At 33.0% G+C, this 72,089-nt stretch overlaps 4 protein-coding genes and 1 non-coding gene across 8 annotated transcripts; 3 read left to right on the forward strand and 2 right to left on the reverse strand.

Annotated features, from left to right (window-relative positions):
- Positions 1-14,947: 14,947 nt before the first annotated feature.
- Positions 14,948-21,119, forward strand: LOC142643708 (putative LRR receptor-like serine/threonine-protein kinase At2g16250). The gene is made up of 4 exons (XM_075818416.1): positions 14,948-17,299; positions 18,621-18,749; positions 19,194-19,216; positions 19,982-21,119. The coding sequence occupies exons 1-4, from the start codon at positions 15,345-15,347 to the stop codon at positions 20,590-20,592; spliced, it is 2,718 nt and encodes a 905-aa protein (XP_075674531.1). The 5' UTR covers positions 14,948-15,344; the 3' UTR covers positions 20,593-21,119.
- A 344-nt stretch (positions 21,120-21,463) lies between these two features.
- Positions 21,464-21,535, reverse strand: TRNAQ-CUG (transfer RNA glutamine (anticodon CUG)). The gene has a single exon. It is a non-coding gene; the product is annotated as a tRNA-Gln (tRNA).
- A 1,280-nt stretch (positions 21,536-22,815) lies between these two features.
- LOC142605375 (transcription termination factor MTERF2, chloroplastic) lies at positions 22,816-27,945 on the forward strand. 4 transcript variants are annotated; one of them, XM_075776843.1, is made up of 7 exons: positions 22,816-23,521; positions 24,373-24,781; positions 25,004-25,219; positions 25,815-25,922; positions 26,299-26,403; positions 26,515-26,573; positions 26,873-27,805. In XM_075776843.1, exons 1-7 carry the CDS (start codon positions 22,890-22,892, stop codon positions 27,147-27,149), a joined length of 1,806 nt encoding a protein of 601 aa, XP_075632958.1. In that variant the 5' UTR covers positions 22,816-22,889; the 3' UTR covers positions 27,150-27,805. The 4 variants fall into 4 exon arrangements, with proteins under 4 accessions (XP_075632958.1, XP_075632959.1, XP_075632956.1 ...); XM_075776844.1 differs by having other exon boundaries at positions 26,882-27,805; XM_075776841.1 differs by having other exon boundaries at positions 26,299-26,573; positions 26,873-27,945.
- Positions 27,946-28,586: 641 nt separating this feature from the next.
- On the reverse strand, positions 28,587-31,153 carry LOC142642252 (uncharacterized). The gene is made up of 4 exons (XM_075816587.1): positions 31,003-31,153; positions 29,460-29,575; positions 29,242-29,366; positions 28,587-29,099 (listed from the first exon to the last, which is right to left on the reverse strand). Exons 2-4 carry the CDS (start codon positions 29,539-29,541, stop codon positions 28,866-28,868), a joined length of 441 nt encoding a protein of 146 aa, XP_075672702.1. The 5' UTR covers positions 29,542-29,575; positions 31,003-31,153; the 3' UTR covers positions 28,587-28,865.
- A 7,586-nt stretch (positions 31,154-38,739) lies between these two features.
- On the forward strand, positions 38,740-39,909 carry LOC142643614 (glycine-rich RNA-binding protein-like). The gene is made up of 2 exons (XM_075818305.1): positions 38,740-38,942; positions 39,261-39,909. Exons 1-2 carry the CDS (start codon positions 38,829-38,831, stop codon positions 39,675-39,677), a joined length of 531 nt encoding a protein of 176 aa, XP_075674420.1. The 5' UTR covers positions 38,740-38,828; the 3' UTR covers positions 39,678-39,909.
- Positions 39,910-72,089: the final 32,180 nt, after the last annotated feature.

Raw genomic sequence — 72,089 nt, forward strand, 5'->3', positions numbered from 1 at the left:
AAGGGAAGAATATTCTAAAATTATTCTTTTCATTCCTTTCCATTCCATTCCATTTCCTTCACTCAAACAAGGCCTTAAGCAAAATAAGTTCTTTTAATTTTTTTTTAACTATCTCGTGAGATCGACTAGTAGTATATATTACTATTTATTAGTTACAACTTATTATATATTTACCACAAAAAAAATTATTATATTTTTATTTCATAATTACAAAATTATTTATAACATCATGTATTAAAATCAAAGAATTGGGAATCATTCCCCTTGTTTATTTTTTTTATCCTGCTCGATTTGTTAAATCAAGGAGTAGGGATGGCAATTTAAGCCCGACCCACGGGTACCCGGCCCGGTTCGACCCTAATGGGTCTGATTTTACCCGGCCCGATAAAAAATAAGGTCGGATATGGGTTTAAAAAAAAAAACCCGAAACGGGGTTCGGGTCAGGCCTGGGTTTTATCAAAACCCGGCCCAAACCTGACCCGGTTATATAAAATTACTTAAATACCCTTTTATATATATACTTCTAAACCAACCCTAACCTAATTCATTTCATTGCTCCTCTTCACTCAGCCACCCCTCTCTCTCTCTCTCAAGGTCTCACGACTCTCACAACTTTGCTCAACCCCACAGCCCAATGGCCTCATTCAACCTCACGGCGTCAGCTCTGTTTGTTTAGCCTCACGCCTTTTATTTTAATTTTTTTCTTTTTTGGTTCATTTCGTCTTTCATTGTTTTTTTCTTTGTTTGTGTTTTTTATTTCTTTAATTGTGTTTGTGTTTGTGTTTTTTATTTTGAAAAGGAAAATCATAAATTTGAAATTTTTGTGTTTGTGTTTGTGTTTGTGTTTGTGAAAGGGAAAATCTAAAATTTTTGTGTTTGTGAAATGTGTTTATGTTTGTGTTTTGATTTGTATTTGTGACTGTGATTTTGGAAGGGAAAATCTGAAAATTTTGTGTTTGTGAAATTTGTGTTTATGTTTGTGAAATATGTGTTTATGTTTGTGTTAGTATCTGTATTTGTGTTTGTGATTTTTTATGAAACACGAGTTCGTCAGTTGTAGTGAGGTCGTCCAGACGGGACCAGACTGATGAATCACGAGTTCGTCAGTCGTAGTGAGGTCGTCCAGACGGGACTAGAGGTCTGCTTGTGTCGCGACGGAAGAAGAAATTCTCCAGAATGGTCACCGGTGTGGTGCCTGCCACAACGTCTCCGATGCCAAAGTTAGTACAAGGGAGTTTATAATAATAGACTATAAAAATGATTAGGGATATCTTGTCACTGTGTTCATACCTTCTGTTGGCAATGCGTGGGCTTTATATATGTTGTTCCAGATTCTAGCCGTTGTGGCAGTTATTGTGGCTTTAATGCCTCTTTCAGTAACGCTTCTTGCTGAGTAATGGGGTTTTAATATGCCTTCAACGGTTCGTCCGTGGTTCGTAACCGTCCGGGGTATTATTGGTGGCATTGAATGATCCTGATATCCTCGTCAGTGACGTGTATACTTGTTTAGGCTCGTCTCAGAGAGTGGTCTCGTCAGTCCCATCAGATACCTTTAGTCTCGTCGGTAGTTAATCTCGTCAGTCCCATCAGATGCTTAGTCTCGTCTGTAGTTGATCTCGTCAGTTCCATCAGATGCCTTAGTCTCCTCAGTAGTTGATTTCGTGAGTCCCATCAGATGCCCTAGTCTCGTCTGTAGTTGATCTCGTCAGTCCCATCAGATGCCTTAATCTCCTCAGTAGTTAATTTCGTCAGTCCCATCAATTTTGAAAGAGAAAATCTGAAATTTTTGTGTTAATGAAACCTGTGTTTGTATTTGTGTTAGGATTTGTGTTTGTGTTTGTGATTTTGAAAGGGAAATTCATAAATCTGAAACTTGTGTTTTTGATATCTGTGTTTGTGTTTGTGTTTGTGTTATGATTTGGGGTTGGACATGACTGGGTGGGGCCCGACAGGGCGGGTTTAGAGTTAGAAAAAAAAAATCTTGTTTATTAAATGGGGCGGGTTCAGTAATGAATTTAAGCCTGCAAATTGAGTTCAGGCATAAAAAATCTGACCCAAATTCAACTCGTTGTCATTCCTATCAAGGAGAAAGGATAACGCACTTTCACACTTCCTTTCAAGTGACGTTAAAAGGTTGAAGCATGCGAACACGTCTGGCTCTAACGTGAAAAAAGAAAAAGATAAAAATTGTGGAATCCTTAAAAAGGAAAGAAAAACCTTGGCAAGTGATTGAATACGCTAAATATATGTCTTTCTTTGGATGAACAGCATGATGAAAAGACGTACTATAATAAATTATAACATTAAATAGCATTAAAACGCGCATATCTGAATTTGCATTTGACTTCTTCAACAAAATGGTTAATCTCTGCTCTAAAAACAAAAAAGAAACAGTTATATATATATATATATTAATAGAAAAAATTGAGAGAAAATTTAATTAAATTATAAACTGGAATCTAATTTTGATTTAATTTTTAAATTTATGTGCCAAGTTAATTATTAGGTGTAAAAATCAAATAGTCTAAATTCAATTAGATTCTAAATTGAAGTTCAATTTTGAATCACATGTTTTATTTAATTTTTGTGGCAAGTAAATTATTAGATGTAAAAACCGAATAGTCTAGATCCAATTAAATTCTAAATCATATATATATACACACACTATCTATATGAGAATTCTCCTTTCTGGACCGAATTTGTATGTGGTTCAAAATACCATCATTAATGAAGAGTAATTTTTCTTAGAAATATAGTTACAAGTATCAAATAATAACAAATTTCATTTTGAATTCAAAAAGTGGGCTCTTAAAATTTAGAATTTTTTTTTTCTTTCACGTTCATCTTTTTATTCCCTAAAATTTAACCTTTTTTATTCATTTTTCATCCAATAAAAGTAAAACACCCCAATTTAAAAAATAAAAAAACTAAGAAAACTCTTAAAATTTAGCCTTATTTTCCGTCACGTTCATCTTAATTTTCCTACCCAGACTTTTATCTATATCACTACACCACTTTCAAACATATATTCAAAAAAGAAATTACAGCTAATGCTAATCTCTAAAATATATCCTTTTTATTGGTTTGAAAAAAAAATATATATATATTTCTAAATTATAATATATACAAATTATTAACATTTACAAAAAGAAAAAAGAAAAATAAGAGCTTTTGGGCATGCGCAATACGCGTGCTTAGAAGCGTGTATGTGTGCTTAGAAGTGTGTATAATTGTAATTGTTTTTAAATATATTCGTGCATATGCACGAGGTTGCACACTAATTACAATAATAAAGGAAGATGTGAACCATGAATATCAAGGTTAAAAATACCAATAAGTGCTAACGAATCAAGTTACAACATTTTTGCCAAACAAAACAATTATTTTATGATCATACTCTTACCATATATATGTCAGAATTTGTTAGAGTGAATAACAATTTCTTTCACATAAATATATATATATATATATATTTTATTTATCTTTTATAAGTTATAACCAACCACATTATGATCGTAATTTTGCTAGAAATTTGATTTTTGTGAATTATGTTACTAAAAAGTCTCATTCGAAAGTTATCTAGTTATATAATTTATTTTGGAACTCAATTTTGCCAAAACTCAAAAACAAGATTTTTTGTGAAATCGAGTTTTACTTTGAACTCGATTTTGGTAAAAGTGAATTCCCAAATCAACAAGGCATTTTAGTTATATAATTCCAAAAAATATATTATTGAGGTTTAAAAAAAAAAAACCAAAAGTTACAACATAAAATCTGCAGGCCTAGACTTTCTAGAAGAAACACCAGAAAAAGCCAAAAGAAAAACGAAATTCCTATGCAATTTCAAATGAACCCTGTAGCAATTTACAGAAGTGGAAAATTTTGCCAGAAGCAGGAAACAAAAGGAAAAAAATAGTTGGAAGGTGGGGCGTGCAATCTAGATGATGACGTGGCAGCCGACAAGTAGAAAAGAAAAAGAGGAGGCAAGTGGAACACGTACGCTGAGGCAAGTGGTAGTTGACTGACTCAATAATTAAGACAAAAGTAAACAACCTAGACTCGGTCCACACTCCACATCTGCATGTGAGAATGCAATGCCAATGCGTTAAAAACCACATTTCACATCACCATTCAAAGCTATTAAAAGATACTTAACTTTTCTTAATAGTTGACACACTTTTTATATTTCTAATTACAGAATAATAAATAAATAAATAAATTATTATTATTATTATTATTATTATTATTATTATTATTATGAGAATATAGAATAATGTTCACAAATCACAATAAGTTAAAATTTTAAAGACATGCAGGGTAAATTATCTGATGTAATACTAGTATGTAGTTGATGTGATGTTTAGGGACTAGAATTTATTTATTTATTTTTTGCATAGTGATTGACCAATATTTAATTTTACTTGATTAGCTAATACTTATTAAAGAATAGAATAACTATTTTTTTTTTATCGCTTTCGCTTGTAGTAGTTCTTTCAAAATTTCAGTATATTTTATAAAAAAAATATGAATGAAAGTATTTCGATCGCTTTGAATTCAAATATTTAATTATTTTTCTTGTGTGTAGTCTCTTCATTCTATACATATCAAGTTAATATGAAGTATAATGTCATATGGATTTAATTATTCTCTTGGGTGTGTAGAGTCTCTAAATACAAGTTTGAGGTTTCTTATGAAATCTTAAGAATTATTGAGCAAAAGATGTTTTATGAGGTAACATTCTGCTAACACTCACAATTAACTCTTTTTTTTCTTCTTATTTTCTTTTAAACACTAAAAGTTCTATTTTAAGATCGACTTGAAGAAAGTATAATATTATATGCTTAGTTGCTTGCTTACATTATCTGATGTAATACTAGTATGTAGTTGATGTGATGTTTAGGGACTAGAATTTATTTATTTATTTATTTTTTGCATGGCGATTGACTAATATTTAATTTTACTTGATTAACTAATACTTATTAAAGAATAGAATAACTATTTTTTTTATCGCTTTCGCTTGTAGTAGTTCTTTCAAAACTTCATTATATTTTTAGAAAAAATAGGAAAGAGAGTATTTCGATCTCTTTGAATTCAAGTATTTAATTATTTTCCTTGTGTGTAGTCTCTTCATTCTATACATATCAAGTTAATATGAAGATCACCGCATCAAGGGTGTGGTAGTCACTCCACAAGTATAAATGCTTGTGGGGTGTGGAGGCAAGGACCGAGGTTCAAGTTTCTAGGAGAGGGCTTCACACACATATATACTTAGATTAGACCAGAGATAGAATTCTATCTTGTATAAAAAAAAATATAAAAAAATAAGTTAATATGAAGTATAATGTCACATGGATTTAATTACTCTCTTGGGTGTGTAGAGTCTCTAAATACAAGTTTGAGGTTTCTTATGAAATCTTAAGAATTATTGAGCAAATTCTTGAAATTTTCAAATTTTATTACATTTAAAAGATGTTTTATGAGGTGATATTCTGCTAACACTCACAATTAACTCTTTTTTTTTTTTCTTATTTTCTTCTAAACACTGAAAGTTCTATTTTAAGATCGACTTGAAGGAAGTATAATATTATATGCTTAGTTGCCTACTTACATTAGCAAGCTAAATCAAAGATTATAATCATTAATATATCACATTATCACTTTCTCAATTGTTTGGGCAAAAAGAGAAAAAGAAAAAAACAGAAGTTGACAACAGTAATGCTCACTTCTTTTCTTGTACAGTTGACTGTGTCTTTTATGAGTGTGGTTGCTGTCATTTACTATTGTTGTTGTCTTGTTGGGACCTTGGACATGAAGGGAGAGATCCACTGATCCAGACAGACAACGGTGTGTTGACCACTAATTGTACTTGACTCTCCACTATCCAGTATTCTCTCTCTCTTAAACTGAAAATAAAAATGAAATTGTTCAGTAGAGCATAATTAATATATATATATATATATATATATATATATATATATATATATATATATATATATATATTCTGAATATAAATGGGATTTTTGGTATGCAGTTAGTCAATGAATGTAATTAGTAATATAATGTGTATCAACATAGGCTTGATGATGGTAATTAGTAGTATAACGTGTATCAACAAAGGGTTGATGGGATTATTATCGTGGCTAATGATATTTTTGTTCTTTCAGTTTGATAAGAGTGTAATCAATTAAATGATTATTTAATTGGATCGAATTCTAAGTTTCTAACTACCAACAAACAAAACCAAAAAAAAAAAAAAAGCTATTGGTGTCTTTAGTCTATTGAGATAATCCTTTCAAAAAATAAAAAAGTCTATTGAGATAATGATAAAAAAAAATTATTACTATTAAGCCGATATCATAAGTACAAATCTTATCATATCTAAAAAAGAAAACAAAAAAATCCAATTTCTCCAAAATTTGTAAGAGTTTTTAAATTTGCCAAAACTTTTATCAAGTATTTCAATTTTCAATGGAATTGAGGCAGGGAAAATGGTAGGGTGAAGAATATTCTTGACTAATCCTAATTACCCGAACTAATCCATATTATTTCGAATTATAAATCAATTTGAGTTTATTTCCGATAAGATTCTTGAAACCTTGCATCTTAATTTGAAGGTCGCAACAATCATGGATGCGGTTATATAAAATATTTCAATTCTCAACTTCAAGTTTCTACCTGTGCTAACCATTTCGAATTTTGATATACTTTCTTAAAAAACAGGTGAACCAGGACCACATTAATCAAGAGAAGTTTATGTTTTCTTGTGTTTGACCTATAGCTTTATATATTAATTGAGTGATGGTATAGACTTAATAATTTTTACAAAATTTTTCACAATAATTGAGTTGCCAAGCTTTTACGGATTTTTTTGTGTCTCTAAATTTATTGATATTAATTTGTTAAGAAAGATGCATTTCTTGATGCAAGATACTTCGTCGCTAGTAGTTGTAATTATGTGGTAAGAAGCATGAACACGGATATGAACTTTAATTAGGATAAGATACATAAATTAAGATATGAGAAATGTTAAAGTTATTGAAAATGTTACTACAAAATATATATAATATGATGCAACAATGAATATGATTAGTGGACTTCAATACCCTAACAAATGAATATTTGAATTACTTTTTTGTAATTAGAACACATCTTTTTGTAAGTCTCATGTTGCAAAATTTGTATTTTTATCATCCAAGATATATATCTTACCTTATGCATATTTCATTTATTTATATAATGCATTTTATGTTTATTATAAGTTTTAAGATAAATAATAAATATAAAAATCTTTTAAAAACATACCTAAAATTAAAGGAATTATCGAAGTAAATTTTATATTTTCTTTTCAACACATTGAAGACATGTATGTATGTTGGAAATTTTGGGAGGGACAAAAAGTCCATACTTCTTAAATTATTTGTAACAAAGAAGATAATTAAGTAATTTTATTAACTTTTTTTTTTCTTTTTAGAGAAACATTTTATTAACTTAATGCATCATACTCATAGACTGGTAATGGCATATTAAAGAAAAACTTATTGGTCCATGACCATGACTCATGCGTGGTAATATATAAAAGCTCCTTCTCCTTATCTAGAAAAAAAGAAATACATAGATGAGTCTTTTTATTTTTGCTATTAAGTCCGTTTTTGTCTGTATGTAATTGTAAGCAAAATTTGACAGACAACCATGCTTCATTTTTTTGGTAAGTGAACCATGCTTGCATGTTACTCTTAAAATTGATTGAAGAGAAACCTCACTGATATTGAGGATCTTCACTGTCAGTATTTTGAATTTTTGATAGTGAAAATTTTCAAATAAGTGACAGGTGGTAGTATAAATGCATGATAGCCTCTCTTTTTTTGGCTTTTATTTTTGTTTTTCTTTTATTATTTTTGTTGTTGTTGTGGTTGTTGTTTTGGGTGAGGAGATGGGGAATACTAATTCTACTGTCAAGCATTCTATTAGTTCTGAAAAAAAAAAATTAAGGAAAATTCATTAAATCCACAACCGTGGTTATTAATTAATAAAATCATTCACTTTAGTAATATAACTTATTGAAATAAGGAAAAAAATTGATTCTAAATATGTTTTGAGCTATCTTACTCTAACAAATTATATAACAACTAAAAAAGATCATTTATGTGTAGTTTTTAGTTGTTTTCTCAACAAAAACAAAAAAGTAGTTTTACTAGTTGTATGACTTTTTTTTATAAGTCATGTGAATTGTTTATAGAATATATATGAATAATATAATAGATAGTTACGTAATAAGTTGAAAAATATAGTTCTAAAATGTTTAGGAGTAATGCTACAGTCATAAATTATTTGGCAATATTTTTACAGATTGTTGATGTTGTCAGCTTCTTATTGGTTTTCATTTTAGCCCACCATTAGCATTACTTTTTCATTTACCAATAATCTATATGCATAGGCACTTCATTTGGGGTGTCGTATCCGTGTCGTAATGGTGTCCTGTCGTATTATATTATAATTTTTCAAAAATTACTCGTGTCATCGTATCGTACCTGTATCTATACCTGTGTCCGTGCATCCTAACCAATAACCACTCATCACATTAACAGTTTATAAAATTTTTATAAAAAATTTGTATCTCTAATATTACTCAAATGTTTAGAGCTAAACTTTATCCGTGAAATAATTCATGCAAATGGTTTTATTAATCACTATGTAATAAGTTGAAGAAATTTTCTCTATAAACTGACTTAAAAGGAAAATTTTGTCAATCAAGAGGTTCATAATATTTTTTTTGGAGAGTAATATAAATCATAATCAACAACTTTTTATCTCCGAAAGAAAAAGTTGGTTAAATTATCATATATATATATATATATATATATATATTTTAGCATACAAAAAGTGGTCGAGGAGGATTCGAATTTAGGCTATCTTTTTGGATAAACCCATTCAACTAAAGAACTTTTGACCGTTAAATTATTAGATATATTTAATGTATATAAAATGCAAGAATGGCATTTTTTATGGAGCAAAAAACTTGCACGTATGAAATTCATGTTCATAAGTTTGAAATACTTTGAATGCCGTAGGTGAGCAATGTAGACAACTTTGAATTTTAGTGTCAGTGTGTAAAACCACTGTTGATTGGTAATAGTTGGTGGCCTATGTGGCTATGTTTCTGGTTCTTTTACGCTGTTTTTTCTTGTCTGCATAGAAGCCTTTTCTACAGGTCAAAATTAAGCACAATTGAGCATTTCTTGCACTTTCAAAATTGTGTATAGAGAATAAGAGAAAAGTAAAATGCACTGCAATACAGGACCCAATAATAAATTAATAATTGCAATTGTTGTTAGAAATGTTTTTTTGGCGTAAATACACTTTTAATTCCTATATTTTGGCTTTTTTTTTTTTTAGTTCATATATTTTAATTTTACCACTTTTAGTCCCTAAACCAATTAATGCGTGTTATTTTCGTCCTTTCCGTTAGTTAAGGTGGCGTGCTAAACGCTGACATGGCAAAATAATAATAATAATAAATATCATGTCAGCATATATGTCAGCATCTCATTTTAAAAAAATATATATTAATTTTAACAAAATTTAAAAAACATAAAAACAAAATTTAAAACATAAAAATACATCAGATTTGAATAAAAATAAATCAATCTCTTAGAACCAAATCCGAATCTCCAGCAAAACAACCAAACCTAGAAGACCCATAAACCTAACAACCAAACCAATCTCCAAAAAAGCAAACTTTAACCTTCAAACCCATAAATTTTCTTGAGAAACAAACACAAAAAATCCAAATTGGTTGAATTGTGAGAGAGAAAATGAATCGTCAATGAAGATCGGGTCAGATGCCCACAGGAAAAACAAACCAAAACCCTCAATTTTCTCAAACCCAAACAAAATAATCAAATCCAAAAATTATCAAACCAATGGCGAGCAGATCTGCTTATCCCTCTTCTGGGTTTTGATCATGGAGGCTTCGGTGCTTGGTGGGTAGCATGGATCGGAGAAAACGATGGGCAACACGGCATCTTCCCCTTGTGTGTGTTGTGAAACTCAGATCAGTGGTGGTGGTTGTGGTTTCCTTCCTCACCATTCACCGCCACCAACCACCATTAAGGTAGCCTCCTTGATCTCTCCCTCTATCCATTCTTTTCTTGGACTCACCCACTTGGTGCCTCTTTCTTTGATCTGTGATGGTGTGGGGGGTTTGGGTTGTTCAATGGTTCAAAATATGTTTAAGTTGTGGTTGAAATTTGATTGTTGGATTTGGTGGTGATGGATCTAGTAGTGGTGGTGTTGGAGGTCATTCGGGTTTGGTGCTGGTGGATATGGGTTAGGGTGGCGGATTGTAGTGGTGGTCATTAGGTTTGATGGTTTAGGTTTTGATTTTTGTGGAAGAACACAACACCCATTTTTTATTTAATTTACAATTGATTTTTGGTGGAAGAATGTATACAAATTTTGGAATAGAAATTCTTTGAGTATTGTTCTTATTATCTGGGTTCATGTTCTTATGACCTGGGTTCGTGTTCTCGTGTTCTTATAATCTGGGTTCATGTTCTTTTGTTTCTGTGATCTGGGTTCATCTTCTTGTTTATTTTTAGGCGTTAATGCACTTTTAGTCCCTATATTTTGGCTTTTTTCCATTTTAGTCCCTATATTTTAATTTTACCACTTTTAGTCCCTAAATCAATTAACGCGTTCCATTTTGGTCCTTTCCATTAGCCCACCAACGAAAATTGCTTAGGTGGCAAACTAATGCTGACGTGGCCAATTAAAAAATAACAAAAAATTTTAATTAGAATTTAAAAAATGCCATGTCAACTTCTAAATATAAAAAAATTTATTAATCAATTTTAACGAAATTAAAAAAGAAAAAACAAAATTAAAAATAATAAAATACATCAATTCAGATCTAATTCACTTTGAACAAGAACACCCAAAAACACAATCACAGATTTAAACATCAACACAAGAACATAAAGCACAAACCCAGAACCAAACACAAAAAACACAAACTCAAATTTAAACATTAACACAATATCACAAACTCAAAGAACACAATAACTCTCTCAAGCGCTCTCTCTCTCTCTTCAAAAGCAAGTTCAGATCTCTCTCTCTCTAACTCACTCTCTTTCTTTTCCTCTCTTACTAGTGGTGGTGGTGGAGTCATTGCACGATGAGGAGAGGAACGAGTAGTGGCGGACGGATCGAGTTGTCATCAACGGATGGACCTCAGTTTGCGTTGGAGGGAGCCAATTAGGTTGGAGGTGGGGTGAAGAGAGAGAGAAAGATCGTAGATCTGGGTTTGCTTACTCAAACGAAAATCTCTAAAGATCTCTTTCTCAGACCAAAATCTCCCTCTCTCTTTCATCTTTCTAAAGCTTTAAAGCTCTAAAGTCTCTCTCTCAGATCATGGATTTGGAAAAATCTCTAAAGCTCTCCCTCGGATCAATGGTTGTGAAGTGGTGGTTGGCCCGGTGGTTAGTGGGGGTGGATCGTTGGATGGGTTTGACGTTGGTGTGGGTTGTAGTGGCTTGATGGATTGATTGGTGACAGTGGTGGTAACTGGTGGTCTGATCTGTTTATGTGGGTTTCAGATTGTAGGAGTAGTTGGTTGGTTGGTTAGATCGGTGATCATTGGTTGGGTTTGTTGTTGGTTTGGGCTTCGGATTACAAGGTATTTTATGGGTTTCGATGAGACGACTGACCAAAAATGCTGAGCACAACAATGTCGGGTTGGGTTTCGGGTTGTTGCTATGGTGGACCTCATGTGTGGTAATACTTTGTTGTAAAATTCAAGAACGTTATAGTTTAACTAGTATTTTATGTATATTCAACATTAGAAAATACAGAACTCAAATCTCTTTTACCCCATTGTACTATCAACTTGTTAAAAAAAAAAAAAAACTTTTTTAATGGGCTTTTGCACTGAATCTAGATGGGGAAAAAATATCTAAAAAATTAATGTATTGTGGAGAATAGTTATCTTCAATTAAAGAGATATTATTATTATTATTATTATTATTATTGCTGAAGATATTACTATTAATTGAGATATTACAAAGTCAGCTCAGACTTTTACATTCAATGATAACGCCCTTACTCATAAAATAAAATTTACTTTAGCATACAGTTGGCCATAAATGTTATATATTCATAAGTTCAGATCTGCAAACAGTGGTCATGTAACCCATTATTAAGCTTGTGAGTCTACTTGTAAATAATAATATCTTAACAAACCCCTTGGCATTTTATGATATTCTCTTAAAAAAAAAAACTCACCTTTTACCGTGGTCAAATATTCTCCAGGCAAACCCATGGGTCAATGACTTGCTCTACAACTACTAACCTTGACAAACATTTGGCTTTGTCCCACACTCAGAGGCCTTCTTCAACACTGTTATTTTGCTTCATCCCTTCACGCATATATACTTACTCGCCTAAAACAGTACCTGTAATTTGTAATTTCTTTTTTGAGGGTGGAGGGTAAAAAATATGAATTTTAGGATTTTTTTTTTGAATTTAAAATAAAATTTATTATTTGACATTTATGACCTTGTTTCTAAATGAAATTACCATTTATTAATAAGAGTATTTTTAAATCACATAAAAGTTCAGTTGAGAGAGATAAATCTCTTATATATAGTATTGATACATTTATATCCTGTAATTTGAAAAACACAATAGTAAATATCATGAAATGAACATTGTAGAAAAAAAAAATACAAAAATTACCCTGTCATTTGATATAAAAAAAAGGAAGTAGTGTCCTAATCTAGCCAAATTATTTCACTATTTGTTCATAAGACTTCTTATAAACCTTATGGACGAAGAATGCAATGGATTGTACCGGAGAATTCCGAATTTATATTGTGCCTCAGAATAATGAGTCTACCACTTTAATACCCTTGCAAAGATGGTAAAATAAGATTTGAGTTAGTTTTTTTTATATATTTTTTTTATATTGATGTTCACTTTTTCTTATTGGTCTAAAAAATAAAATTCTAAATAATTTGTTTCTAATTTTTACGTCAAGTTAAATCGAATTTATTAGGAATTTTATTTTATCCATATTATTATACTAACGTGAAAAGTGTAACACTTGATGCAAAAGTTTTTATAATTTTTTTTCTTGCAAATATTGACGTCAATATTGAAACAATATTGTTGTTTTCTTGTGGATCTATCATTGACATTATATTTAGTAATACTAATTAATAGACTTGTTATTCAACTGATTTGAACAAAATTAAACAATGTTATAGAGCTTAGCCATTATTTTGATATATGTCCATTTTAGTTGAGTTAAAGAAAAAGAGAGACGTAGATAGAGTTGCTCATTTACTTACTAAATCTGTTTATGCGAATAGGTCTTATGTTTATGATAATAAGTCTTCCTCTTTCTTTTTTATTCTTGATGAAATTTGTATTATCTAAAAAAAGGGAAACAAAAACCAAAAACACAAAGGATCATAACTAATGTACAAATTTCTTACACTAATAGAGGTGATTTGTAAACAACTTTATCCAAATTAAGACTAAACATCAAACAAAATCATAATTTTTTAGTTTTATACTTTAAAAGAAAAAAAAAATCAAGTGTGAATAAAGGTATAGCGAGTAGCTAACATTTACACACTCTCTCAACTCCCAAGAGTTTCAGAAATCGTAAAATCCCTTTCATAGCATTCGGATCATAATCAGGAAAAAAAATCACTTGTTAAAAATGGACACAGATTTCCATTACTATTCAGCCTAGAAATCTAAAACCCTAAAAGGGTCTCTTAAAGTAACCTTCTTAAACTGTTGAGAGACATAAATTCATTCCTAACTCCCTTCACTTGCTCCATAAACCCAAAATGAAGAAAAAAACAAAACACCACAAAATACAACCACCTTATAATTAACTTAAGAAAAAGTCTAAACCACAAAATTGTTTACAAACTTTGGAAGAGACATAAATTCATTCCTAACTCCCTCACTTCCTCCATAAACCCAAAATGAAGAAAAAAACAAAACACCACAAATTACAACCACCTTATAATTAACTTAAGAAAAAGTCTAAACCACAAAATTGTTTACAAACTTTGGAAGTATTATAAATGTATATTCCTCCCTCTTATATAAATTGTGAGTTCTATCATAAATTTAATTAGTGAGACTCACAGTTATGTGAAAGAGAAGAGCATGCATTTATGGTACTCTCAAAGTATTCAATAATTTTCTTTTTGGTCAAATTAAAATTGTGCCAAAAAAATTATGAAATAATTTATTGTCCTAGACCATCTCTTTAAATTAAATCACTTTTAATTCTTAGACACTTCACAATTCACATATATAATAATTATATGATTCTTGTATCTATGATTTGTATGTGTATATATATATATATATATATATGATTCTATATATAGAGAGAGTTAGATACAATACTATATATATAATAAACTGATTGGTTCTTTGCATTAGTTTAGGATTTGAGCTTAGCTGGACTAAGCTGGATTATTGGAGGTCAAACCCTTTGCTGGTTCAGTGTCAGACACTTAGACTAGGACCAACCACCGAGCCATTGGTCCAGCCTTGGCTCGTGCCATTTTTTTAAAAGCCTTTTGCAAGCTCATATTACAATCATAATCTACCTTTTATAAAGTCATTAAAAAAATATTAACAATAATAAGCCGCCCTTTTAATTAAAAAAGAAAAAAAAAAAACTTTTTACTACAGCAGCAAAATAAGAGTGTGACAGTTCAGGCTTTAAAAGATTTTTTATTTTTTTATTTTCAGTTTCTCTCTCTAAAATTATTATGATTCTTATTTAGTTTAACAAAAATAGTAAAAATGTTAACTTGCCCAAATTTTTTTTTTTTTTTTAAATTTAATATTTTCTAAACTCCCAGGCTCTCTCCCTCTCTCTTTTTGTCAACAGAAAGAAACTGAAGGATTCATAGAGAAGTAGGTGGAGAGAGAAAGAAAGAAAGAGACAGAGACAGAGACAGAGAGAGAGAGACAGAGAAACAAGAAAGCAAAGGAAAGGAAAAGAAAAAAGAAGAAGAAAGTGATACAGATTTGTCACCATTCACAAACAGTTTTGTTTGTTATTCTTTTTTTTTCAAGAACCAAACTTTGAGGTAAGAGTTTTGTTTTGTTCTTTTTCTCTCTTTACATTTTTTTGCTCTCTTTTTGAGAGAGAGAGAGAGATAAAAAATGCATTGTGGTGTATTGGGTTTCTGTGATTTTGGTTCTTGTAATAGTCAAAGATACATACACAACTGGTTATACATACATATGTGAAAGAAAGAGAAAATATGGGCATGCTTGGATCTTTGCTGGGTCAGTGTTCATAAGCCATGGTGGATCAGCGAAACATAGTATCTTTTTGGTTGTTATTGTTGTTGTTTTTGTTGGTGTTGGAGTCTACAGTAGAACAGTCACAGACACTGAGTTCAAGAGCTGAGAGAGTTGCTCTACTTGAACTCAGATCGTCCTTAGGGTTGAGAAGCAAGGACTGGCCTAGAAAGGTCAATCCTTGCTTGATATGGAATGGTGTGACATGCCAGAATGGTAGGGTCATTGGGCTAAACATTTCTGGGTTTCAAAGAACCCGAATTGGCAGGCAAAACCCTCAATTCTCAGTCAATGCCTTAGCCAATTTGACCCTTTTGTCGTGGTTCAATGCTTCCAATTTCTTGCTTCCGGGCCCGATTCCCGACTGGTTCGGGTTTCAAATGGCTGCTCTCCAAGTGCTTGATCTTAGTTCTTGTTCTGTCAATGGTGCTATCCCTTCAAGTCTTGGAAATTTGACCAATTTAACCACTCTGTACTTGTCTCATAATAACCTCACTGGCCAAATTCCTGTTAGTTTAGGACAATTGCTAGGCCTTTCAGTTCTTGATCTTTCAAGGAATTCGTTTACTTCATCGATTCCCAGTTCATTTGCCTCACTCAGAAATCTTTCAGTTCTTGATTTGTCTGTGAATAACTTATCCGGGTCGATTCCCTCTGACATTGGGACCTTAGTGAAGCTTCAGTATTTGAATCTTTCCAGCAATGGTTTATCATCTTCGATACCTCGTCAGTTAGGGGACCTTACTAGCTTGGTTGACTTGGATCTCAGTTTCAATAATTTGACTGGATCAGTGCCTGAAGATTTGAGTGGTTTGAGGAGTTTAAAGAACATTATAATTGGGAACAATTTGCTTGGTGGGTTGTTGTCGGATAGCTTGTTTGCTACTCTGACGCAGTTGGAGTCCATAGTTCTGAGACATAGTGGTTTTACTGGTATTCTCCCTGATGTGTTGTGGTCAATGTCTAATTTGCGTTTACTTGATGTCTCTGGCAATAATTTCACTGGTATGCTGCCCAATTCTAGCTCGAATGTCAATGCCACTGGCGTAGTACTCAACATTTCTCAAAATATGCTCTATGGAAATCTCACGGCTATACTGAGAAGATTCAGTGTCATTGATCTTTCTGGAAATTACTTTGAAGGTGCTGTTCCGGACTATGCGCGTAGTAATGCGTCTCTCGACAGAAATTGCCTCCAAAACGTGCCGAGTCAAAGGACTTCAGCTGAATGCTCATCATTCTATGCAGAGAAGGGTCTGACTTTTGATAATTTTGGACTTCCAAATTCCACACAACCTCCTCCTGCAGCAGGAAGTTCTGGGAAGAGCAATAGAAAGACAATTATATTAGCTGCAGTTTTTGGGGGACTTGGTTTGTTGCTTTTGGTGGCGGGGTTGGTAGTGTTGCTAGTATGCACCCGCAAGAGGGGTGCTACTAATCAAAAGGGGGTTGACGTGGGGTCAGTTACCGCAGAGGGTGGTGCACCAACTCCTGGAGTAGTGATTAACTTTTCCAGTCTAGGAGATGCATTTACATATCAGCAACTGCTTCAAGCCACAGGTGAGTTTAGCGATGCAAACCTCATCAAATATGGCCACTCAGGGGATCTTTTCCGTGGTTTGTTGGAGAATGGGGTCCCTGTGGTTATCAAAAGGATTGATTTGCGCACAACAACTAAAAGGGAAACATACCTTTCGGAATTGGATTTCTTTAGTAAGGCTTCAAATTCAAGGTTGGTCCCCTTTTTGGGATACTGCCTAGAGAATGAGCACGAGAAGTTCCTGGTTTACAAATATATGCCAAATGGAGACTTGTCAAATTCCTTGTATCGGAAAACAGATTCAGAGGAAGATAGTTTGCAGTCATTGGATTGGATAACAAGACTGAAAATTGCAACTGGAGCTGCGGAGGGTCTATGTTATCTGCATCATGAATGCACTCCTCCACTTGTGCACAGGTATTTCTAGACTTGGTTTTTGTAATGTTTCCCTTCTGTTAGTCGTTTATGTTTCTCGATATGGTCAATTTCTTTTAAATTTCTGTCATTGATTTGAGTCAGTGTTTCTGGTGAAGTGTTGGATCTTCACAATCTAAGACCACTCCCACCCTTTGATTGTGTAACTAATACTTTAATATTGCTAATGCACTGAATCAAGTGGCATGTTATTAATGAATGTATACCTAACATGAGAAAATAAGTGGTGGTATTATGGCTTGCCTATGACTTCTTGAGAAATTAGTTGTAATAGTTGACAAGTAGTTTGCACTAGAGTTAGTATATACTGTTGAAACATTGAACAGAGTTAAACCGTCATATAGTTGCTGCACAAAGATAGCTTATTATATGGCTCAAGATGCTGTTATGGGTGTCAGTGGAAGTTAAAACTTGGTCAAAACAAGAGTGGCTGCGAAATAGAAACATATATAATGGATTGATATATTAAACAGAAATAAGTGGGTTTTACTAGTTATTTTTCTAATTACATAATGAGTTATTTATCAAAATTTGTATAACATAACTCTTTTGGAGCTTGTAAGAGGTAACTATAATATTCTTGAGACAGGAAGTTAGATATTGCAAGTATCAACTTTACTGCTTAGGCAGTTTATGAAACAATTTTGAGAGCTATAATATGGAATTGAACACAAACACAAATAAGATGGGAAAGTATAAAGCTGTTCATTGTACCTGTATATCTTTTCTGCTAGACACCTAAGCTTTCAAACTCAGCCTCTTGTTATCTTGCAATCTTGCCGTACCAAGTTGAATGCTTGGTTAATTAGACAACTGATGAGTTAAGTATGATGTTTGGCTAGAAACTACTTATTGCTTATAAAAAAAAGTATGATGTTTGGCTGTAACTGAAATTGTTAAGAAAAACAGAAGTACTTGATAATTCCTCTTTGAGATATGCATTGTTGAGCCAAAGAGGTTGGAACCTTGAGAAAGTTACTTCATATAGAGCAAAATTTGGAAATGTAACACAATACTTGTTTGATTGTTTAAGCATACATATTTTCCAATTAGATGAATTTTTTTCATGTGTGGTTTTACTGCAAATCTATCCTTTCATCAACCAGTAAAGAAAGAGTTAATGTTCTTACTACTTCGAGAGATAGAGAAAGATTGTGAAGAAGTTCATTGAATAATTGCATCTCTCTTTCCTTCATTTAGATGTCTTGACTTTGCATTAGATAAATTTATCACTAGTTCTACGGTAGGATAATTTGTGCCTGTGAGTGCATATGGTGACATGGCTTTCTTCTCATTGTTGAAGGGATGTTCAAGCAAGCAGTATACTTCTTGATGATAAATTTGAAGTGAGGCTAGGGAGCTTGAGTGAGGTCTGTGCTCAAGAAGGGGATACTCATCAAAGCAGATTTACTAGGTTGCTGCGGTTGCCACAGTAAGTATTCTTTTGATAGTTCTATATGTTGATAATTTATACCAAATCCATATCTTTCTTTCAAGATTGTCTTCTGCCTTTATAATGCATTTATGATATTTGGTCACACATAATGAGATTTCTTTCTTCACCTATTCACTGGGTCAAAAGTTGATGTTTGAAATGGAATATGTCATTTTGCTATAGCAACATAAGTGAAGGCATAAATATTATACATTGTCTAACTAATTGGTGTAAGCTAAACCTGGAGCAAGCCTAGACATTGTTGTGATATTTGTACTTCTGATTGTAATAATAATTTCCAAATAAATTATGTAGTACTTATTGTAGCTGTGGGGTTTTTATTTAGTTTTATCCTCTCTCGTCTTCAACTTTTTATGAAGATCTTATCTATTTATGATGCCTGTATGACATTGTCATAATATTTTTCTTTATTTTGTGCAGGTCATCAGAACAAGGCACTTCTGGTAAGTTCATATTTAATTGTAAAATTTTGTATTCATTTTCCAAATCAGTTTTGTTTCATATATGTTTCTTTCTTGTTTATTGATCTATATTGGTGGAAATAGCCATTTGCTTCTCTTAATGCCCATCGTATCTTTAACTTTGTATAGCCTTTCCTCCTGCATATGGCTGTTTAACAACCTTTCAAGTTTATACTTGATAGCATAAATCCTGTTCCTTGACTCAAAAGATTAGTGTCAGTCTCTTGCTTGTGGTTATTCAAAACCCCTTTAAGTTCATCTATAGTCATGCTGTGACATAGCATTAGAGTAAAGAACTTGGATGGCCTTTACTGATGAGTTTTTTCAGTGGGCTTATGTTCATTAAAGAGGGCAAACCTGTATCATGATGAAGTGGTGGTTGGTGGTTAATATGTTGAGAGGCTGGCGGTCTATGATTGTCTGTCTCTGGTTGAGGCTGTCAGATCTTTTGAATTGAATTTAGTGATTGTGAATCCTAATTGATTCAAGATTGAGTAAAATTTTTTTATATTTTCTAGCAGCACCAGATAATGTCTTAGTTAGTTAGTTAGTTTATGGATTCTTTAAAAGTTTGTTTTTAAAGAATGTTATAGTTTGCCTGAGGGAAAAAAAGAAAAGAAAAATAAAATGGAAACGGTTAAAAGATTAAAATCACTTACATGTGCTGGAGGGCTTTGTAATATATAATTTATAGTGATCTCTGAATCTGTATTTCATTACTGAAACTACATCTTCATGAATGGCCAGGTTCACTGACATCAGTGTGTTCCTATGATGTGTACTGCTTTGGCAAAGTGTTACTCGAGCTAGTGACTGGTAAAATTGGTATCAGTGCCTCGAGTGACTCCCAAGTTAAGGAATGGTTTGAAAATACGCTACCTTACATCAGTATGTATGACAAGGAACTGGTGACAAAAATTGTGGATCCATCTCTAATAATAGATGAGGATCTATTGGAGGAAGTTTGGGCCATGGCAATTGTTGCCTTGTCTTGCCTCAATCCAAAGCCTTCAAAGCGACCCCTCATGAGATACATACTCAGGGCTTTGGAAAATCCTTTAAAGGTAGTCAGGGAAGAAAATTCTGGCTCTGCAAGGCTTAGAACCACTTCTTCTAGAGGGTCTTGGAATGCTGGTGTGTTTGGTAGCTGGCGTCATAGCACATCTGATGCTTCTGGTATTCCAGCAGCCTCCACATATAAAGCTGAAGGAGGCAGCAGTTTAAAACAGTCCGCAACCACAGGTTCACAAGGAAGTGGCCACAATGGGGAGCATTCATCCTCACGCAGACGGCATTCCAGGGAGATAGTCCCGGAACCATCTGATGTTCAAGATATAGTGAGACCAAATCAGGACTAGGACAGCACAGAGTTTGAGACTTCTTGATTCTTTGTCAATAATACAGCAGGCTTCCCATTTGAGTGCCTGTTTCTCTGGTACCATGCAGTGCCTGCCCTTCTTGTTTTGGAGCTAATTCCCCCCTGAAGGGAGACTGATACTGAGATTTTCATGAAAGTTATCGTCTTTGGGATGGTGAATTCAATTTGTGGATTGGGTCTAATTACAGAGAATTTTCAGAGGAGGTTTGGAGGGTGCCACAGACGGATATGGTTCTTATTTGTTTGACAGCTTGTTCATCGTGGTATATACAAGCTACAATTTTTAGCTGTAATTGATTTTTTTTTGTTTTTTGCTTTCTGGTCCTCTTGTGGAATGTAAATTGTAATTGTTGAGGATGCTTCATTCAAATCATATTCTTATTTTGGTTCAGGAAAAAAAAAAAGTGGAAAGGACCAAGGGATTAAAAAAAAAAAAGAAGGAAAGAGAGATTATACCCATATTCAGTTACATAACGCCTATTCTAATGGAAATAGTGTTCTTATTTTCACTCTGCATTTTTGGTTTTGCTAGATTGTCATCCAACCTTTTCTTTTGAAGTTAAAAGATAAAAGTGTCATCCAAATTTTTAGTCCTACAGGGAATCAAAAAATATAAGAGAAAAACGGATCAGGCTTGATACATTTTCCACCTTGGACTAATGTAATGGCTTAATGCTGACACTGATAGTAAAGATGGAACTCTTACGTTTAGAGATGCTGATTTAATAGATTTAAAAAAAAAAAAAAGTAAAGATGATGATTTTTTGACATATGCAATTCGTCAAATAAGCCAAAAGGGGGAAAAAAAAGAGAGGCAAAAAGGAAAAGTACGAAAAAAAATGATTAATTTAAGGTCCCACCGAGATTTGAACTCGGGTTACTGGATTCAGAGTCCAATGTCCTGACCACTAGACCATGGGACCTTGTTGTTCTCAAAAATGATTTTCTAATCTTTAACTATTAAATGTTCCCCTACATTTAAATTTTAGAGACCCAAATTCCTCTTATGCATGCTGAAAAAAGAATATAACATTTTTTTTCCCATAAAAAGAAGAAGAATATAACAAGGATTCTATTGTTTATAGTTGAATAAAATCTAGGATCGCCTACATTAAAATAAAATTAAAAAAATACCTCACCTTGGTTTCATGCTAAAAATCTTATCATGGTGTAGACCCTATTATAAGAAATATATATCTCATGTAAATGTAAGAAATGTATTACTTATAGATAAAAAAATTGTTTCTTAATCGCCCTTACTTTGTCTCTTATTTTCTTGAATAAACGTTGGATGATATATCACGAGTTCTTCAAATTTATTGAATTCAATGGTACAAATACTATTTCTTCATCGCTATTCTATCTTTTGCTTATGAGACTATATCACGAGTTCTTCAAATCTATTGAATTCAACGATCGAGTACAAATATATATATATTTTTTTTTGAGAATGAGTGCAAATACTTAATTGTCAATTCATTGAAAATACATTAATTCAAAATTTCCCACTATATATATATATATATATATATTTTAAGAATACTAAAATTTTTTAACACATATCAGGAGAGGAGAGGAGAGAAGATTTTTTAAAGAAACTTACAATGATATATATTCAAAAGTGCAACTTTTGGATACACAGTAACACAACATGCTTTAAACCTCTTAAATTAATACTCATTTTCTAATTGAGATTAACCCACACTATATATTAGATTCATAATCCAATCTCACACTATGGGTCTGTTTGGATAGAACTTATTGCTGAAAACTGAAAACTGAAAACACTGTAGCAAAATGTTTTTTAAATGTGTGAATAGTACGGTAGAACCCATTTTTAATGAAAAAGTGGCTGAATATTAAAAATTGTGAGTCCTGTGAACAGTGCATCTGTTCACAGTGCACAGATGCACTGTTCATAGTAAAAAGTAAACAAGTGCGGCTTAAAAAAAAAAAAACTACAAAACGCGCTGCTTGAAAACGCAGATGCAAAAACGCTCTATTCAAACACATTCTATATATTAGATTCATAATCCAATCTATCAGTGGGTTCCAGTTAACTCAACTATAAAAACTCAGAAGCAGACGTCATATGTTGAAATTCTCTTTAAAAAAAAAAAAAAATCCAATCTATCATTTCCTATTTTAAATTGTATTTTTTTTTAATATAAAAAGGAACCAACAAATCCCACTCTCTAAAAAAAAAGTAGATATATCCATATCTCCCTCCCAAAAGTCCCAACACTGCCACTCCACCCTTTATCCAAAAAAAAAACGATGCTTTCATGTCCACTCCACCACCACTCCCACTCTCTCCTCCTCCACCATCACCGCCCAAACACCACCATCTCCTCCTCTCTCCGCCGCACACACAACTCCAAATCCACCTCCCTCCTCCTCCGCCACCTCTCTCAACCACAACCACAACCTCAACCTCAACCCCAAGACCACGCTGCCCCTGCCCCTACTCCTCTCGACGAAAAAGAAAAAGTAGAACTTCTCGAACTCTCTCTCGTCACCAAGCGCACCCCTCAATTCCCAGGCTCCATCTACGTCCAATCCCCCTCTGACCCAGATGTCCACACCTCTCTTCCTCCCTTGCAAACCCTCTTCCAAACCCATACCAATGACAGTGACGAAGAAGAAGAAGATGAAGACCGTGACTTGATAATGCGAGCTCTCGAGATTCGACGCAAAGTCACTGCAGAGATTTTCAAGGAATCCATGATAAGCAAAGGCAAGTTTGGAATCACTTATGCCACCAATTTGACTCGCAGGTTGTCTGATTTCATTGATTATGTTATGGTCGAGGCCGCCGCTATGAAACGCTTGCCTGACTTCTCGGAATCCACCTTCAATTTTCGTGCCAAGACTGTCATTGATGACTCTCGTGTTGTGCCACTCATCAGGTAAGTTTCGCTAAATTTAGTCACTGTTCACTGGTTTTTTTTTTTTTTTTTGGGTTGTGTAATGTAGTTTATGTTCTGTTATTTTTGGTGTTTTGGCGTAAATTTTGTTTAATTTATCAAATTTGGTAACTGGGTTCTTTCGTTTGAGTGAAACCCAGTTGCTTAAATTTGATACCAAGTTGGTATATTTGTTTTAATTTGAAGTTTGGTGACTAGTTCATTATAGTTCAAAGCAAAAAGATGGCTTTAAAGGGCTTGGTGTTATGTTAATTTTACTGTTTGTTCTTTGTGTTGTAGTTTATGTTCTTAGTATTATGTTAACAGTGACTAAATTTAGTCACTGATCACTGCTTTTGTTGTTTTGGTTGTGTAATGTAGTTTAGGTTCTGTTATTTGTGGTGTTTTGGTGTACATTTGTTTAATCTATCAAATTTGGTAACTGAGTCCTTTTGTTTGAATGAAACCCGGTTGCTTAAATTCATCATTTCCTAATGTCTTAAGCTAAGCTTTTGAACAACTGCTAGTTTATCATGGTATCTGAGTAGGTGGTCCCAAGTCCAAACACTCTCTCCACTCTACCACCTATTTAAAATGTTAAAAATTCCATGAATTGGACCCCATTTATTAAGGGAGATTTTGGACTGACTTGTGAGGGGATGGTTAACTGATTAAATTTACCTTTTTCTAATAGTTTAACTTTTGGGATAATCGGTGGCCTATCAAATTTGATACCAAGTTGTTATATTTGTTTTGATTTAAAGTTTGGCGATTAGTAATTTTTAATTCAAAGTGAAAGGATGGGGTTAAGGGGCTCATTATTATGTTAACTGTGGTTCTTGAATTGTGGATAGGTGGTTGAAGCATAATTCAGTGTCATATCCCAAAATTGGGAAGCTGATATGCATGTCCAGGGGAAAAATTGAGTCAATAAGACGGGTAATTGAGTGGTTGAAGTCGATTCATGTAAAGGGGGAATTTCTTGGGGTTGCGCTCACAAAATCTGGAGGGAATATTTTGGAGCGGAGCAATGAAGAATTGGATGAAATTGTTAATTACTTGGAGAGCAATGGAGTTAGGATGGATTGGATGGGTTATGTTGTTAGCCGGTGTCCGCAGTTGTTGTCTTACAGCATGGAAGAAGTGAGAGCCCGTGTGGGGTTCTTCTTGGATATGGGTATGAATGAGAAGGATTTTGGAACAATGGTCTTCGATTATCCAAGGGTACTTGGCTACTTTACTTTGGAAGAGATGAATGAAAAGGTATCTGAGCCCCTTTTGCCTTGCTCTTTCATAATTTTGCAGTCTTGTTGCATCCTTTGTTGTTGTGGACAATTCCAGCATTAAAAACATTTGAAACATGGAACATAAGTAATTTTAAGAAATTACTAATTGTGTGCATAGCTTTTGCTTCAGTATGATGTATTTTTAATCAATAGCCAATTTGTATATACATTAACAGATATGCTGCTTGTGTTTATCCAGGTTAGTTATTTAAAGGAATTTGGCATTGGTACTGAGGAGGTTGGCAAATTAATAGCGTTTAAGCCACAACTGATGGGCTGTAGCATTGAGGAAAAATTGAAACCTCTTGTTAAGTATCTGTACTACCATGGGATTTCCCGAGATGGTATGAAGAGAATACTTATGAGTAAACCAATAGTTTTCTGTATTGATTTGGAGACGACCATTGTGCCAAAGGTATGCCCTTGTTGGTTATACTGTAATGTGCTTGGACCTTGTTATAAATGCAATATTTTTACTAAGATTCTACAAACTAGCTGAATTCTTTTGTTTAGATTTCCTCGGACTAATTTTGGTCTCAGTCCTCAAGTTCTCTCCCCCAGTATCAATTTGCCATAATGATTCTTGAAATACATGTATATTGAATTATTCGAACATGAATCAGATATATGTTGTATCAAACTATATGCCATTTTTGGCGTTTAGATTTCCTCGGACTAATTTTGGTCTCAGTCCTCAAGTTCTCTCCCCCAGTATCAATTTGCCATAATGATTCTTGAAATACATGTATATTGAATTATTCGAACATGAATCAGATATATGTTGTATCAAACTATATGCCATTTTTGGCGTTTAGATTTCCTCGGACTAATTTTGGTCTCAGTCCTCAAGTTCTCTCCCCCAGTATCAATTTGCCATAATGATTCTTGAAATACATGTATATTGAATTATTCAAACATGAATCAGATATATGTTGTATCAAACTATATGCCATTTTTGGTGTTATGCCTTGTGATAACAATACTTAACTGATTTTTTCTTTCATGTGAAGGTTCGGTTTCTTCAGGACATTGGCATTCGAGATGATGCCATTGGCAACATGCTTGTAAAGTTTCCTTCATTACTAACATGCAGCCTCTACAAGAAGATCCGGCCTGTGGTTTGTCCCTTTCTTATCTCTTCCCCCTCAGCGCGGGCACCTTCATTGCATGTTTATCTGTTTGTCATTTCCTTAGTGGTCCCCCTTCACACACACATCAAAGACAATTATTTATAATATGTTGTCAGGTGTTTCTAACTGACAAAACAGTCAAGATGGGGGACCTCTTTTAAATTTGGACAAGTAATGCTTGTATGAAAATGCTAGTTGGGTATTTTTGTTTCTGCTGTTTATTGGTCCAACATAATATTTATAAAAAAAATAAAATGGTCCAACATAATGAAAAGCTAATATTTAGGTACATTTTTTTTTTCTCCAGCTGAATAACATCTAGTACTGACCTGTAGTGACATACTGAAATTGGATTGTAATACAGGTCATATTCTTGATGACCAGAGCTGGAGTGAATGAGAAGGATATTGGGAAGGTTATAGCTTTGGGACCAGAGCTCTTAGGATGTAGCATATCGAAAAAGCTTGAGGTTAGTGTGAAATATTTTCTCTCACTTGGCATACGTTATCGACAATTGGGTGAGATGGTTGCTGACTTTCCCATGCTCCTCCGATATAATGTTGATGTCCTCCGTCCAAAGTATCGTTACTTGCGGAGAACTATGGTCCGGCCTCTTAAAGATCTGATCGAGTTTCCAAGGTGAGCTGCATCAGAGAGTTCTGTATTGCCATTGAGTCCTATCTGCCCATGTTTCTTCATTCTGTTTTTTCCAAAATTAGTTGGATTATCAATCCTAGTCATAATTAAGTGAAGGCAAGGCTCAGAAAAATAGCACTTGTCATTTTTTGCTTACCTATTTTACTGGTAGTTTGTGCTTTTGATTCACACAATGAGATTTTGGGTCTGGTTATTTGCTTCTTTTTTTTTCCTTAATCACCTTTATCCTCTTGTTCTTTATATTTTTGCTGTAGATTCTGTCCATAATGAAATTGCTGCAGGTTTTTCAGCTATTCTCTTGATGACCGAATAATACCAAGGCATAAGGTTTTGGTTGAGAAGCAGATCAATTTAAAGCTGCGCTACATGCTGGCTTGCACTGATGAAGAGTTTGACAAGAAGGTCGAGGCTATAGTGAAACAGCGTCAAAGATTTGAAGCTGGTCTTTTGGTAGACACTCTCTCTGAAGCTGGTCTTTTGGAAGAGGATCTGTCTGATTCGCAGGCAACTGATGACCCTGTGGAGAGTATGAAGCTTTCGGAAACTGAGTCAGTATAGTAATTTCCAAGTTTCAATCCGGCTTAATGGGTATTCTGCTAGCACTCTACAAATTAGAGTTTTAAGGTCAAAACAGCTTGGGATTTAGAAATTGGGAACGCCAAACTTTCCATCAAGGCAATTGAGATGTGTTTGAGCAATGCAGAATGACCTACATCCGAGAAAAAAAAATGGCATGGCTTCCAAAAACAATATGCATTATGGAATATAAATAGTTGGTCTTTTCAGGAAGAGAGACGACAAGCATTTCATAAATGGAAACACATCCCTCTCCAGAAGGGAAATGATGTGTTTTTTGGAACAAAAAGAGGACATGTTTGAGGGAAAGACAGGCATTTCTTATGAAATCATATCAATATGCATTTTGGAAACTAAAACAAGCATCTTGCAGAGGGAAACATCCTTTCAGAGATCAGTACTCTCTACTCCTCTGAACCAAAAATGATTCATCCTATGGATTAGAACTTATGCCAGGTTTAAGGTCAAGTATACCTCATGTTACCTACAATAGGGGCAGTACGCTTTTTTGAATGTATCCCTTCAACATTCTCTTTGTAATCTTTTATTTGTCTAAAGGAATCAGAAACAGTAGCAGCAATACTGTAGTTCTTCCCTATGTTTTATGGTATTCAATGCAATGGTTGTAATTTACTACATGGACCTCTTTGTAGATTTGTAGCTTGAATACTTGTAACAAGGATCAAGTCATGGGTTCAAAGGTATGGCAGAAACTGATTCATGTCAATGTAACTGAACATACTTTTCATTAACAATGGAGGCGATATTGATTACTCCACATTAATTTTTTAGCCAAATATCCTTCTAGCTGAGACCCATCAGAAAGGAGCAAACCTAAAGCATAAGCAATTCATTATTCGTCTTTGTTCTCTTTACCTTTATTCGTCACACTTTTTTTTTTTTGGCATTAATGAATACCAAGTTGCAGAGGGAAGGTAAAGAAAACATGATAATGGTTTTATTTCTCTAACACACTAAAATGAGAGACAAGTAATTAATTGAAAACTAGAAGTTTCTCACTACCCAATGGAACAATCCAATTATTGATGAAAATTGAAAACCCAGTGGTTTACGCTATCTCTGCTAATAATACAAGTCCACTTTGACAAAAATTCTTGAGGCTTTATACCCAAAATAAATAAATTTAAAAAAGAAAGAAAAAGAAAGCCAGATACTTGAATAGAATCCAAACCTAGAATCACAGACAGAATCATTCGCTTCATAATTAGCCTGGGTATCACAGATAGAGATTACATTAAATCCTAAGCACAACCCACATGGAAAGGGTACCAAGCTCAATGCACTTATCTTCACTACTGCACTATAATCTTCACATTTTATGTGGCTCCCCTTTAAATTCCTAAATTTTACATAACAAAAATGTCAAAAAAAGAAAAGTAAAGGTAATTTGGTATGTAATACCAAAAACAAAACTGGAGAAGACATTTTATTACCAACTAGAAACTCATGTACCTTTAATACAAATGACATCTAGTTTTAAAGAGAAATGAAATTTAGAATTTTGAGTCAGATTAATTGTTGCGCTAAATTGCACCAAGAGACAAATGAAAGCAAGAACGAAACATTTACCAGTACCGCCAATAACTAAAACTACAAGATTTCAAGTGCCGCTTAAAATTTACAGCCTCGGGACATAAGAGTTGCAAACTTCAACATATAGTGTGGACAATATGAGAATTAAGCAGCCGTCTGTAGGTTCGGAGCCCCAGCTTCTGCATACACAGGATGAAGCACATGACCATCCTTGGGCTCAACATGTACCCATTTGCGTCCAGTCAGCTTGTTTCGTTCAAACTTGACACAGCCTTCTTTCAGAGCATAAAGGGTGTGATCCTTTCCTATTCCAACATAGTCTCCTGGATGGAAACGGGTGCCACGCTGGCGTACAATGATATTGCCAGGTATTACTCTCTACAATGAATAGAAGAATCCCATTGTAAGTAAAGAGAAAAGATGATTCAGTAGCATATTACCATGCTTCACAATTCTTCTTCTTTCTTATTGTTATTAATATTTCTCAGTCATAACTTTACACAAAGAATCAGTCAATTACCTCTCCACCAAATTTTTTCACCCCAAGATTCTTAGGTTTTGAATCCCGTCCATTCTTTGTAGATCCTGCACTCTTTTTGGTAGCCCAACGCCTAAACATCAAACTTAACCCATCTCCAGAAACCTCTACATTCAGAATAACATAAAGCATTAGAACCAAAACTCATAACATATTCATGAAACGAGTACTCTACTTGGCAAAGTAATGTGAAATTGTACCACTAGCACTGTTGTAAACAGGAACATTGGAAACCAGATCCCTAACACTTAGTCTTCTGCATAAAGATGCTGCAAAATTCATGCTGTTGATTTTAGAATGAAATGGAGCCCAAAACCTGTAACAAAATGACCACAAAACTTACGATGATTTAACAGTAAAAGATGGAGCATTGGGGATCAGGAAAAATTGGTTCATCCATAAGAAATAGTCATCTCTTGACTCACAAAATACCCAATCATTAATAGTCAGCATTCAAATCTTCTCTGAGCTCAATGACCTTTCATTGCCATCCAATTTTTAAAAATTTTACTTTCTTATTGTTATTTTTCTTCTGGAATTTTTTATACTTCTCTATATAACCTCCTTCAATTAGACAGCAAATTGAGTGAATCAGAAGTCAGAACCAATCTCTTCTATTCTATAATTTGACAACCAATTCTCTTTTAATAGCATTGGATGATTCCCTTATAGAGTCACCAACAGAATTTTTAAACAAATCATCTAATATTTGTACTAAATTCAGTTTTAAATTATATGGACACAGGAACAAAGGGATAAGAAAAAAGAAAAAAAGAAACCCAGCAAATGAAGAATACAAAGCTAACAGAGTAACCAAGTCATCTGGAAACACCAATAAGGTTAACAAAAAGGCAAAGTTGAAAAACTGAAACTGCAGATTACAAATCTCACATTGACTAATCAATACTAATTTAGTTCAAGAGGTCAAAATTCAGAAACACAGCAGAAGAGTATATATTATTTTCAAACTGCGCACAATTAAAAAAATTGGAATACAAACATGCATAATGAATATACCTACATTCCTAAAAAATCCCCACAATTGAAAATGAAGCAATAATAGTAGCAACAACAACAACAACAACTAAACCTTAGTCCAAAAAATTTAAGGACAGCTATAACAATACTCATTAGACTGATGAGGGTTAGCCACATGTATTTTTTCCTCCATTTTATTCTATCCAGAGTCACTCATTTTTACCTTATTCATTGAAATGACACTTTTTACTACTTCTACTAATGTTATTTTTAGGTCTTTATCTATCTTTTTCTTGTTTCCTGAAGTAGATCAACTCACTCTTCCTCACTGTGCAAGTGTGCATTAACCACTCTTCGACCAAACAATCTCACAAGGCTCTCCTCATCTTTTCATCAATAAGGGCACCCCTATCTTTATGCAAAATTTCCTAGTTCTGAATCCTATCTTATCCTAGCTGATAAAATTTGTAAATTACAGCAGCCATAGTAATAACAAAACCCTTTAACTCCCACAAGAACCGAAAAAACAAGCAAAAAAACACATCAAGCACACAAATTTTCCAATACCCAATTCATTTCTAAGCAATTTGAAAGAGAGACATCGTAAAAAACAGAGACTAGCAAGGAATTTTCACAACTTGAAAAACACCCAAAACCCAAATGAAAATCCCATTTTTCAAACCCCCCAAATCCAAACTCACCAAATCCCTAAACCTATAAAACTTAGCCGAGAGAGAGAGAGAGAGAGAGAGACAGAATACTCACCGGAACAGCCGTCCTCGCCGCCGTCTGCAAGCTTCGTTCTTGACCAAGACGAGAAGAAGGCTTTGTGGGTTTGGAGTTACTGAGTGACGAGTGAGCGTGATAGAGGCTTTGTGGGTCTGAGATGCACAGTGAGGAAGAGTGATGTGGCATAAAAAATAGTTTGTTCAATTAGTCCCTTTTTTTTTATGGAAAGTTGAAAATCTCGTAAGAGGTGAGGAGCAAATCTGTATTTTAAGCATTTGAGATATTTTCGAGGTTAGTAAATATCTCTCTCTCTCTCTCTCTCTCTCTCCCCTTAAAAATATCAATTCCGTCATTGCAGGCTTTCAGTATCACGTGACACCTGTGGGCCCTATCCTTTAACCCTTGTGGGTCCCACAGTTTTTGTTAACCGGGGTTATGCGATGCAGGGTTACCAAACGCTTTGACTAGCACGTTGTGTTTGGTTTCATTTACAAGCTTATTCTGAACTCTGGCTTCGATTATAGGGCCCCAGGTCCGGACAGTGAGCAGTCCAAAACTTAGAATTTAAGGGTATGTGTGTTGCGTAAAAATAAGGAGGGTGAAAAATAAAGTAGAAAATAAAAGAGATAGAAAATGAGAAGGAAAATAATTACTCCAAGTTCACATTTTTTTATCCTCTCAATTTGTGAGGAAAATTGGGAGAAAAAAATACTGAATGATATAATCTACACTTATACCCTCACTTTATTGCACTTACCTACCCCTCTCACTTTCCCACAAGAACATAATAGTTAATTTATATAAACTACATTTTTTATCCTCCTATTTTTCTCTCCAACCAAACAAAAAAGTTTTCCACCTTCCCACTTTTTCACCCCTTCAACCAAACACACATGATGGAAAACTAAATCTTTTTTACCCTTCCACTTTTCCATTCTCCCACTGATTTCTCATCATCTCACTTTTCCACTCCTCCAACCAATCAAACCCTAAATTTCCAAAAAAAAAATTTTGGGTTCTAAAATGGGTAATAAAAATTTGAGGAAGATACTTAAGTTGTACTCGTATTTGGAAAATTCTTAAGGGCCCATTTGATACGTGTGTTTAAATAAAAATTTTCAGTTTTTTTGAAAATACGTGTGGGTGAAAAAGTGTGTGAAAATACGTGTAATATTGTTTAAAAATGAAAACATGTGTTTAAGTTGATGTACCAAACATACCCCCTGAATACGAAGAAATAGTGTTTTATTCTCTCACATTCATGTTAGACCCCACCATTTAATAAATGAACCCCATCATAAATGTGAGAGGAGAAAATATCATTCTCTGTGCTCCATGAGTACCTAAGAATTTCTCCTTGTATTTAGCTTACTTTTAGTGCTTCTTCTTTTTTAAGATTTTCAATTTATAGGGTACGCTCCATAATCATTGCACTTCATCACCTGACCAAGATATTAATTTTCTTTCTAAAAAAAATACTAATTGGTTTTTGATGTAATCTCTTATTTGAATACAAAAAATTTTACAATTTTTTTTTGTGAAATAAAACTTTAAGGCCTGTTTGGCAATGTTGTTTGAACAACAATTTTCATTATTTAAACACCACAACACGTATTTCCACAATACTTTTTCATTCACACGTATTTCCATAACAATTAAACAACGTTACCAAAATTCCTTTACTAAACAGGTCCTAAAACTTAAACTAACTGAAACCCACTCATATTTAGTTTAGTTGATTGAAAGTTTGAAACTTGTTATTGTGACCAAAGTGGTCATGTAAAATGTTTTTGTTTTTTATTAATTCAAAACTAGTGTTAAAAATCCTCTATGGTGTTTTCAATGGAAAAATTCAAAGTTTAAATCCACATTATCTATTGTTATGGGTGACAATTTGTGTTTGCGTGTTGGGTTTGTGTCGTATCGACTCACGAGTATTTGACTGAATGGATTGACATGAGCACAACACTTTTATTAAATAGGTCAGAATTTGTTAACCCTAACATGGCCTATTTATTAAACAAGTAAGTCGTGTCAACTTTTTTATTAGATTTTATCAAAGAGAAAAAAAAATAGCATTAACTTAATTGATATGGACTATTAAAAACAAAACAAAAAAAGTTAAGTAAGGTGAGATTGAGGTATGAGAGTGAGAGGTGGCAAGGGGCTTGGGAGAATGCAGCTAGGAAATAAAATAAGATATTACTTAGGGAGATTGAGGTATGAGAGTGAGAGGTGGTAATGTGCTCGGGAGAATGCAACTAGGAATAAAATAAGATTATATTTAGGGGTTTGAAGAATATATTGATAAAATGATATTTAGTTAAACATGTCACGCATGTCAAACGGGTTTCGTGGGTTGGACACAAACACGACACATTTATTAAACAAGTCAGGCGTGTCAACCTGAATATAACATGAACTTGTTAAGCCTCACCTCATAACCTGATAATTTTGTGACATGGTTATGGGTATGTCGGATTTTTTCCACCTCTACCTATTTTATATAGAACAAAGTTTGGTTACAATTTTTTTTTTAAAGTAGAAATTTAGTTGTTGCCAATCGTTACAATTTTACTTAATATATTTTTATTTGATGTGAATTTTGATAAATCCATTATTAGATTATATTTTCTTCTTATATGTTGATGCTTGCAAAAATTTCATAAGATCAAAGATAAATAGTTCTATCATCAATCAAATATTTAAATTTCAAATTTTGTAGTCTAAAATTATACATAAAAATAATTTTATAAATTGAAGAGTAAATAACATCTAATTGATACAAATTGTGACATGTTTATTAAGAATGTAGAGAACATGCAATCTAACAATTAGATTTTCAAAACATGCAATAATATTAATTTTTTTAAAAAAGGAAAAAATTTAGTTACAAATTTGGTTATACTCTAAGGCTACTACTTTTATTTTTTATTTTTAACATTATAATATATTTTGAAAATCTATCAATTGGATTGAATGTTCATTACGCTTTTAATACACATATCAAATTTTGTGTCAATCTAATATTATTTATTATGTGATCTATAAACTTATATTCTATGCATAATTTTCTATTACAAAAATTTGACATTTAAACAATTTATTTATGACATAACTATTGATTTTTAATTTTCTATAAATTTTGTAAGCATGAAGGATATAAGAAGAAAATATAATTCAACGGTGAATTTGTCAAAATTTACCTCTAACAAAAAGATATTAAGTAAGGTTGCCGTTTTAGACTACAATTAATTTTGTAGCTAAATTTTGTCATTTTTTTAATAAGAATTTATGCCATTGACTACAATCAATTTTCTGGCTAAAATTTTTCCTTGTACATATCAAATTATCCACACAAAAGAAAATTAGTGTTGAAATTGCACATGGCTCATTATATATTTATATTAATCATTTAGCATAATTAATTCATTAGAAAAAAATTGGATGTGGTTGGCTTTTTTTTAAAATTATTTTTATATAGTCCTAATTTTTCATTTATTCCAATTTGATATTTACACATTTTCTCATTAATATTACGCATTTAGAACTACTAATATAACCAAGAGTGTTGTCGGGGGTAAAAATACTTAAATGCATATTTGGGCCTTGAGCCTGGTTTGTTGGTATAAGTCTGTTCAATCAGAGTCTTCGAGACCTACAGGTTAGTTCGCGCTACAAGGGCAAAGGAATTGTCCGACGAGGAGTATCTCCTCAGACGGGCCCAGTAAAGGCCATGGGACGTGCTAAGGGATTTAGAGACAGAATTCTGGAAGATCTGTTGGGTAAAGGCGTGATCAAAGCACTCGTTAGAAGGAGGAACGTGTGAGAAATATCTGAAGAAAAAAGTTGCTACCACCACATTAAAGGCCCTGCATCTACCTTCCTGACTGCATTAATGGAGAAATGACCTCTGAACAGTAATATTCAGCCTTCCAGCTATTATTTGAAGATTTCAAGAAGGTGGTGGATGGGACAAGTATCTAGAAGGAAAATCTATGCTACACATGGGAGAGAAAGAAGAGGAGAAGAGGGATATAAGAGGAGGGGGAGGAAAAACTTAAAGACCAATTGTAATCTTTTGCTTAGAGAAAGAAAGGCAATACAAGTGGTCCTTGGTTTACATCCGATGAGAGTTTTTTGTCATATTTATTTATTATTTGTATAGATTACGGCATTCTAGCCTGTTTATCAATTTTCCAATATCACTAACTTATATTTCAAACCCATACTCTACAAATTTCATTGTATAAGACTCTTTGTGCCTGGGTCTATCTAGTGATTGGACTGGGTACAAATTGTGCACTTACAAGTGTTATGAGACTAGCTTAAAAAATGAACAAATATTACATGTTTATTTTGTAGCAAAAAAAAAAGCGTGTTTTTATTTTATATATAAAATTTTTATTTTGAGAATTTAATTTATAAGTGAATAAAGTAATTTGAAAATCAACAAAAGAGTAACCCTATTTTTTAGGCAATGTTTTAAAGAGAGTTAGAGTTGTATTTTTATCGGATTATCCTTTAATTTTGTCTCTACTTAAATATAAGGATGTAGGGTCATTTTCAAACAAAAAATAAATGAGGATCCCAAACATGAAAAGTCTCTTAAATAGTACTCTCTCCGTCCCAAATTGTTTGGCCCGTATTCCATTTTGGTATAAATAGTTGTATAGATATGGAATGAGTTCATACTTTAAATTTTCAAATTACATCTAATTTGAAGTCTTTTTTTTTTTTAATATCTTAGAAATTGAATTTATAGATAAAATAATAAATAATATCATATTAATATGAAATTTAGCATGCATGTTAAAAACAATAAGAAATTGTGATTCAAGATGATAGTTTTCAAAATATTAAATCATTATAAATTTATTAGTTAGTTTAACCTTAAAAATAGTCATCTAACTTTTTTTTTTGGGAGAAGAATCTCATCTAAGTAAAAAAAAACTTAATCCTCATTCTGAATACATTGTTTTAAGAAATTTTGTGTCATATATTCTATTTGTTTTCTTTACCAATATGTCATATTTGTTTCAATTTATAAAAAATACATGTTTAGATCATATACTTTTTATTTATTTTTTTTAATGGAGAAAGATAAGAGATGAGTTCAAGTTACACTTGTTGTAACTCTAAAGAGTTACACATTTTCTAAACCATTGGATTTAAGTAGATTCAATGGTAAAAAAAAAGAAACACTCATTAATGTTGATATTTTTATTAGGATTTCATTTATTATCCCTATTTATAACATTCTATACCTATTTCTAAACCAAAAAAATGGTCTAAGTTTTTTTCTTTCTCTCCTCCATAATTCATGTTTTTCTCTGCTCTTTCTTTCTCTTCCATCGATTTTCCCCAAATCAATTCCATTGCCTTTCTCTTAATTCCAATCTCACCACCATGCTCCTTGCTTCATCAACATGAACAAATAAAAAATAAACCTTATTATTAAATGTATTTTATGGTCCATCTAATAAAAAATTAAACCTTATTATGAAATGTATTTTTCCCCAAAAGTTTTTGTTCTTATATTTGTTTGTTTGGTGTACAGACTTTAGCAACCCAAAAAATAAATATAAAAATAAAAATAAAAAGGTTGGGAAAGTGTGACATATCTAGTATAACAACTTAAATAATGACTTAATTTAGTGTTACACTAAAAAGGACTTGGTGGATCTGTCACCTAACAAGCGAAAACTACTTGTCTGGACTATGGCTATTCTTTTCAATCTTGTTTAATTACAAAAGAAAAGGAAACATAGCACAAGCACATACAGGAGAAAAATTTTATGGACCAATTTGTTTGTCAATATAGTTAGTAACTTGGCATTGCGATATTAGCATTAGTACTTACCATCTTCGAAATTTTGTAGTGGATAAGTTTACATTCCAGTAACACATAGAGCACTAGTTCAGTCGTGTATGGGCATTATAGGCTACAGAATATGTGAAATTATCAGTTCCTTTTGAATAAACCTAAGGCCCAAGCAAAGCATGGTGATCAGAAATCCCAGTTGTGCAACTAGCGGTTGCGGCTTTTTTTTTTTTTTTTTTTCCCATCTGTCGGTAACTTGGCCATGGAGGTGGAAGAGTAGTGGAGGAGAAAGAAAGAGAGAGAAACGTGTAGTAGAGGAGAAGGAGAGAGAGATATACATTTTTTAAGGTTTAGAGATAGATATGGAATGTAATAAATAATGAATAATTAATAAGATTCGAATTAGAATATTATCATTAATGAATGTCTTCTTTGACCGTTGGATCTACTTAAATTTAATGGTTTAAAAAAGGTGAAACTTAAACCCATCTCGAAAGATAAACTAGTTTTATTGGATGCTCTTTAAATCATTTAAGAATAAACATTTTAAAAAAAATATTATCATTAATGAGTGTCTTCTTTGACCGTTGGATCTACTTAAATCTAATGATTTAAAAAATGTGAAACTTAAACCCATCTCAAAAGATAAACTAGTTTTATTGGATGCTTTATATAAAAAAATGTTTTATTGGATGCTCTTTAAATCATTTAAGAATAAACATTTTTTGTGGATGAAATGTTAGACTTATTAACATTCCAAATAATTTCAAGCTTTAGAACAACGCATCTTTGATTAATTGGAGAATTTTTGATTAACAAAATGATAAAATTAGTAGTCTTTTTTAGATGAGATTCTTCCATCTTTTATTAATTGGAGAATAATGTAAGACTTTTTTTTTTCTTGATACATGGAAGAATATTGTATATTCACATCCACGATAAAAAGGGACAATAATGAAACAAAAGTAGTGGACACCTGGGCAATACATAACAATATATATTTTTATTTTATTATAATTTAATCGACCACATTGATGATAGAATCTTCTAAAAAAAAAATTTGATGATAGAATATTGAATATATATTGATACAAATAATTAGAAATTATTCTTTAAAAATCAACTCATCCATATGATACTGTTTTTCTCCTTATCACATTGGATCAAACTGTTTATCTAACCCAATCAAATGGCTCATTACAAATTGACTGGATCAAATAATTTGACAAAACTTAAATTTAGTCATAGCTGATCAATCCACGAAATAATTGGCCAGTTGTCAACATATTCTTTAAATAGTCAATTATCTTCAATAGAATATATACAACCTACACAACAGAATCTCACACAAGTTGAAATAAAAAAAATAAAGTATATCCTACCAAAATCCACCACAATACAGAACAAGAATATTAGAAATTTGTTTAGGAACAACTTATTTAGTTGAAACTGAATTTTTTTTGCTAAAAATACAGTAGATAAAGCTAAAAGGTAGCCCGTGAGACCCATGAATAATACCAAAAAATGTAATAAGACTTATAAATAGTAACAAATAAATAGTAACAAAAATAAACTAAATAGTAAAAAAAACTGACCTTTTAAATCGATATTAAACACAACCTAAGAAAATATTATGAGATTTTATTCCGATTATAAACTTTCTATGTATACCATATCTCACTTTCCGGAGAGACCGATTTGGTGGGTACTAATTCATTGATGTTTCCTAAATTAGCAAACCCTATTAAATTGTTCAAAAAAAAAAAAATTTGAAAAGAAAACCCTAGACGCACTCAAGGGATAACTTATATCCGTAACCAAACACTCAACCACAATAACCGCGAGTAGTTAACCCTGGTTAACTACTACGTTTCACAAACTAACCCTAGTTAACCCCTCTTCAACGCCAAGAGATCTATATAAGCAACGCATACCTTACCTTCAAATCTCACTCTTCTCTCAGTTTCCTTCTTTACCCTTTTCTAGGGTTTCGGTTTTCTCTCTATTTTTCTCTTTCAGTTTCAGATTCTCTCAATCAATGGCGTCTGCAGATGTCGAATTCAGATGCTTCGTCGGAGGGCTCGCCTGGGCCACCGATGACCAAGCCTTGGAGCGTGCTTTCTCACCATACGGCGATATCCTTGAATCGAAGGTCCGTTGGTCGTCGATCAGAGATTTCGGATCTGACTCGATCCGGCTTTGTCGTCGATCCAAAAAAAAAAATCCTGATCTGATCTGATCTGTTCTGCTCTGTTTCTCTGTTACTTGATTCTCTGTTACTATAAACTGATTCTTTTATTACTCACACAAATCGGTACGTTCATCTTCAGCTTTGTTTCAAAAAAAAGCGAAGATCGATCGGTTTTGTTAGTTTTGTTTGTTTGTTTGTTTAGTTTGATGCTTTTTGGATATGGATCTGATTAGATCTGGTTTGTTCTCTCTTTGTTGTTGTGGTTTTTGTTGTTTTCAGATCATCAACGACCGTGAAACCGGTAGATCTAGAGGATTCGGATTCGTTACCTTCAGCAACGAGAAGTCCATGAGGGACGCCATCGAAGGAATGAACGGTCAGAATCTTGATGGCCGTAACATCACAGTCAACGAGGCTCAGTCTCGCGGTAACGGCGGCGGAGGCGGTGGCGGAGGCTACAGCCGAGGAGGAGGCGGAGGCGGTTACGGAGGTGGCGGACGCCGCGAAGGAGGAGGCGGCGGTGGATACAGCAGAGGCGGCGGTGGTTACGGAAGCGGTGGTGGTGGTGGTGGATACGGAGGAGGCAGTGGCGGATATGGCGGCGGCGGCCGCGACCGTGGATACGGTGACGGAGGCTCAAGGTACTCAAGGAGCAGTGGAGGCGGTGGCGGTGACGGTGGTAGCTGGAGGAGTTAGATCTGTTAGGAATTTATCGTCTGTGACGCTCAGTCTGTTGGGGGAGTTTGTTTGGATCTATGGTTATGTTTTATCGCTTTGGTTTCGTTATGGTTCTCGTTCTGCATTGTGGTTCTCGCTTTTTTGACCGGTGGTTCAGTTTTGACCGATGGTTACTTGTCCTGTGTCCTGTATGTTACCTCCCCAAGAACAGTAGTTTAATGAAATGAAGTATATAATCCTTCTTTCGCAATTGATTGCTCGTTGTTAATTTAATTTGCTCGTTGTTAATTTAAAATTAGGGTTTGGTAATAGAAATTAGAAAGATATTTTGGTGGTGGGCCATGGTTAGGGTCACTTTCGAGGAAAAAGTCAAATTTGGTGTCAATGTAGGCGTAAATTCAGTGTTGACTCGTCATTCAAGGTGCGATAAAGTAGTGTTATACCAATCCATTACGTATCTCGGGGGCAAGTTGCAACTGTTCACGACAAAAGTGGAAGTATATTTGGGAAATAAGTATTTAGATAACTATCGTGTCTCGTGTCACAATGTGATATACTTTTCTACCTAAAAAAGGGGATATATCTTTAACCGTAAATTCGGATAGGCATTACCACTAAACAGCATATTTAAAAATAGTTGTTTGGAAAATTGTTTTCAACTTATATTATTCAGTCTCTCTCTTAATGGTGGCGACGATTTGGGGTTGAAAACACAACAGAATCCGTTTTAAAAGGGTCTGAAAACACACTATAGGAAGCACCACCCAAACATGCTCTATCTATTTTATGAGGCTATGGTACTCATTTTGATCAATTACGTATCTCAGCTTTCTTCTCTATCTTCTACAGTAAACTATTCCTCTCACTGCACCCTTCTACTTTATCAATTATTATTTTCTGTCCTTCCTTTGTATAAATAAGACTGAACATCTTTGAGATTAATTGATAAATATAATCTTCTAATGAAAAACAATAGCATCAAATCTATAGACTACTTGCAATGAGAAAAAAATATTGTAATATATCAAATAATAGTAGATAACAACTACTATTTGCTAGGTAGTGAGAACATATTGCCACAAAACAAAATGAGTAACTCAATATAATCTAGTCAGTTGAATCACATTGCAACAAAATAGGACACAAACCATCGTACCTATAACCCTAATTTTCTAAAATCAAAAATAGGCAATTAGAAAGATGATTTCAAATAATTGATGTTGGAAATATTAATTTGATTTTAGCTCTTTGATCGTTTGTAGACTAGAGAGCTTCAGCTCTACATCCTTTGTGGCAGAAAGAGAACAAGAGGAGAGAGAAGTGTTAGGATGAGTGCTCTTACATACAATAATTCTATTGTATGATGTTATGTATGACTTAATATTGTGTTTAATAAAGTTTTATTATTATCTGAAATAATGGTAACATGAATATTGAGACATTATTAAATAGTTCATGAGATGCATTGTATGTGATTTATGTGATTTAGTCACAGAAGATGTAAATTACAAGTTCTTTGTAAACTCAAAATATAGTTCGTAGTCGGTGATAAAAATTGAGCATTTCTGTGAAGATTATAATATATCAACTTAAGATGATTTGTCTTAATCATGAAAATGAGATTTCTAGTTGATATGTTGATATGTTTTAAGAGTTAAAACATATTGAATTGGACCGATGTGGGTTTTATTATTCTCCTAACGACTGCCAAGTGAATAATAAACTCATGACTTATATTTGTATGAATTTTTAATCCTAAGAGAATAATGGACTTGATTATGAGGGTAGGTTGCTTTGATATATTAGGAGTGAGATCTAGAGTTACGGTCAAAACCTCGGTATGTTGGGCAACAACGTTTAATGTTGATGAACATATATTCTCAAGATGGAATTTGTAGTCTCTTAACAAAGATACAAAATATTTCATTGAGATAAGTTTAATGAGTTTGTTATTCAGAATGTTAGGCCTAATTACTTTAGTAAATAGTTACTAGAGTATATATTTATGAAATTGGATTTCATAAATATATGATGAATAACTTGAAGGATTAAACCGGATACTCAAGGATAAGATGTAATAATCTACAAAGTGGTCGTCTACATCCATGACTTTGTGTTACTACGAATATTTTATGAAAGGGTTGCATGTACAATAAAGTCTTGGGATATAATTTATAAATAAGGTCTAGAATGCAACTATATTTATATAATGATATTAAATATAGTTAATGGTAACTTTGGACTTGTCAAGAGTTAACAGAAAAGTCCAAGGCCCATTGGAGCTTGTGTCTTATTGTTCCCTTTTAGTCCCACTCCAAGCCACACACTTAAGCCCAATTGAAAAGGCCCAAAAAGCTAGCCCAATTAGATAATCGGTTAGACACAAAGAGAGATACACACAAAATTTTCTGCAAAGAATTTTGTAAGAACATTTACGAAGTGGTGCATGTAAGTGTTAGACAATTTGATATTCTCCATTTGGAGCTGATTGAGAGACCACACATCTTGGGCGTTAGTGAAATTGGAGTGAAGATTGAAAGTGTTCCAAGTAGTTTTGATCTTCGGTTCTGAAATTCACCGCTCCAAGATACACTATCTTATTCTCAAATTCTGAAACTTACATAGTGCATGTTAACTTTTATGAATAAAGTAGATCCGTTTGTTTTCCGCTACACACATGCATATTTCCTTCAAATGGTATCAGAGCGGTCTTCATTTCGTATCTGTTTAACATATTTATAGTTTCGGAATTATAGACAATAGTTTCATGTTGTTAGAAATTTGTTTTCTGCATGATTGTTGAAATTATTGATTGATAAAAATTGATTTTGATGTTATGATGTTGTTTAATTTTAAGTTTAAGTATGTTAAACTGAACTTTAAGGCTATAGCATCAATGTAATTCAATTTTGATATCAATTTATGTTCATTATGATCGTATGTTGGTTGTTTTGTACATGAAAACGTAGAAAAACTATCTTAGAAAACTCTGGAAAATTCAAAATTTGCGACGCTCAATCAATCGAGGATCTGTCGAGGATCGATCGAGCTTCGTAGAACTTTTTCTCGATCGATCGAGAATCTGTCGAGGATCGATCGAGCAACCAAAACTTTCCACGATCGATCGAGGACTGTGGATTCAAAATTTTTCCTAAGTGTTTTTACATATATAAAAAACAAGGCTATGTGTAATTAGTTCATACATGTTTTAAATTTAAAAACCTTTATTTTAAAACATCTAGTGGGAGAGAGATACAAGGGTTGGATCTCATGGCCTCCATTGACGGTTTATAGTAGTGTGATTACGCACCTCGCCTTGATGAATATTCCTTGCTTTCTTCAGAGGGTGTTTAATTCATGGTACTACAGGTTAAACTTCTTAATGATGAATAATATGTGTTTTTACATTAAGAACGACCACGCTACCATGGAGTTACTTAATGACTCAAATAGAATTCAGTCAATGGTGTACACTAGACTAAGTTTAATGTTAACCTCGCTTCGGAGCTATGTCATTATTACTTAGAGGCTAAAAGAAAAACGACATACTATTAGTGTTTGATAAGAGTTATTGTGATGTCACTAATAATGAGAATAGCTCTCAATCAATCATTGTGTTTATAATTTACTTGCTTCCAATGAATTTTAAACATGTGATTGGGTTGTCGTTGCATATATTATTTTATGGTTTTATTAAGGTTCCATACTATATGTTTATATGCTAAATTGATAATGTCCAGTTTACTTATTATATTCATGTTTATTATTTTCAGATTTGAACATGGCATCATTTAGCCCACTTGTTTTTATTCTTAATCAAAACAAACTGACTGGATCCAACTATGTTGACTGGAAAAGAAATTTGGACATTGTTTTAACTGCTGAAGAGTTTAAATATGTGCTTACTCAACTATGTCCTAGCTTTCCTTCATTAGATACTCCTTTTGAGGAAAAACAACGATATGATTGTTGGTAGAAATCTAATAAAATGTGCTATATCCTAGCATCCATCTCAAACATTCTATAGTATCAAATGTAGGATGTAGAACTTGCTTCAGACATTATGCATAGTCTGAAGGAGATGTTTGGTGAGCAAGGCTGTTCAGCAAGGCAAGAAACTATAAGGCAAATTTATAATACCAAAATGGCTGAAGGTAGTTCAGTGAGAGAGCATTGTCTTACAATGATCTCTAATCTGAATACTTTAGAGGTTTTAGGTACTGACATTGATGGAGAATCCTAAGTGGATATGATACTCCAGTCACTACCGGAATCATTCAAGGAATTCAGACTTAATTACAATATGAATAAAAAGATTTATTCTTTGTCTGAATTAATGAATGAGTTAGTGGCAGCGGAAGGCATCCTTGGTACTTTTAGTGTTGAAGCCAATGTGGGTGAAGCTACTTCTCAACCTAAGTCGAAAGACAAGGGTAAGAGGAAGAAGAAGAAAGACTTTACTAAGTAAGAAGGTAAGCAAATTGCTTTGGAGGTTGCCAACAAAGGAAAGAAGCTCAAAGGAAGGTGTTTCCATTGTGGTGAGAAAGGACACTAGAAGAGAAATTGTCCAAAGTTTAAGGCTGCCAAGAACAAGGGTATGAAAACTTCCAATCTTCTTGAAATATGTTTGGTACAGAATCCCACGGATTCCTGGTGTGTGGATTCAAGTTGTACTAATCATATATGCAATTCTTTGCAAGGGTTTCAGGAGACCAGAAAGCTGAATGAAGAAGAATTGTTTCTTACCTTAGCAGATGAGAGTAGATATCTAGTTGTATTTGTTGGAGTGGTTAATTTGTGTTTCAGTTCTAGGGTTTTAATATTGGAAGACTGTCTGTTTGTACCTAATGTTCGTAGGAATTTAATTTCTGCAACTTATTTAGGTAAACATGGGTATTGTATTATCCTGAAAGACAATGTTGTAATAAAGAAGGATTAAATGTTTATCTGTTCTGGCAATATTGTTAATGGTCTTTATATTTTAACTCCTGATAAGCATGAATTATACAATTCTGAATTAGATAATAATTCACATGTGAAATTATTAAAGAGAAAGTTTTCTTCTACTAATGAAGCATATCTTTGGCACTTGTGTTTGGGTCATGTTAATTCAAACAGAATTCAAAGACTTATCAAAGATGGACTCTTAGAGCCCATGGACTTTGATGAATTTCCAGTTTGTGAATTTTGTTTGGAAGGTAAAATGACCAAACGACTTTTTATTGCAAAAGGTAGAAGAGTCCAAGAGTTGCTTGAATTAGTTCATACAGATGTATGTGGTCCTATGTCAACCTAAGCAAAAGGAGGTTATGAGTATTTCATCACTTTCACGAATGATTACTCAAGATATGGTTATGTGTACCTAATGAGACAGAAGTCCGAAACCTTTGAAAAGTTTAAAAAGTTTAGGGTTGAAGTTGAGAATTAATTAGGCAAATGTATAAAGGCCATTCGATCTGATCAAGGTGGCGAATACCTTCTTGGGGATTTCAAGGATTACCTAATTCAGAATGAGATTATATCCCAATTGACTGCACCTAGAACTCCTCAACAAAATGGTGTAGTGGAGAGAAGGAATATGACTCTTTTGGAAATGGTTAGGTCCATGATGAGTTATTCAATTTTACCAATTTCGTTTTGGGGGTATGCCTTAAATACAACAATACATCTTTTGAATTTGGTTCCATCAAAATCTGTTCCCAAAACATCCAAGGAATTGTGGAGTGGGTGTAAGCCTAGTATGAGGTATCTCCACATTTGGGGTTATCCGGCACATGTGCTAAAGGGGAAGCCTGATAAGTTGGAACCAAAATCAGAAGTATGTTTGCTTGTGGGTTGTGGGTTATCCAAAAGAAACTAGGGTTTATTTATTCTATAGTCGAAATGATAACAAAGTTTTTGTTAGCACAAATGCCAAATTCTTGGAAAATGAGTATATAAATAATTTTACTCCTAGAAGTAGAGTTGTCTTGGCTGAAATGAATGAACCTGTAGTTAAACAACCAATAGATGAAACTAGGGATGGTGTGGTTGTATTGGATATAACACAAGATACTATTCATGAGATGTCTAGTACATAGGTGCCTCGTCGTAGTGGGAGAATTGTTCAGCCTCCTTTGAGATTTATAGGTTTGGGAGAAACTTATAAAGCTATCTCAGAAGAGGCTGAATCGGATCCTTACACTTATGATGAAGCAATAAATGATATAGATTCACATCATTGGGTCCAAGTTATGAAATCTGAATTATATTCCATGTATTTCAATCAAGTTTGGGATCTTGTAGAGGTGCCTAATGGCATTAAACCTGTTGGTTGCAAATGGGTTTACAAGAGGAAGAGAGGGATAGATGGAAATGTTGAAACCTTTAAAGCAAGACTAGTGGCGAAATGGTATATACAAAAAGAAGGCATTGACTATGATGAAATTTTTTTGTCAGTAGCCATGCTTAAATCTATTAGAATTCTCTTATTTATTGCTGCTCATTATGATTATGAAATTTGGCAAATGGATGTCAAGACTGCATTTTTAAATGACAATCTTGAAGAAGAAATCTATATGTTGCAAACGGAAGGTTTCATAGTAAGGAACCAAAAGCATATGGTATGCAAGTTGAAAATGTCCATTTATGGACTTAAGCAAGCATCTAGGTCATGGAATATCAGATTTGATCAAGCAATCAAATCATTTGGTTTTGAACAAAATCTTGATGAACCATATGTGTACAAAAGACATTAAGATAAAGTATTAATGTTCCTAGTGCTTTATGTTGATGATATTCTACTCATTGGAAATGATGTAGGAGTAAGTCATCTGTAATAGTTTGGTTGTCAAGTCAATTTGATATAAAGGACTTGGGCGAAGCTAACTATATTCTAGGGATCAAGCTTTGGCGAGATCGAAAGAATAAGATGTTAGGTTTGTCACAAGCTGGATATATAAATAAGGTTCTAAAACGATTTAGCATGCAAAACTCCAAGAAATGATTATTTCCTTTTAGACATAGAGTTCCATTGTTTGATGACCAAAGCCCTAAGACTCAAGAGGAAGAAAATATGATGAGACAAGTTCCCTATGCTTCTGTTGTGGGAAGTCTCATGTATGCCATACTTTGTACTAAACCGGATATTTGTTATTCAGTTGGCATGGTCAGCCGATATCAATCAAATCCAGGACCAAAACATTGGCAAGCTGTAAAGCATATTCTCATGTATCTACGAAGAACGAGAAATTATATGCTTGTTTATCGTTGTGAGGATTTGATTCCCATTGGCTATACAGATTCAGAATTTCAGTCGGATCTAGATTTCAGAAAATCCACGTCGGGATGTGTTTTCACCTTGGGAGGTGGAGCCATAAGTTGGAGGAGTGTTAAGCAATCTTGTATTGCGGACTCCACCATGGAAGCTGAATATGTTGCTGCTTGTGAGGCAGCAAAGGAGACTGTTTGGCTCAAGAAATTACTTTCTGATCTTGGTGTTATGAGAATTGAGCAAGTTCCTATTACATTGTTTTGCGGCAATAATGGAGCGGTTGCACAATCCAAAGGTCCAAAGAATCATAAGAAAGGAAAGCACATTGAGAGAAAGTATATCATTCGAGACATTGTTGCTCGTGGAGATGTGGTAGTAGCAAAGATTGATGGTGCGAAGAATCTAGCGGATCCCTTTACCAAAGCCTTGCCCCAAAGGACTTTTGAGTCTTATTTGGAGGAGATGGAAGTTAGATTAGTGCACAATAGCCTTTAGGGCAAGTGGGAGATTGTTAGGATTAGTGCCCTTAAATCCTATTATATGATGTTATGTATGATATTATGTATGACATTATGTATGACATTGTGTATGACTTAATATTGTGTTTAATAAAGTTGTTTTATTATTATCTGAAATAATGATAACATGAATATTGAGACATTATCAAATAGTCCATGAGATGCATTGTATGTGATTTAGTCACAGAAGATGTAAATCACAAGTTCCTTGTAAACTCAACATGTAGTTCGTAGTCGGTGATGAAAATTGAGAATTTCATCTGCGAAGACTATAACATATCAACTAAGATAATTTGTCTTGATCATGGAAATGGAGATTTCTAGTTGATATGTTGATATGTTTTAAAAGTTAAAACATATTGAACTAGACCGGTGTGAGTTTTATTATTCTCCTAACGATTGTTAAATGAATAATAAACTCATGACTTATATTTGCATGAACTCTTAATCCTAAGAGAATAATGGACTCATTCATGAGGTGTAGGTTGCTTTGATATATCAAGAGTGAGATTTAGAGTTACAATCAAAACCTTAGTATGTTGGGCAACCACATTTAATGTTGATAGAACATATATTCTCAAGATGTAATTCATAGTCTCTTAACGGAAATACAAAATATTCCCTTGGGATAAGTTTAATGGGTTTGTTATTCAGAATTTTAGGCTTAATTACTTTAGTATATAGTTACTAGAGTATATATTTATGAAATTGGATTTCATAAATATATGATGAATAACTTAAAGGATTAAACCGGGTACTCAAGGATAAGATGTAGTAATCTACAAAGTGGCAGTCTACATCCATGACTTTGTGTTACTACGAATATTTTATGAAGGGGTTGCATGTACAATAAAGTCTTGGGATATAATTTATAAATAAGGCTTAGAGTGCGACTATATTTATATAGTGGTATTAAATATATTTAATGGTAACTTTGGACTTGTCAAGAGTTGACAGAAAAGCCCAAGGCCCATTGGAGCTATTGTCTTATTGTTCCCTTTTGGTCCCACTCCAAGCCACACACTTAAGCCCAATTGGAAAGACCCAAAAGGCTAGTCCAATTAGATAATCGATTAGACACAAAGGGAGATACACACAGAATTTTTTGCAAAGAATTTTGTAAGAACATTTATGAAGTGGTGCATGTAAGTGTTAGACACTTTGATATTCTCCCTTTGGAACTGATTGAGAGACCATACATCTTAGGCGTTAGTGGAATTGGAGTGAAGATTGAAAGTGTTCCCAAGTGATTTTGATCTTCGGTTTTGAAATTCACCGCTCCAAGGTACACTCTCTTGTTCTCAAATTTTGAAACTTACATAGTGCATGTTAACTTTTATGAATGAAGTAGATCCGTTTATTTTCCACTACGCACATGCATATTTCCTTCAAGAAGAAGTCTTTCTTTTATTCAGCTATTTTGTTGGTTGAGCCGATGTTCTGTGGTTGAGGCGAACTCTGATTGCTAGCCACAGTCTTGAGTGTTTACCTAAGGAGGAGCTTTGTGACAAAAGTGAATTTCTGCTACATTGGTTTCTAGGCTTTGCCAACCGATGTCTTGTTGCAGTAAATAACCACTGCAACAAGGCTTCACAGAAATGGTTTTCAGTAAGTTCAATTTAGGCTCTCATAGTCTCTTGTATGCTTATATATAGGGTAGCTGTAAGAACTTTGATCGAAACATAAATCTCTACCCTGGTACACGAGGAAAAATGGTAACCATTAATATCACAAAGTTATAAAAAAAATCAATAAAAATAAATAAAAGCTATAAACCCCTTTTGAGGAGGAGGAAGAGAAAGAGAAAGATGAGGAAGAGATTGCAAAAATTTTTCCACAAAGGGATGATTGAATACTTAGGATTTTGTTGGTTTTCTAGCTACTTGACAAACACTATTTCCCTAACAGCTTATTTATACCAGTGGAGTAGGGCCCATAGCCTGCTAGATTGAATGTTGGAACAATTTTATTGGTTGTCACACCGAAGATTGTCAAACTCAAAATTTACGAGAGACTTGTAAATTTTGAAGTAACGAAGTGGGGTAAGGTATGTCATAATTCACATGTCTCTTGGAGAATTAGACTTCTTGTCATCAGCAAAATGTTTTCTCATCATAGATCAATAAATGGAAGAAAGATTCTTAACATATTAATATGAGTATATTAATTTTAAATATATAATTTTATTACTCAAAATAATTTGAAAATTTTATACCACCTCATTATCTGATTTCTTTTAGAAAAATTATGTAAAATTCAACTTTTTTGTTTTTGTTTTTGTTTTTTTCTTGCTCTTCTAATTACTTAATGTCCAAAATACCAAAATGGATTTTATACAAGATGAGGATTTTGGCGACTTTGGACTGTAAACATCAAGGAGATAACACATTTTGTAGTGGCGCGTTCAAGCCCCTAAGAAAGTTCTTTTGCGTTATAGTTCTGAATTAAATTTGAAGAGATCAATGGAGTTTGCAATGCAACTCCAAAGTTTCAATTGGGTTTTGCTAAGGAGAATGAGGTGACTCTCATCTGGTTTAGAGATAATCCTCATTTCTTCTCCCCATTGTTCAGAGTTTTCTTATTAATAAAGTTCAACTAGGGGCGGAGCCAGAGGGGGGCGAGAGGGGGCACCTGGCCCCCCTAACTCCTCCTAAAATTTTCATGTATATGTAATCTTAATTCTTAAGTAGTTACTCACTAGCATAGAGAAAAAAACTAAAAAAGGACTCCCACTTGGTTGAAACTTGAAAGTGATTCTAACACAAGGAAAAAAAAGTAAAAAAAAGTTTTCTCAAATATCAAACTTTATGACCTTTTCACCTATTTTTCTATTCATGTAAGTTGCTTTTGTTTTGTCTGAGTTTGACACCTGTTTCACAATTTTTTTTTTCTTTCTCCTTTTCTATTATTTTTTCACATTTTCACCATTAATGATACTTTTCACATTATTTTATTGTTGAGTGATGTTAGAGATACTACAAATTTTATTACTTATATCTTACAAATTGGTATGTCACCAATAACAAAAAATAATTTCAAACATTTATTCATTATATATTATTTAAGAACACTAATCACATTTTTACCACATCAGTTTGTAAACTTTTTGTTATAGATTTTATAGTATGAATTGGTTTTTAAAAAAAAATTATTTTAATGATATGAAATTTATTTATTTTCTTACGACTATTTATTTATTTGTTATTATTATTGATTAACATTTTTAGACCAATTTCACTTTAAATAATATTTTTTAATTTTGCCCTCTCTAAACTAAAATTCTGGCTCCGCCACTGAGTTCAACTATTGTTTTTATTTATTTATATATTTATTAAAAAGTAAAATAAAATAAAATAAGGCAAAAAAAAAAAAATCCAAAGTTTAAAACTTAGAAAGAATCAAGAGATTGAGAGGAAACAAGATTAGTGGGGGGATTGAGGCATTATGGATTAGTGTTGTGTTTTGTTTTTAATAATTATTTTAAGTTAAAATATTTGACTCGCTACTAGGATGAATCTTTGATGGGCAGCACGCAATTGTCCAGTTTGCAATTTATGTTGGCATCTCTGATGAGGTTTTGGAAACAAATGGCAACCAAGTTGTATGGGCTCTCCAATCTTTGAACCCATGGTTTCTCTGTTATGGCCATTTGATACATGTTGTAAAATCTTCTTTATCTGGGTTGTGTATATGGGAGTTAGATTTCTCTAGGCTTAAAGCTTAATGAAGTTGCTTATATTTCAGTGGCACATGCTGAATGTGCTTCTGATTCTTTTGTATCGTTGGAAGATTTATGTGCCTATATGTAGGTTGTGCTTTTTATGTATCCAAGTAATTTTATGTTAAATAAGTATATATTTCTAATCTTACGTAAAAAAAAAAAAAAAATCTCGTGAATATAAATAAAACTTTAAGATAATTTAAATTAACAATTATACTAATGTCTTACAAGAACCATTAAATTAATTATCAAAATATATATACAATTGAAAAATCTATAAACCGTTACTCCTTGATGTATCTTAAAGTTAAATCTGTGTACCGTTTTTGTTTTGTTATTATTATTTTTTTGTTTGTGGGGAAAAAGTTTTATCCCTATTTCACTCATCTTTTGGAAATTTGACACCTCCCGCAACAAAATTGCTGTTTGTTTGGGTGCTTTAAAAATATATATTTTTAACATTTTACTTTACTCTAGGTTTCATTTTTTTTTTTTTTTTTACAAATGTGTGTGTATATATATAGAAAAATGACTATATTTCAAAGTTTGAAAAATGGTAAATTGCAAAGTACAACCCCTAATGTTTGGTGTTGCTTGAATTTTACATCCTGAAGTTTAAAAAATTGAATTTTACACTCTAAAGTTTACTTCCATTAGCAAAATCAAACCCTCCATTAGTGGTTTGCTGACGTGTTTGTTAAGTGCACATCATATTGAGACATTTGCTAGTTGGAACAATTAAATAGTGACATGTGTTATTAACTATTTAATGTCTTTAACTAAAATTAAAATAAATCTATATATTTTTTATAGCATTTTTTATTTTTAGGTTATTCGAAATTTCCCAAAGAAAATCAAGAATCTCTTTCCAAAGAAACACTGAAAAATGACAACGCAATGCAAAAATCCAAATGAATCCAGCTACAAACAAACAGAAAAAAAAATCCCAGCATTTTCTGGGTGACCAAACAGAAAATTTTCCCAAGAAACCCAACACAATAATTAATGAGCAAAACCAACAACCAAAACACTTAAAATACAATATTTTGGGCATTCAAAAATTCCTCAAGAAATCAAGATTTTCTACCCAAACAAAAACTAAAAAAATTACAAATCAAATTAAAAACCCATTCTAAAACACAAACAATTTCAACAGGGCACATATCAAAACCCACGGATCTACAAGCTCTTATTTCCCAAACCCAAATGAAATTCTCAAGCTTTCATAACCTAATCACCAAATCAACCAAAGGATAAAACAAAAAGAGAGTGAAATCAACGGCCATCAATGGTGGAGACCTTGTTGACTTGTGCTGCCATGTATGGTGATCGTACTTGTAAGGTTCCGGCATGGCTGAGCTTGAGAGAGAATCGGGCTTAGGAGAGAGAAACCTGCAAGATTAGAGAGAGAGAGAGAGAGAGAGAGAGAGAGAGAGAGAGAGAGAAAGAGAGAGAGAGAGAGAGAGATCCATCCTTCTATGGCTCACAATGGTCGTTGGTAGCTACTGAGGTTTGGCTGCATGAAGCTTGGCCACCACCACTCGATTTGCTCTGCCGCTGGCTTAATCTCCTCTTCACTCTCTCTCCCTCTATCTCGGATGAACACATCAATTTGTGGTTTACTGATATTTCAGAAAATTTGAATGAACATTTTCTAATATCTTCTCTAGCTACCAACAAAGGCTTAAGTTTAATGGAAGGGAAGAAGACATTAAGAAAGTGAATAATTCCCATGAGATTAGAGAGAGAGAGAGAGAGAGAGAGAGAGAGATCCATCATTCTGTGGCTTGCAGTGGTCATTGGCAACTGCTGAGGTTTGGCTACATGAAGCTTAGCCACCACCACTCGATCCGCTCTGCCGCTAGCTTAATCTCCTCCTCACTCTCTCTTCCTCTGTCTCTGATGAACACATTAGTTTGTGGTTTACTGATATTTCATAAAATTTGAATCAACATTTTCTAATATCTTCTATAGCTACCAGCAAAGGCTTAAGTTCAATGGAAGGGAAGAAGACATTAAGAAATTGATTAATTCCCATGAGAAACCCAACGTGATAGTTGCTAAGGAAATTGATTATTTTATTTTTTTTAAAATAGTTTTTATTTTATTTATTTAAAGTTTTTAAGTTATTTACCTGATGTGGATTTATTATATCCATGTGTCATATTTTAATTGGATCAACTAGTACACTTCATCAGCTTATGTGACACTTGACGGACATGTTAGCAACCCACTAACAGAGGGGCTGATTTTGCTAACGGAAGTAAACTTTAGGGTGTAAAATCTAATTTTTCAAACTTCAAGGTAAAAAATCCAAGTAACCCCAAACGTTAGGGGTGTACTTTGTAATTTACCATTTGAAAAATAAATTGTTTCAAACATACATTCATAGGCCTTATTTTTTTCAAAAAAGAAAAAAGAAAAAAGAATAAGTGCCTAAGAGTTTTACTTATGGCAAGGCCTAGACTACATTGCTAGGGCAAAATATAGGCCCAATTGTACCTTTTGGAGATGACAATGGTATTGGGCACGGTCAGATTACTTGAGTTTTCAGTTTTGTTCCTTTTTTTTCCATGGAGGGAAACATGTTGGGACAAGATGTTGGATATTTTTATAAAAAATATCATATTTTAATATTCATTTATGTGAATTGAAGAAATCAGTTATCCCTTAATATTAGATACGTTGATTCCTAAATTTTGAAATTCAAATATAAATCAAAATTTGAATAGCTAGTGTCAATGGTTTTAGGTAGGAAAATTTTTGAAAATTAATGTGATTTTTAATACCATATATTGCCAGCTTTTAGTATATTTTCCTTTATAAATTTTTTCTTTAAAATGTTTACTTTTAATATATTTAATAGTAATTGTAAATGCACAATTTGTACTCGGTCCAGTCACTAGATGGACTCAGGCCCAAAGAGCCTTATACAATAAAATTTGTAGAGTATGGGCTTGAAATCTAGACTATGGATATTGGATAAAGAGGAAAAAACATGCTAGATTGCCGTTATCTGCGTGTTCAATAGATGAGAATAGCAAAGAAACTCTCTTCGGACGTAAGCCGATGACCACTTGTATTGCCTTTCTTTCTTTAAGAACAATATTACAACTACAGTTCAAGTATTCCATCCCCCCTCCCTTTTCTTCTGCCATCCTCCACCTTTTATATCTCTCTTGTTCTCTTGTATCTATCTTCTTCTTCTTTTTTCCTTCCACGTGTATCACAAATCTTCTCATTAGATACTTGTCCCATCTAGCACCTTCTTGAAATCTTCAAATACTAGTTGGAAGGCTGAACCTTACTGTTCAAAGGTCATTTCTCCATTAATGCGGCCAGGGAGGTAGGTGTAGGGTCTTTAATGTGGTGGTAGCAGCCTTTTCCCCTTTGATATTTCTCATACGTTCTTCATTCCAATAACTGGGTGGATTACACCTTTACCCAACAGATCTTTCGGAACTCTCTCTCCAAACACTTTGGCATGTCCTATGACCTTTACTTGACCCATCCGAGGAGATGCCCCTCCTCGGACAGATCCTCCAACCTTTTTAGCATGAACTGACTTATGGGTCTCGAAGGCTCTGCTTGGACAAGCTTACTCCACCAAATTAGACCCAAGGTCCAAATGCATATTTTAATTATTTTACCCCCACAGTAATGTTATAGATGGAAAGTATTAGAAAATTATACAACTATCTATTTATATAATTTGTCGTTGATGGTTTATAGCATTACAACTTGCTTTTCATTCTTGGTTGTAATTATTGTGTATAGTCAAAGTTTCAAAGGAAAACATTAATTAATATCTAAAGATCAGCCACATTATGGGTTGTTGTTTTGTTGTCAATAGCATTATGACACTAAAAAACAACTTGATTTGGCTATTAACTTGTTTCAACGTATATACATTGGCAAAGACTTTTGATGACCGGTTTATATATATATATATATATATATATATATATATATATATATAACCTAGTGATCATATATTGGTTTCAACAACTTTATGACCATTTAAAGTTAGCAAATGTTTTGATTCTTTGGCTAAGGACAAGTAACATGTCCGGCTCTCTCTCTCTCTCTCTCTCTCTCTCTCTCTATATATATATAAGTTTTAGTATCACATTATTTTTTGAATTACAAAGTTATAGACTTTCAAAAAACAATTTTTATTATTGTTCTAAACACTCACTATCTATTGCTTCTTACCATTCACAAAAAATATTTTATCTTTTACTAAATTTTTTGGGAAAAGAAAGTACTATAGAAAGTGTTGAGGACCAAAATTTCACAAGAAAGCCCATTTCATGAGAAGTAAGGAAAGACCATGGGCCTTAACAAAAGAAGGCCCAATTCATGAAGCTAAGAAGGACCATGAAGGCCCAAAATCCCAAAAAGAAGAAAAAAGAAAGAAATAATAATAATAATAATAAAGAAAAAAAGAAGAGGATCTCGGTCAAAGGACATGCAGCAAGGATCTCGGTTAGAGGATATGCAGCAAAAAGAGCATCAAGGCCCTAGGACCTTGATGTGTCCTTTTGAACCTTGAGAAAAGAACCTTGGCTAGCACATGGGAAAACCAAGATGTATGTTCAGATTTCTAGTAAAAAAAACCATTAAAAATCCAGCAAAATAGGTATTTTTCTTTATAACCCATGGTCTAAGCCTGTAGGATCCCGAGTGAATAGTAAGGGAGAAGTGGTTTGGTCGGTAGGGGAGTGATTTCTGGTGAAAAGAGGATCCCAGAGGTTTCCCTTGGTTCATATATTTGCTTGGAATGCATGACGCCTCCCCACAATTTCCTCTTAATTGTCACTTTCAACCAAAGATGTCATCCAGTACACTGAGCAGCCCACCCACTCATTTGACTTTCCAAGAAACATATGCCAAAAATATGCACACATCAAATATCACTCTCTACCACAAAAATCCTCCTTACCTAACTATCTTGGAAGGCAATGCCCAAGCAAAGCCACTTGGACTTGAGTTCCAAATCCTACAAGTCTTGTGCAAAAGTACTAAGTTTGTGAGAATTGGGGCCAAGATCCTTGTGGCTGAATCATTCTCATGAAATTCATTTACATATATGTATATGTATTAAAATGTATATCCTAATCTAAGAAACTAACAATTATTTGAAAATATGTGTATTGTATAGTATGTTCTTATGCAGGACCTACAGAGGTAAAGGGAAATGACAAAACTCTATTGCATAATAAGCATGTAGAAAGATCGTATAGTTCAGAGAATCAGCATTCTGGGTTTTTACAGGCCTAGTACCCCTAGGAACCACGACATCACATCCGAGGTACCACGACATTACGCTTGGGGTACCAAATGATTAGCATTCTGGGTTCTTAAAGGCCTAGTACCCCTGGGAACCACGACATCATGTCCAGAGTACCACGATATTACGCTCAGGGTACCAAGTAAAAGAATTCTTTTAAATGTTCACACAATAAAAGATAAAAATACTCTATTTCAATCTCCTTCTCATTGTGAATATTATGAATACTTATTTTACTTATTTCATAAGAGTAAAGGGTCATTTTATGACACTAAAACACTTATAATGGTATTTTATTGCTTAGCAGGAATCACATTTTTGCCTTGAGGAGTTTTATGTGACTTGTGCACAACTTGGTTTGTAATCAGCCTCATTTAACTGTGGTGAACCAAGCCTAGTCCACCAAAAAACAAGTAAAGGGCCCATGATTCTTGTTTCTACTTATGCCTGGGTACTATCCAAAAAAAGAATCCTCACAAAAAGCTTATATCCTACGAGCAGTGTAGGCTCACAAGGATAATCAGCAAAAGTGGCTGGACTGTTATATCCTGGGAACAACGTGTAGCAATATTTTGTCTAAATATATTGGATATACCGTAGACGGTACGATTTGTCTCAAGATAGTGACTTGGTCCACGCCTTATCTTCGCCACCTCTTTTGGTAAAATCATATTGTATAATTTCCAAGGAAAAAAGATCAGGTAACATCTCTCATTTATTTCCAACAATTTTGAGACAAATCGATGTGGAGAACACAAAATCATCCTTGGAAAATGGTAATATTATGTCTAATTCCTCTAGAGCGGGTGATCTTAATAAGCCATTTCACCTCCATGGGGTTGACTTTAAGAGGTGGAGATAAAATACTTTATTTTATCTTACTCTTTTGAATGTGGCTTATGTGTTAACTGAGAAAAAATCAAAGAAAAAGAAATCTGAACAATTGACTAAAGAAGAACTCTCTCAACATGAAAAAGAAGTTAAGAAATGGGATAAGGATCATCTTTACTATAGAAATTATTTACTTAATTGTCTTTCTGATAATTTATATGATTATTATGATCAAGCTTACAAATCAACCAAAAAGATATGGAAGGCTTTGGATAAAAAAAAAATGCTATAGAGGAAGCTGGATCCAAGAAATATTCATGTAGTCAATTTTTCAGGTTTCAGATGGTTGAAGGCAAGTCCGTGGTGGAACAATCCTATGAACTCCAAATGATTTCATAAGATGTTCGATCTGAAGGCATTTGAGTAGATGAACAAATGCAAGTTTCAGCCATCATTGACAAGTTACCTGAGTCTTGGAAGGAGTTTGCCAAAGTCTTGAGACACAAGCAAAGGAACTCTCCATTGAATCCCTTATCACCCATTTGAGAGATGAGGAAGAGGCAAGGAACCAAGACAAAGCTGTGGAACTCCATGGAGCAAGGGGTCCAAAGGCAAATTTTATTTCTTCAAATGAAAACATGCCAAAAGCCCATGCAAAAAGTAATGACTATGTAAGGCCTAAGAAAAGAAATTTCGAACATAGGCCAAATGGAAGGAGCCTCAAAATAAGACCCACTCTAATCAAAGAAAGAACCAAGCACACCATACTAAGCATGCTCCAAATACTTGCAGCCACACTAATAATAGCAATTATGCATGTTTTGTATGTGGAAAGCCTGGACATTCGGCTAGAAATTATTGTTTTCAAAAACATGGGCCTATGGCTCAAGAGCCTCTTGTGGCTATGGTTACCGAGATTAATATTCTCGAAGGCTTAGGAGGGAGGTGGATTGATTCTGGGGCAACTAGACATGTTTGCTATGATAAAACTTGGTTCAAGACCTACATCATCTTGGATGAGAAAAAGAAAGTTATGCTTGGTGATTCTCATACCATTGAAGTTGTGGGTATTAGAGAGGTACTTCTCAAATTTACTTTTGGGAGAGAAGTCACTCTCAAAGATGTCTTTCATGTTCTTGACATTAGAAAGAATCTAGTTTCTAGTTTTTTGTTGAATAAGACTGGTTTCAAACATGTCTTTGAGGTTGATCAATATGTACTCTCTAAAAAGGCATGTTTGTTGGCAAATGCTATGCTTGTGATGACATGTTTAAACTTAATGTTGAGATGAATGAAAATTCAAGTTCTACTTATATTGTTTCTTGTGTGAATGTTTGGCATGGTAGATTATGTCATATTAATAATAAATATATGAAAAATACGAGTGGTTTAGGTTGAATTCCTAAACTTGAAAATGAACTTGAAAAATGTGAAATTTGTAGCATGACTAAAATTACTAGAAAGCCTCATAAATTAGTTGAAAGAAATACTGAATTACTAGAACTTATCCATAGTGATATTTGTGAATTTGAAGGACATTTGACACGTGGAGGTAATCGGTATTTTATAACTTTTATAGATGATTTTTCAAAATATTCATATGTCTATCTTATGAAAAACAAAAGTGATGCTTTTGAAAAATTATCAATTTTCTTAAAAGAGGTTGAGAATACTTTTGATAAAATGATTAAAAGGTTTAGAATTAATAGAGGAAAATAATATGATACTCTTGGTCTAAATAATTACATTCAATCTCTTGGTATTGTTCATGAGATTACTGCCCCTTATTCTCCATCTTCAAATGGAGTAGCTGAACGTAAAAATAGGACTCTTATAAATTTAACTAATGCTATGCTTGTTAGTTCTGGGGCTCTTAAATATTTTTGGGATGAAGCTGTTTTAACTGCAAATTTTGTTTTGAATAGGGTACCTTACAAAAACACTTTTTTAAGTCCTTTTGAATTATGGAAAAAATATAAACCAAATCTAATTTTTTTCAAAGTTTGGGGTTGCTTAGCATATGTGAGGCTACCTGATCCTAAAAAACCTAAACTTGGGGTAAAGGCTCCTACATGTGTATTTTTGGGTTATTCTTTATATAGCACAACTTATAGATTTTTTGATATTGATAATAATACAATAATTGAATCTAGAGATGCAATTTTTCACAAAAATAAATTTCCATTTAAATATAAAAATAGTGGAGGTTTTGAACAACAAGAAAAATTTGAATGTTCAACATCTAAGTCAAAAGATGTTAATGAATATGAGATTGAACCTAGGAGTAAAAGACCTAGAGTTGAAAAGGTTTTTGGTCCTAAATATTATGTGTATAATTTATAAGGTGACCCTACTTCTTTAGAAGAAGCTTTATCTTCTCCTGAGGTTTTTGGAAAGAAGCCATCAATGATGAGATGAATTCTATTATCTTTAATAATACTTGGAAACTTGTAGATTTACCTCCAGGTTGTAAAACAGTTGGATGTAAATGGGTACTTAGAAGAAAATTAAAACCTGATAGATCTATTGAAAAATTCAAAGCAAGGCTTGTAGTTAAAAGTTTTAAGCAACAAGAAGATATTGATTTTTTCGATAGTTTTTCTCCTGTTACTAAAGTTACATCTATTAGATTATTGATTACTATAGCAACTATTCATAATTTGATGATACATCAAATGGATGTAAAGACAACATTTCTAGATGGAGATTTAGAAGAAGAAATCTACATGGACCGACCAGAAGGTTTTACAATGCCAAGTAATGAGCACAAGGTATGTAAATTATTAAAATCTTTATATGGCTTAAAACAAGCATCTAGACAATGGCATGAGAAATTTGATCAATGTTTGCTTTCTAATGGTTTTAAAACAAATGAAAGTGACAAATGTATATATTATAAAACTTTTGATGATGCTCATGTTATAATTTGTTTATATGTTGATGACCTCCTAATTTTTGGTCCTAATATGGATATTATAAATGCTGCCAAAATTCTTCTTAGAAATAACTTTGATATGAAAGATTTAGGAGAAGCTAATGTGATTCTTGGCATGAAAATTTCTAGAACTTCAAATGACATATTTGTAGATCAATCTCATTATATAGAAATTTTTTATGAAAAAATATAATTATTTTGATTGCAAACCTGTAAGTATTCCTTTTGATTCTAATGTGCATCTATTTCCTATTAAAGACGAAAATGATATTTACAATCAAAAGGAATATTCTAGTATTATTGGTAGTCTTAGATATGCTACTGATTGTACTAGACCTGATATTGCTTATGCCGTAGTAGTTCTTGCAAGATTTACTAGCAAACCTAATGTTGAGCATTGGAATGCCATGACTCAATTAATGAGATATTTAAAAAGAACTACGCACTATGGTTTGCTATATCAAAGATATCCTATTGTTCTTGAAGGATATAGTGATGCTAGTTGGAACACTTTATCAGGTGATTCTTTGTCTACCACTAGCTATGCATTTAAATTATGTGGTGAAGCAATATGTTGGAACTCTAAAAAACAACAGATTATTGCTAAATCCATCATGGAGGCAAAATTAATTGATTTATCTTCAGCTAGTGAAGAAGCGGTTAGTTATGTGATTTATTATCTGAAATTCCCATGTGGGATAAACCTATTTCATCCGTCTTAATTCATTGTGATAGTACTGCCACTATTGGAAGAGTGCACAATAAATACTATAATGGTAAATCCAAATCTATTAGAAGAAAACACAGAATTGTGAGATCATGCATAAACAATGGTACTATAAATGTTGATTATATGAGTACAAATGATAATATTGCGGATCCATTAACTAAAACTCTAGCTAGAGAAAAGATTTGGATAGCATCAAGGGGGGTGGGACTTAAGCCCAAAGAAGAATAAACTACCTATGAGGATACCCTACCTAGGGACTAGAGATCCCAAGAACTAGGTTCAAAGGGAAAAACTAACCATAGAGTAGTTTGATTAACATGCACTAAATATATGCATGGGTACTAACACTTATGTCCCTTCCTATTGTGTGCTTACACGTATCTTGTAACGTTATATATGATGAGTTTTTATTTATTAAAAAACTCTTAATGTGGACTATAGCTCTTATGAATGGGATGTTAGAGTTACAAGAACATCCTTGATAGTCACACCTAAGTGAGCATGGAAGTGAGGCCGCTTTCTTTGAGAATGGGGATAGTTCTCTAAATAGCTCATAGATGCTGGGATTAAGCACAAGGCCAAAATGTGCTGGCTTAGAAGCTTGTAGTAGAGTACTGGAATATTATGTGTGTGATTGTGAGAGACCGCAAACTTGGTGCCCTCAAAAAAGAGATTTGGGTGCTTCTTCAAGATACCTCTCTTTTTGAATAAGTGGTGTAGAGTCGTCACTTATTTTTTATACTAAAAAATAAGAAAAAAAAAATAAATACAACTTTACATGACTGAGTTGTTCCATTCTCATTGATTGAATAAAAAATACAGACTTGATAAATTGAGTATTACATGGCTTTGGGTCCTAGTTACAAACTACCAAAAATAAAAACAAAGATAAAGCCTAGGTCTATCTATCCAAAGACACTAAATTCGGAGGCTAGGTTACGGAATGGAAAGGTGTTAGACACCCATTCCTCCCAGACAGAGTTTGGTCTTCTAAACTCCTATGACCCCTTTATGCATGATATGAATGATATGTTGCGTACATGACAAACTTAAACCTAAACTAAATCACATAAATCTACTTCATGAATGCATCCTCTTCTTTGTTGAAAAAATTTAGATCTATGTTTGTGAATAAAAAAATTGATTTGATTCGTAAAAAATCAGATCCGTTTTAGTTTAGGTTAAAAAAAATAGTTTTGGTGAAGAAAAATTAGATATGTTTTATTAAATAAAACAAGGCTTTTTGCTAAAAAAATGCTAGATTTGTTTTGGAACAAAGTTAAAAATTGGTTTTTGGTTTGTAACAAAAAATCAGAACTGTTTTATAAGTAAAAAAAAATCAAGATTTGTAGAGAATAAAAAAAACAGACCTGTTTTTTATGTGAAATAAAAAAAAAAAAATTAGAAGAAGACTACACTTATGAAATAAACCTATGCTACTTGCATCAAACAAAACATCACTACCTATGACTTTCTTTTTTATTTCTAAATCTGCTATGTTTAAACAAATTCAGATCTGTATCTAAGGAAGATACAAATAAGTATTTTTGTTAAAAAAATTCAGATCTGCATCTAAGGAAGACACAAATTAGCTTTTATGTTAGAAAAAAATTCAGATCTGCATCTAAGGAAGATACATATCAGTTTTTATGTTAGAAAAAATTCAGATTTGCATCTAAGAAAGATACAGATCAGTTTTTATGTTTAAAAAAATTCAGATTTGCATCTAAGGAAGATACAGATTAGTTTTTGGTTTTAAGAAAAATGTGGTAATGTGCAGATTTTTGAAACTCAAAAGGTAAATCACAACAAAAGCATTAAGAACATATTTCAACAAAAATATTAACAACACATGGCATGAACATTAGAAATTGAAACTAAAAGAATATCTACATCATGCATCATCAAAATAAAAGAAAACAGAAAAAAGGTAAAGAAAAAAAAAACCACCTCTTGCATGGACATACTCTTCTTCTTGAGGGAATATTTTAGGGTTCAAATAAATTTGTTCAATTATCTTTGAAACCTAAAATACTTTGCTTACAAAAATGAAATTCCTAAGGGCAGATCCTCCAAAACACCTTTAACGTAAGAGAGAAAATAATAGAAAGGACAGTCAAAAAGTGGGGAAATTAGAGAGCGTGAATAAGTCTGCTGAATTTGAGATGCAGCCTCTATTTATAGAGGCGAAAATTTAGCTAGATGATTAGAATACGAATTGGGATGTGTTATTATCTCTAAAAAATAAAAAATGATGTGTTTTAACCTAATCCAAGTGCCCTCGGGCCGAAGCCCAAGATTGTGCCAATTGGCACTCAAAAAGTGCCAAATGGATGCCAGACCTGCTTTTGAGTTCTAGTCCATTTTGGACTCATTTTTTTGAGATTTTTTGAGCCGGGACTTGTACTTAGACGCATTTTTAATCTATAATCTAAAATTTAAACTCTTTTCTTGATAATCTAGTTCTTTTCAGCAATGATTATCTTGTAGATAAATACTCCAAAAGGTATTGATTATCCTCAATTTTATTGTTACCTGATTATCCCCTTTATTCCTATACAAGCAAACCCATTTTTGACACTCACTAATAACCAATCACAAAATTATTTAATTAATTTTAATTGGCTAACCAATCAAAATTAATTTAAATTAATCATGTGTGATTGATTTTATCTAAACACAATGCATGTTGACCGTGCAAATTTGATCATGCGATATCTTTCAATCCAATGATTCGATTAGGAAATTAGGCATATTGTCGTGACCGTTAGAATCTCAAGATCATTTTTTGATATGTAATGAACAAATTAAAGCATGTAATGCAATCATGAATTTTGGGTACATGAATGGTCATTCTAGTCATCTTTCTTGATTAAATCATTGATGCAAATCGAGTGTCTACAGTGATGTAATGTTTTGTTTCCATGCAAAAGGTTATAGTTCAAGACTTAGCTCACTATTAACCTTGGAACAATGTTGCTGAAACACTAAATGAGGGTTCAAGCCATTGACACTCCCATTATGCATAATGTTCTACTTAACCCATAAATTTTTTCTTATATATATATATATATATTTACCTATTTATTTTTTATAAAAATAAGTGGGGGATTGCTGGATATTTTTATAAAGATATCATATTTTAATACTCATTTATGTGAATTGATTAAATAAATTACCCCTTAATGTCAGATATGTTGATTGCTAAATTTTGAAATTCATATATAATTTAAAATTTGAATAGCTATTGTTAATGGTTTTAGTTAGGGAAATTTTTGAAAATTAATGTGATTTTTAATACCATATGTTGCCAGCTTTTAGTATACTTTTTTTTATGAATTTTTGCTTTAAAACGTTTCTTTTCAAATATTTAATAGAAACATTTTAGATGGAAAGTATCAGAAAATTATACAACTATATATCTATATAATTTACCATTGATGGTTTATAGCATTACAACTTGCTTTCCATTCTTGGTTGTAATTATTGTGTATAGTCAAAGTTTCAAAGGAAGATATTAATCGATATCTAAAGATCAGCCACGTTATGGGCTGTTGTTTTGCTTTCAATAGCATTATGACACTAAGGCTGCGTTTGTTTGGGTGTAAAATATTTTCCGGATGTAAAATAATTTCAGGTGAAAATATTTTCGGGAAAAGAAAATATTTTTAGGTGTTTGGTGGCATTTTAAAAAATACTTTGAAAAATATTTTCAGGTGTTTGGTTGTGTTCTTGAAAATATTATAAAAAACACATTTTCTCCTTATTGCTCACATTTTCTCACATTTTCTCAGCTTCCAATCGAATATATAAAAATCCTTTCTTAGAGAAACACAGAACAAACAAAACCCAAAAAAAAAAAAAATCATCAAATTCGGGAGAGAAGAAGGAAGAGAGAGAGATGAGAGATCGTGCGATTGACGGCGAAGGCGAGACACGCAGCGGAGGCGAGATCGCGAGATGGACGGCGAAGGCGAGATCATGCGATCGGGGGTGACTCGATTCGAGATTGCGCGGCGTTGGATCGATCTTTGCTTGATCGGCGGTGAGAGGCACAGCTCGAACGGTGAGATTGCACGGCGTTGGAGTCGATCTTGGTTCGGTTCTTTTTTTTTTTTTTTTTTCCCATGGAGCTGGTTTGAAAGTAATGGTTTGGAGATGGTTTGGAGATGGGTTTTTCTGGAGATGGGTTTTGGACCATGGGAAATGGTTTGGAGATGGGTTTTGGACCGTGTGAGAAGTGTGCTCGAGCTCTTTGCTGTGGTTTTCGGAAATTTTTTAAAGGTAAAATAAAACTGTAAATGATTTTCCGTCGGAAGGGGCTTATTTTCCGGTCAAATCGTAAATGATTTTCCGTTGACCGAATTTTTCGTGGATGCCAAACACACGTAAATGCGTAAAATGATTTCCTGAAAGGGTTTTCAGTCCAAACAAATGCAGCCTAAAAGACAACTTGATTTGGCTATTAACTTGTTTCAACGTATATACATTGGCAAAGACTTTTGATGACCGGTTTATATATATACACACACAACAACTTTATGACCATTTGAAGTTAGCAAATGTTATGATTCTTTGGCTAAGGACAAGTTACATGTCCGACTCTATATATATTTATGGAAAGAAATAAAAGTTTTAGTATCACATTATTTTTTGAATTACAAAGCCACAGACTTTCAAAAAACAATTTTTATTATTGTTCTAAGCCCTTACTATCTGTTGCTTCTTACTATTCACAATTTTTTTTTTAATCTTTTACTAAATTTTTTGGGAAAAAAAAGTACTATAGAGAGCTTATATCCTATGAGCAGTGTAGGTTCGCAAAAATAATCAATAAAGGTAGCTAGACTGTTATATCATTGGGACAACATGCTGTAATATTTTGTCTAACTACATTGGATATACCATAGATGAAACGATTTGTCTCAAGACAATGACTTAGTCTACGCCTAATCTCCGCCACCACTTTTGGTAAAATCATATTGTATAATTTCAAAGGAAAAATCAGGTAATATTTCTCTATTTCCAAAACAAGACAAAAAGGTTTAATCATTTTTTGTCATGGTGTCAACTTTAATCAAAACAATAAGTCTAGAGACATAAAGTTTTTCACAATTAATTATTAATGCGTTATGTTATGATTAGTGTATAATAAAAGTACATACTCGCCTGGTATCCTTGCTAAGGTAGAAAAACCCAAGCTGATCGATGCAGAATATTTTGCGATCGCTCCTTGTTGTACATTTGTATATGTTATTCCATGAAGATGGCATGGCCAGAACATTGAAGCAGGGCCATTGAAGAGCGCTAACTAAGGGTAATGACAAAGTCAGGAGCTCGAGCCCAATCTAAGCCCATGGAAAGACATTATAAGACTTGAAAAATTGAAAGATAATTTCAGGCTGCACCAAGCATGGGCTTTGGTTGGCTTTATTTCAAAGCTGAATTGTTAACTCAGCAGGGCCCATCTAATAATTTCTGACCCAACAGGCAGGTCTTATGGCTAACCCAAACGACATTGTCTATATGTGCTTTTGTGCTTGTGTGTGCCGCACTTGTAGGAAGGGCTAGGCAAGGTCAATTCTGTAGTAATTTTGGCATTTTTATTTTGAGGGTCAAGAATATACTCATTTTGAGGTTTACTTCAATTTGTAGCTATAAACTCTCTCTTCTCCTTCTTTTTTTATTATTTTTATTTTAAGGACAACCACAAGTTTGATATCTTTTAGATATACAATATAATTTTACTTATGATGTTCAACAATTTATGATGATTGTTTTTTTATCGTCAGGTCAAGATATCAATTAGTTGTTGGTCTCTTATTTGACGACATTAAATTTTTTCAGTTAAGTTAATTGAAATCGACTCTTAGATACAAATACAATTCATTTGGATCATTTGCTCTTATCGTCAATTAAGATAACAATCTATTTTTGATATATGTGGGGTTCAAACTTCAAATCTCTTATTTAATAATATAAAATTTTGCTAATTAAAACGATAATCACACCAAATTACTTCATTGAAGTTGTTAGATAATTATCTAGATAAATGGTATGTAAGACCACTAGAAAAGTCATTGTGGGTTCACGATTTGGACCAGTGCTTGTGCTTTACAGCTTTGGTACATTCTACTCATCTTCTCTTTTTCTCTTCCCGGCCTCCATTCCAAGACACAACAATATTTTGGATCCAAAATAAACAAGAAGAAGCTACTTGGCTAACCCCTTGGAAATCTTATATGTTCAGTGGTTCAAACTTGAACTGACTTGTGTCCTCGACAAAGCATTTTATTCTTAAACGCCAAAGAGACAAACATCAGAGGAACGAATCTAAAAACCAGTACATATTGCAAATGTACCTAAAGGGTCGAATGATATGAATTGTGACATACGGAGGATCTTGCTATAAGATCCGTCAAATTCTAACATATAGCTACTGTCCAAAACCTAGGTTTTGCTCGATCAAACAGGTACAAGATATTAATAATAGATTATAGATCTTGCATGGCATTGACACGACTGGTATTCTAGGTCTGCAGGCTTAGCTACAATTGTTCTGTCGTCATTGTTTAGTGTCTCATATTTTACCAAAACTTCCTGCTCTAGAATTGATATTTGCATTTTGAAAGGATAGACATTTGAAATGATTCTTTGCCAAACCTAGGATAAGTGGATAACCATGGAATAGGGGAATATTTTGTCTTGAACATACAGTTTGGATGAAGATTAGCTCCAAATCCGTTTATGAGAAATCTCTTCTAAACTATTAAGAAGTGATTTATAAGACTATTTATGTATATTATTTAAATAAATCACAGAGTTTATTATAATAATCATGTTATTAAAGCAACACATGAACAGTTTTTTCAATTGCCACATAATAGGTTAGAGGAAATTAAAAAAATAACTCCAAACTGATTTAGAGTTTAACTTTTTCCTACATTTTTTTTTTCAACGTAACGCCCCTCCTTAGGAAAAAAAGAAAAAACAATGCATACACTGACTATAATTCTATGTTATTTGATGAATATATACAATTAATAGAAGTGCCTCAGTAACAAAAGACCATATGTGTGTGTGTGTATATATATATATATATTATTGTTCCCTGGAAGTAGATCAGAAGGGCATGTTAAGCAGTTTAGTACACAAAATGCATGCAAAATTTCAAATGGCTTTAAAATAATGCGGTGCTGTTTAATACTGCTAGGCATATTTCCTGTTAGGCTGTTGCCGACCCCTAGTGATAAATTGATAACAACTAAAGAAATCAAAGATCCTATCAATTTCACTTGAAAAAAGGAAATGGTACATTTTACTGTTTTTTTTTTCTTCTTGGTTAGAAATCTACTTAAACCTATTGCTATCCCCTTGGCTGCTAGTGCTACTCGTGAAAAATATCACATCATTTAAAAATTACAATTTTTTTTAATAAGATAAAAATTATAAATAATGTGACATTGAATACACATTCAAAATTAGAATACTTAATCTAAATTATATAATGTATCAATTTCAAATGAAAAAGGATTCTAATCTCAATCAATTGATAGATAGCTAGGTGTGAGTTCCAATTAGTTCAGCTGGTAAAATTTCTGATGGTTGTATAAGAGATCTGGGGTTCAATTCCCGTCTACACAAAAACTGATTGGTGTCTTGGTCTAATGATAAAGAGCTATTATTAAGAGCGAATGTCATAGGTTGAAACTCTCTATATAAAAAAAAATAATAATAAAAAAAGAAAAAAGAAAAAAAAAAGATAGCTAAGTTAATTATTCAATAAGTCAAGACTAGAGTCACAACTAATTTCACAACCATCAATGTGACAAGTTATGAATAATAAATAATAAAGTGATGTTAATGATAGGTCTAAATGTGAATCAATGAAAGCCTTATTCCTAATTATTAGAACTTCAAGACTTATCTAAAAGATGACATTTTAAAGAACACAACTTCACCGTATCATAGGCACATCATGATTGAGATCCCGTACGATACCCTTTGGATGGCCGAGATGAAAAGTTAAGTCTTAGCCATCTAACAAGAAAAAAAGTTTAAAAAAAATTAAAATATTACTCCTATTATTCGATCGGGACGGCCGAGATGAAAAGTTCCGCCATTTGGATCTCCAGCAAATCACAAAGGAGAAAAGAGACAAAAGAATTGACTTTGTGATGCACTTTAATGAGAATGACAAGACAAGATCAGCGTGAGGATACGAAAATGCATGCCCCACAATATCTTGGTCTTTCACAACTGAATTTTCTAACACACACACAAGAATACCACATTGTGGGTTAATGTCACATGCAAAATTTGAAGTCAGTTTTTATCAGAAATAAAATTTGAAATTTCCACACCCAAACGAAAGCCAAGTTCTTTTCTAACATTGGTCCAAACATGATCTACAGAGTTGAAAAAACAACGTTATTGGTTGCCCAGTAATTAATGGATATGGAATGATGATTGGTGACAAATGACAATCTGTGAAGTTTTATCTATTTTTTTGTGATTTCTTTTTGCCAAATTTTGCATGGCTCGTGTGAATGCATCATATCTTATCCAATCTATATTGGCCACATATGTATTATCAACTTATAAGGGCTACTATATGGTTTCGACGTCTTTCATTTATATTCGTATAATCATATGTAAAAGAAATATATCCTTCTAGGTTTTAGGTCATGTTAGAGTAATTCCTGTAACAAAATAAGTGTCAGTGAGGATTGTACTTAAATAGTTTGGTTTGTATAGATATTGAGTTGAGTCCAGGAGTAGGGTTGAAAAATAAAATCAAAATTCATAAGGCTTACTACTTGAATGACCCTATTCTCGCTTGAGTGAAATTGGATTTTTTTTTTTTTTTGAGATCCTCATTCGACCAAAACTTAAATAGAAAGTTCGGACAATTAAGATTGTGCCAAAAAATAAACCAAAATAGTTGGCTTCACGACTTAACCTAATTCTTCCCATATATAAGAGGCGTTATTAATTGTACAAATTTGAGGTAGAGAGAGGTGAAAACTTTCCCCATTCTTTTACAAGCTTGATCAATTTATAAATTGATTTTCACAAAGTTTGTTCTTTGACAATGAGTTTACTGTTGTTTCTCTCCAAATTAAGAGTTCTTTAAAGTACCAAAGTTCTAATGGTTACAAACGAGTTTGTTTGTACAAGAAATTTTATAGAAAGATTCTAAAGTTTTGGGGTCACTGCGGTGGGAGTCGACCAAATTGTTTATTGAGGTTGAATAAAGAATTTATTTTACAAAATTTTTGTTAGTCTAAACTATTGTCCAGCTTCTTAGAGAATGATTTTTCTTTTGAAGAGTTCTTTAAAAGTTTCCGTTTTGTCACTATTTTATTAATCTCTTTGAATTGTGGTAATTATTATTATTATTATTATTATTATTATTATTATTATTATTATTATTATTGTGATTGTGCTATCTACTAAATTATTAATTTTTGGGTATAAGCAACAATTAATCCAAAAATTAGAACATTGGGTCCATCTTAGATTTTTTCATATCTTAACGATTGTACATACAAATGCAAGCAGACTCTTTTTCTTTTAAGGAGGTGTTCAATTTTCATTCACTAAAGTGGTATTTTCTAATGCATATTCCCCATAATATTGTGAAGTTCCTTGATCCTTCCTACAACTAAGCCTTCCATTAGAACTTCTATTCACCACACCCCTTCGTTCAAAGATTCCATCTATAAAAGGATACCCTTTATGCCTTTGCGGCAAAAATGTAGGACCTGCCGACCAAGTCTTAGTGGCGGACTTTTTTCTTCACCATTAAGTTAGGGATTCCAGATTCCCTTGTCTATAAATGGTAAAAAAAAATGTAATCTGAATCAACAATCCGATTAACATACTTAATACTTAATAAGTAATACAGACACACATTATTTTACAACATTTTACAAATTGTTAAGGTGACAAATTCTTACTGATTCTCATTTAAGCCAACCACTAACATCATATCTTTACCTATCAATAATCATCCCCTACATCAGTAGTTTGTAATAAAGTTTATGATTTTAGCATTTTCCTAATACCTTTTACTTTTACATTAACCTTTTGAATCTAAGTAAACAAATTTCTAGGAAGAGACACTGTTGGACCATCAAGAGTCCAAGGTAGATCGATTTCTCCCACTAGTGAGGAAGGACCACTAGTGTTTTTGAGAAGGAGGAGGATTCCACACATATTACTTTCTATTGGAGTCTTGGAGATAGACTGGATGCTAAGGATTCGAAATATCGGTAGGAGGGTGTATCTCAAAGCATCACTTTTTATTTTATTTTTTTAAAAAAAAATTTCCTCTTTTTTATTCGTACAAATTCCTAGAAAAATTGCTCAAGTAGTTTTCAACTAATGATCAGTGCTAGCCCCATTAGCATGTGGCCAGAATCCTATGACCATGACTCATGCAACTTGAAAGCCCGGGGGCCACTTTTGCCTCCAATTTATTGTAGAGATCAATGCAGCAATCTGATAGGGATACAACTTTTTCACAATCTTTTTCAAAATGATTGATAAAACAAACCCCATTTAATAAACACCAATCACCATATACCACCTTATCAATTATGAAAAAAATATTGTGATTTATCTTGTATCTAAAAGACTTATTGAATCAAGAATTACCGAGGTCTATTTAGAGGTGTGATTCATTGATTTGCTAATCAAATTCCAACTTCTAAGGAAGTTGGCAATATGATATGAAAATCTGTGGAGTGTGTCACCCTATATAACTTTTGATGAGAGTAAATGGAAAGAGTATCAACAGGTATATATTATGCAGTTAGTATCACAAGAGAGATGCATAAAATTAAGATTTTTTTTTTTTGGGATAAAGAGAAAATAATGATTCTAAATGGCCTTTTGTTTTGCAAATAGTTTGTATCTAACTTGTTTATATAATTATAGTGTCTAGAGAGTTTTAGTGCATCAATTTTATTTTTTTTTAATTTTTACATAATTCGTAACTAAGTTCTCAATCAAATTCTATCACTACAGCATCAAGATCATAACGAATCATATACAATGAGGACTTTCCTGTTTCAGCCGCACTACTCCTACTTCTTCCAATATCAAGAATTGGCCTTACAGATTCTAGGAGTATTGAATAGACC

This window comes from Castanea sativa, chromosome 7 (assembly GCF_040712315.1).
Source record: "Castanea sativa cultivar Marrone di Chiusa Pesio chromosome 7, ASM4071231v1".
In the NCBI taxonomy this organism is placed as follows: Eukaryota; Viridiplantae; Streptophyta; class Magnoliopsida; order Fagales; family Fagaceae; genus Castanea; species Castanea sativa.

What these genes read in the sequence shown, in the direction of transcription:
- LOC142643708 (XM_075818416.1), top strand. Translation starts at nt 15,345, where the DNA reads ATGGTGGATCAGCGAAACATAGTATCTTTTTGGTTGTTATTGTTGTTG. An exon ending in AGGTTGCTGCGGTTGCCACA is followed by an intron (nt 18,750 to 19,193) that starts GTAAGTATTCTT and finishes TATTTTGTGCAG; the next exon opens with GTCATCAGAACAAGGCACTT. An exon ending in ATCAGAACAAGGCACTTCTG is followed by an intron (nt 19,217 to 19,981) that starts GTAAGTTCATAT and finishes ATGAATGGCCAG; the next exon opens with GTTCACTGACATCAGTGTGT.
- LOC142605375 (XM_075776841.1), top strand. Translation starts at nt 22,890, where the DNA reads ATGCTTTCATGTCCACTCCACCACCACTCCCACTCTCTCCTCCTCCAC. An exon ending in AGACGACCATTGTGCCAAAG is followed by an intron (nt 25,220 to 25,814) that starts GTATGCCCTTGT and finishes TTTCATGTGAAG; the next exon opens with GTTCGGTTTCTTCAGGACAT. An exon ending in GATCTGATCGAGTTTCCAAG is followed by an intron (nt 26,574 to 26,872) that starts GTGAGCTGCATC and finishes AAATTGCTGCAG; the next exon opens with GTTTTTCAGCTATTCTCTTG.
- LOC142642252 (XM_075816587.1), bottom strand. Translation starts at nt 29,541, where the DNA reads ATGAATTTTGCAGCATCTTTATGCAGAAGACTAAGTGTTAGGGATCTG. An exon ending in TGTTTACAACAGTGCTAGTG is followed by an intron (nt 29,367 to 29,459) that starts GTACAATTTCAC and finishes TTCTGAATGTAG; the next exon opens with AGGTTTCTGGAGATGGGTTA. An exon ending in TGAAAAAATTTGGTGGAGAG is followed by an intron (nt 29,100 to 29,241) that starts GTAATTGACTGA and finishes TATTCATTGTAG; the next exon opens with AGAGTAATACCTGGCAATAT.
- LOC142643614 (XM_075818305.1), top strand. Translation starts at nt 38,829, where the DNA reads ATGGCGTCTGCAGATGTCGAATTCAGATGCTTCGTCGGAGGGCTCGCC. An exon ending in GCGATATCCTTGAATCGAAG is followed by an intron (nt 38,943 to 39,260) that starts GTCCGTTGGTCG and finishes TGTTGTTTTCAG; the next exon opens with ATCATCAACGACCGTGAAAC.